This window comes from Hyaena hyaena, unplaced genomic scaffold (assembly GCF_003009895.1).
Source record: "Hyaena hyaena isolate Hyena2069 unplaced genomic scaffold, ASM300989v1 scaffold_283, whole genome shotgun sequence".
NCBI lineage: Eukaryota > Metazoa > Chordata > Mammalia > Carnivora > Hyaenidae > Hyaena > Hyaena hyaena.
In genome coordinates, this window is record NW_024080916.1 from 1,115,721 (window position 1) to 1,187,809 (window position 72,089).

General features: G+C 34.7%; 2 protein-coding genes and 1 long non-coding RNA gene across 3 annotated transcripts in view; all 3 read left to right on the plus strand.

The window, feature by feature from the left end:
• The first annotated feature begins 22,107 nt into the window (after positions 1–22,107).
• On the plus strand, positions 22,108–22,778 carry LOC120241470 (28S ribosomal protein S10, mitochondrial-like). Its single transcript, XM_039246577.1, has one exon. The coding sequence runs from the start codon at positions 22,179–22,181 to the stop codon at positions 22,644–22,646; it is 468 nt and encodes a 155-aa protein (XP_039102508.1). The 5' UTR covers positions 22,108–22,178; the 3' UTR covers positions 22,647–22,778.
• A 4,204-nt stretch (positions 22,779–26,982) lies between these two features.
• Positions 26,983–42,648, plus strand: LOC120241457. Its single transcript, XR_005530886.1, has 2 exons — positions 26,983–27,053; positions 42,374–42,648. It is a non-coding gene; the product is annotated as an uncharacterized LOC120241457 (long non-coding RNA).
• A 10,851-nt stretch (positions 42,649–53,499) lies between these two features.
• The window catches only part of TFPI (tissue factor pathway inhibitor), a 139,010-nt gene continuing 120,420 nt past the window's right edge, over positions 53,500–72,089 (plus strand). Inside the window, exons 1-2 of the mRNA XM_039246567.1 lie at positions 53,500–53,589; positions 56,797–56,927. The gene's annotated coding sequence lies outside the window, so the exon portion shown is untranslated. The remainder of the gene's footprint in view (positions 53,590–56,796; positions 56,928–72,089) is intronic.

A 72,089-nucleotide genomic window follows, 5' to 3' on the forward strand; every position in this document is an offset into this window, starting at 1 on the left:
AATTTAGATCTCAATTTTAGGTGGATCCACAGGTTTAGAAAAGTGGCTAGGAATTTGGCATGAAGAAATACTGTAATAGATGATAGATGTATGCTTCCTGTAGATAGAGCATAACAGCAAAAGGAAACCATCATCAGACAATAGGAAAAGATACGCATAAAATTCCTCAAACCTAGGAAGCCTGATAAATACTCAGCAAGTGCTGGTTCTGTAGGCTATTTCACCCTCAAGAGCAGAGCCCTCTAGGGATCTCACTATGCCCAAATTGAAATCATCAATCTCATTATAATCAATAAACAATGCTAATAAGCTAACAAACCCCCACAAATCTCCTCAGACCCATGGTCACAAAGCAACACTATTAATCAATATGTTTCATATCTTGACCAGAGGGCAGTGTCATAAATGTGTATTTCTTATTTTATCAGGAAAGCTAAGGCAAATTCCAGACCTTAAATTTTCACAACACAGTCAATCAGCCAACTGATAGTCAAGGCCTTCTTAAGACAAAAGGCTCATTTTTAGTCTGTCAATAGTACTTGCCATATAACATTATATATAGTAAGATAGATAATCAAAGCTACATACAGATTTCAAACATTTGTAATACCCAGTGTTTGGGTCTGGTATGGAATTAGACAGACAGCAATGCCATCTAATAATATTGGCATACACTTTTTCATATTTTTGTACTAACTATAATTTTTTACCTCCCTAATCATACAGCTTTCTGTACTTTATGGCATACATCTACTGAATGATTAAGAAAACAATCTACCATTAATCAAGTGTTAGTCTTCTTCAGGCCAGTTGTTCCTGATAAAGATAATATCATGAGAGGGATTTAATTCAATTTCCAAGTATGTATTGCAAAGATTTTCCAAATTCTGATATTTGAAAAGACTCACTATATTATATACAGCATACTCATGTTGGCTTTTATTTAAAGACAAATGAAAGAGATGAGGCACCTGGCTGGCTCCGATAGAGTGTGAGACTCTTGATCTCAGGGTTGTGAGTTCAAGCCCCACATTGGGTGTAAAGCTTACTTAAAAAAAAAAAAAGACAAATGACAGAGAATACAGGCAACCATGAAGGTACCAAAAAACATCCCATGAGCAAGCTTCTCAGGGCTGTTTATTCACACGTGCTCACCTTGTTCTGTTTCTAGCTTAAACCATCAAGATCTGTGCAAACAATCTTAGCTTTGGGATACCTCAAATAAGAAGTCCCAAACATGGCTTTTATGCTTCTCTGGTTACATAATACCCCAGGATGATTTAACTCGTTACATTGGTTAAAAACCATCAGTAAAGAAATCAAGTTTGGAGGATTTCTAGGAGAAGTTTAGAAATTTAAATAAATCATCATAAATCCTATTGCCCTTATTTTAGCAAAGAATCAAAGACCAAACTTTTGAGAGTCCCCAAAATTAGTGTTTCCAACTCACCTGTAATTGAAATTCTGTCTCACATATTTATGATAATCAACACCAGTATTATGCTTACAATACATATATACATATAATACCAGTATCATAATAGGGCAAATCGGTAGACAACAGGACATCAGAAATAGGGAACTTTTTTTTTTTTTACATTTTTTAATGTTTATTTTCAGAGAGAGACAGAGCACAAGCAGGGGAGAGATGGAGAGAGAGAGAGAGAGACGCAGAATCTAAAGCAGGCTCCAGGCTCGGAGCTGTCCGCACAGAGCCCGATGCAAGGCTTGAACTCATGAACTGCGAGATCATGACCTTAGCTGAAGTCACATGGTCAACAGACTGAGCCACACAGGTGCCCCAGAGAACTTTTTTTTTTTTTTTAATGATTGTGTGTGTGTGTGTGTGTGTGTGTGTGTGTGTTTAAATAAGCTGTACTTCCAATGTAGGGCTCAAGCTCATGACCTTGAGATCTAGAGTCTCACACTCAGGAAAAAAAAAAAAAAAAAAGGCACACATTCTACCAATTGAGCCAGACTGGCACCCTAGAGAACTCTTATGATAGGTGACAAAAACCCAGTTTACAGAGACAAAGATGCTAAACAGTCAGGGGGAATATATTGCAAGGACTATGTGTAGAAAGAAAAAAATACTACCCCCCTCCTCTGGTATCAGGTATGTGCTTTGAAGCAGGGAATAACCTTCTCAATTAGGGGCTAACGAAGAGAAAAACCAAGTGAAAAACTGACTCACAGTCTTGACATTAGATTACTTACCAAATTTCCTTAAATTATCTCCATTCAGAGTCTGTGTTTTATAAGAGCCAGGAGTATGAACAATTTTGTAGGTGGGTGTTAACAGAAGAGATACCATTAAACCACAATAAGGTATAAAACATCAAGCATATTTGTTGTAGTCAGTGATAATCAAACACTTTGAAACCATCTAAAATATGGAAGTAGGAAGTCAGATAATCAGAGATTAAAATGCAGAGAACTGATTGGTGACAGAATTGCTATTCCCAGGCCAAATGGGCTTGCTAATACTCTTCTTCCAAGATTAAACCCTGAAATTGTGCCCCTACTCCCGCAGGGATAAAGTTTGTCCAGGATTATTTTTCACATATATGAGCACAGAACAAGTGCTTCTCAAAATAGGGATTTCTTAAAGAAAAATCCCAGAAGTTTAATTTCTCAATGCCCAATCTCAAATCAGGATCATACTCAAGTAAGATATGACTTTATGAGAAGTAAGTGTAAGGGTGTGAAGAAATAGGATGGAAATTGTCATTATACTCTCTAACATTTTCTACTTTGTAGCAGCAAATTCCCTTTTCCACCTGAAACATGAGGCTTGGAGGGTAAGCAGTTCCTTCAACAGAGTCAGTCAGGCAGACATAATGACAGTATTGCTAAATATGCCTTTGCAGAGAAAAAACTTTTTGGAGAAATCTGCTTCAACATTAGATTTTTAAATCAGATTAGATTTCTCGTAATACATTCATTACTGAAATATTTCCAAGATTATTAAATATATATTCAATATATATTCTCATCTAGAATGTACAATTTATATAATTTTTGCATCAAAACAAATATTCTGTATTCAAATTAAATTAATGTAATATATATTATATATGAAATAAATGAAAATGAAAATGAAAATGAAATACAATAGGGGCCCCTCGGTAGCTCAGTTGGTTAAACATCTGACTTCGGCTCAGGTCATGATCTCGTGGCTCATGAGTTCCAGCCCCATATCAGGCTCTGTGCTGACAGCTCAAAGCCTGGAGCCTGCTTTGGATTCTGTGTCTCTCTCTCTGCCCCTCCCCCACTTATACTCTGTCTCTGTCTCTCTCTCTCAACAATAAAAAGAAAAAAAAGAAAAAAAATGAATTAAATATAAGATAAATTAGCATTATATATAATATAAAATAAGTTAAAATCAATAAGCAAGAAGAATATTTTCAATAACTGGGTAGATTTGTTTTCAATAATCTACCAGACTAGCAGTAACCAATAATCAGAATTATTCTTTACTTTCTTGTTCTTCATATTCTGCTTCTTTAGTTAAGGTCCATTTTACAATTCCTCCCAGTTGCATTGGTTTCATCTGATCAAGTGACAGCATGTACACTACATATAATGAGCTAGTTTTCTTTTTCCCTACTTTCAACGTGGATTATGAAAAATAGAGTGTATCAGAGCACCTGGGCGGCTCAGTCAGTTGAGCGACCAACTTGGGCTCAGATCATATCTCACAGTTTGTGGGTTCGAGCCCCATGTAGGGCTCTGTGCTAACAGCTCAGAGTCTGGAGCCTGCTTCAGATTCTGTGTCTTCCTCTCTCTGCCTCTCTCCTGCTTGTTCTCTCTCACTCTCTCGCTCTCTTTCAAATATAAACATTGAAAAAAATTTTAAATAGCCTATTTAAAAATAATATGCACTGGCAAGAAGGAAAAATTAAAAAACAAATCTTAAGATGTTATCTTTATTCAATGGTTTGATAATAAGACAAGGAAACAACTAAATCACTATTTGAAACTCTCATTGTTCATTCTGGATAGATTGCTAAAATAGTGAACCGATTTAGTTTTTGTTATTAATAGTAGAATAAGAAAGAGGCCAAACATGTACCTTGAGGAGAGGCATAGCCAAGTTACAGACCTTTAACCCATAATACTAAAGTTCAGAGACAAAAAATAGATCAAGATTTACTTCTAGAAATACTCCAGTTTCAACTTTTTCTTGAAGCTACTCTTGCTGGATCACTGGAAAAAGATCAGAACCTAAAACTTAAAACCTAAAATGATTCCTAAGTGTTCATGTAAATGGTTTACAGGACCAAGCACAGCTCCACCTACATCCAATAGAATTCTCCTTATCCTAGAATGACTAAGGAAAAAAATATTGAACTAATGGGAAGTCAGAGAATATGCCACGAAGATAAGAACAGAAGATAGAACAAAAAATATGAGCATCAGATACAGAAAATAAATAAATATATAGGAGTTTTGGAAAAGTATTACTGCATAAATCGAAGTAAATCTTTTCTTCAAGACTATTTGTGTCAATGTTACTTTTAAAATTGGAAGCTATTAAGATGCCCCAATACAGAAATATTAAATAAACTGAGATGTCCATATAATGAAATACAATAGAATCCTTAAAACTGATGGGGGGAATGACCACAAGTGGTGTTTAAGTCACTTTAAAAATAAACTGTGTATAAAACATTCATTTAGTATATATAAAAGCATATCTATTGAAAGATTAAAAAAGATGATAATAGTTGTTCTCCCAGGGTAATGCATTTGTGAGTTATTTTTACATAGTTTTCATAGACTTTCCATATTTGTAAACTTCTTTACAATAAGTAATAAATTCTGTAATCAAAAATAAATACTTAAAACAATAATTTAATGGAAATAGTGGAGCAAACAGCATCAAAAAGTAGCAATGGTAGGAATGATAATTTACTATTAATGGATTACAATGAAGAAACCTCTTTAATTCATTTCTGCAAATAGGAAAGAAGAAACTGAATATTACATTACCCAGCACACTGAGAGAGCAAGAGTGCTAGGGAACAATATAAAACAACATAAAACAATCTTTTTTTTTTTTTTTTTTTCTTAAGACTGCTCCTGAAAACTCACTACATGAGACCCTTGTGTGTCTGTCCAGGATAAATTCTGGGCAGCCCCACTGCTTTTCACTCTTTGTTAACAAAACCCCTCTGATTATTTTAGTGCTGAAACAGGTCTCACTCTGTAATTAGTATACACAAACAGGTATAAAAAAACTCAATTCAAAGTTAAAATTCTTCCATATTCTAGCCAGACAAGCTTCTCCTACCCCACCTAGCAACTCCAGGATTGGAAAGACAGAGGGGAGAAGATGTAATTGGAGAGACATGGGGGAGAAGATGTAAATGATAATGGGGTCTTTCTTAAATGAAGTTCCCTAATCTATAGGTTCCAATGTAAAGGAAATGCTAGACCTATTCGGACATTTATGACTTCCCCCTTCAGCTTCTGGGCCAAATGGACTTCCTTAATTGGAAGGACATTCTCTCTCCTTCTCTAGTGGTCCATGATAGACCCAGTCCTTTGACCAGTCATTAGAGGTATTTCTTTTCCAAACCACCCCAGACTACTACTTTGTGGCAATAAACATTGTTAAAAATTTTTCCTAGGAAGGGAATATGGGTTCATGTGTCCCCTAAACTTCCAAACTTCAGTAACCTATCAAATTCTCCAAATAGTCTTATTTGTCTTTATTATTATGTCTGAGGTAAGGGTCTTTATTATTATGTCTGAGGTAAGGGGGAAGCATAATCTCCTGATAACAAATTTACAACTTTACTTGAAATTCCTTTCAATTTTGTTTTTATATCCTCAAGTGGTTGCGAAGCCAAGGGCTGCAAATATAATTTTTGAAAACTGTTGCAAATCCTAATACGTGGATAAGCACTTCATTTTACTATTTCTGGCTGAACAAGAGGATGGGATGATATGTCCTTTGACTTCACTAAAAGCATCCCCTCCCAAATACACATCTTGTTTTATTGACCTAGTTTTTAACACCCTCTATAGAATAGTGCATCACCACTTGCCTTTAGGGCTTCTCCTCATTGACCTATTTCCTAGCCTGTAGCCTCACATGACAGTTCTCATAGTTGAGTCATAAAGCCACATTCTTATAACTCATAACATTGTCTCAGCTTGTGCTGGGGTGAGGAAGTCTCCCCTGGCCTCTATTAAAAGCATCACTGAGGGAGTCTAGAAACTTCAGCATCAAGGAAACCAAACCAATGGAGACTTGTCTTCTTCCAGATGCTGTCAAGAGGAGACAGAAAACACAACTCAGAAGTGTGGAGCACATAACACGATAGTATGGACTTTATCTCTTGAGAGACAGGACATAGTGCTATTCAACGAGCAGTGTTTTAAACTGCCTCCCTGGAGGTATTCTTCATGACTGAGCCAGAATCGGAATTTTCTGGGAGTGGAAATGTTTGCACTTGCTTTTCTTCCTTCTCTGCCTCATTTCCTCTTCTCCTAAGCTTTCTTCATTTGGATGACATTCACCAATAAAACATTTGCTTGAAAGTTTGCCTCAGGCCATGTTTTCTAGGAGTTGAGGCTAATGCACTCTGCGAGAAAAGCAATTTACTGAAAATAATTTAGGAGATTATTGTGAAAGGAACACGATTTGCAGATGGTCAAGAAATTACAAATGCCTATGACATCATGTAGCAGCTATTTACATCCTATGGAAAATACAGTTTGAGAAACACACTGCACTTCACTTTGGACCAGTTTATTTCAAATCTGGAGTTTTGATTCCTAATTTTTTAAATAGATCTATTACATTCAGAGACACTGTAAACCTACTCATTCGACCTGTGAAAGTTCCAAGAGGGCATGATTCTGACTTTGAAAAGGAAGATATTAACTAGCAATAAAATTAACAACTTTTTGGGTGAAGACATATGTGTGTAGCAAGAATCATCCACAATGACCTCTATTTATTATGACCTCATATCATGAGAGCACTGAGCCAGTAACAGCTCAATGTCACAAAGATGAACTGACCCAGAGGAAGCAAAGCACTAACACTGGCATCCAAACGGTTTTATACTGAAACATCATCTCAGCTTGCACCTGGCACATTGACTCTACTTGCTGACACTGAAACTGGAAATTGCCACTTGGCATTATCTATCAGAGTTTAGAAGGACAAAGGTTCAATATAGAATGTAATACAGTCAAGGTCAGCCTGTAGTTATGAAGACAGTTTTCTGAATTTCATTGCTGCTGAAATGGCAGTCCCTATATTCATTCAATAACCATACTCTGAAAACCTTATGGTAAACACTAAAATAATTTCTCTGCATTAACATCAACTTAATGAACCTAAATTCCCAGAGCAATATCTAACTACCAATTATACTTCAATTGGTGTAAGAAGAAAAATCATAATTATGAATATTTCATAAACAATAGTAGTAATACCCTGAATGTAATGTTAGATTATTGTCACTGAATAATCAAAATAATTGGTATAGTCACAATAGGAAAAGATAACATCTGTTTAGTGCTTCTGCTGTGTCAGCCCTTATTCTAAGTGCTTTATGTGTTAAATTTCCCTTATTCCCATGGGATAGTCAGCCTTCAGTATGGTTGTCAGTTGATGCCCACATCCCTAGTAGTCACACCTTTGTTCAGTGGCCTCTCACTTTGTATTGGGTTTGTTTTATTTGACCAATAGCATGCAGAGGAAATGATGGTATGCCATTTGCATGATTGGATTACTAAAGGCAAAGCTTCCATTCTGGGTGCTCTCTCTTTCTCTGTCTTACCACTGACTATGAGGTAAGCAAGCTTCAGTGTTGTGAGCATCCCTATGGAAAGGCTGTAAGGAAAAAGAACTAAGACCTCCCGTCAACAGCCAGAGAAGCAGGGACCTACCAACAATCATGTGAGTTATAATGGAAGTGGTCCTCCATCACTGCTTAAGCCATGAGATGACTATGACCCTGACTGTAACTTTTGGAGTGACCCTAAGCTAAAGGATCCAGCTGAGCCACCCCTGAATCCCTAACCCTTAGAATAGTTGTGTGAGATAAGACAGTTTTTAATTTTTTAAATGTATTTATTTTTGAGAGAGAGAGAGACAGAGTGCAAGCAGGGGAGGGGCAGAGATAGAAACACAGAATCTGAAGCAGGCTTCATTCAGGTTCCAAGCTGTCAGCACAGAGCCTGATACAGGGCTTGAACCCACGTACTGTGAGATCACCACCTAAGCCACAGTCAGACGCTCAACCGACTGAGCTACACAGGCGCCCCAATGTGTTTTTGTATTTAAGCAGCTAAACTTTGTTATGCAACAATAGATAATACACCCACAATAACTCTGAAAGGTAGGTGATATCTTCACATCACTTGCTGAAAGGAGCTTTCTTTTTCTATTAAAATTTCTTAGCACCTTTATTGTATATCCACTGATAATATATGTATGTGTCGGTCTCTAGAGTCTCTATTCTGTTCCATTCATTTACCCTTTGCAGTAGCTAGTAGTCTTAATTACTGTAACTTTTAGTAGGTCTTAAATGTAGTAGAGCAAGCTCTTCAGCTTTGTTATTTTTCAAAGCTGTTTGGCTTTTCTAGGTCCTTAGCTTTTCCATAAAATCTTATAATTAGCTTACAAATTTGTACACACAAGCCTGATGGAATTTTTGGTGGAACTGCCTTGAATCTATATATCAATTTGGGAAGAATTAAGATCTTAACAATATTGAGACTTCTAATCCATGAACTTGATGTATCTCTCCATTTATTAACTCTTTAAATTTCTTTCAGCATTGCTTTGTTTTCAGTTGCACATCTTTTGCAAGTGTTTATTCTTTGTAACTTTTGTTTTTAGATACATTCTTCACTAAGGTACTCAATCTTTATTACTGCCATTACATGCTATATCCTCCACTACTTCCCTATATTTCACCATTATTTAAAAGTAACATTGTCAAGAGAAATTTATAATGTCCATATCACTATTACTAATGAAATAAAAAACTCCTCATATTTTAGTAAGTAAAATTGAAGATCCATAAAACTAAACCATGCCCAATAATCTCTTAAAAAATGACTTCTTGGGGCACCTGGGTGGCTCAGTTGGTTAAGCATCTGACTTCAGCTCAGGTCATGATCTCACAGTTCGTGGGTTCAAGCCCCGCGTCAGGCTCTGTGCTGACTGCTCAAGCCTGGAGCCAGTCTTCAGATTCTGTGTCTCCCTCTCTCTCTCTAACCCTCCCCCGCTCATGCTGTCTCTCTCTCTCTCTCTCTCTCTCAAAAATAAATAAAACATTAAAAAATTATTTTTTAAGAATTGACTTCTTAATTTTCCTTAACACTTCTTTAGACTATTTCCAAGGATACTTTTATTGATTATAATACATTTAAAAATGCATTCTATAAGTCTATTTCTTTCAAAATATTGTGATTTATTATTTAAGAGTTATTTACTTATGACCCATAAATTTAAAAATTGGAATATTTTGCAGATCCAGATATTACCACTGGTTATTAATTAGGAGTTGTATAATTCATTAATTAGTGGAAAGATAGTGTCAAATACATTCTCCTACTAGGTGAATGCTAAAGTACACAAAAAGAATTAGAGTCAAGACTAAAATTAGGGAGTGGCAAAATGGCTAATAGTTATAAACCAATAAGGATCACATTGACAGATGGTGGCTAATTTAGTGTATTGCACAGCAATCCACAAAGTCAGGATTGCTGTTCTAGCAATTTCAGCTCAGGTCATGATCTCACAATTCGTGAGATCACGTCCCGCGTCAGGCTCTGTGGTGACAACGTGGAGACTGCTTGGAATTCTTGCGCACACATGCACACATACATTCTCTCTCCTTCTCAAAATAAATAAATAAATATTTTTAAAAAGATAAAAGACGTGTGAAAAGAGTTTACCTTTGTGACCCTCTCTCCTAAATGCTTTTCTTTATTATGCTTATACTCAAAATCTCCTAGGAACTTCTTTCAAAGTGCCTATGAATAGGGTCAACCCACAGTACAAACAGGTCTTGCGGATTTCAGGCATTTGTATATTTTAACAAAGGCTCCCAGGGGTGCCTGGGTGGCTCAGTCGGTTAAGTGTCCGACTTCAGCTCAGGTCAGGATCTAACTGTTTGTGGGTTCAAGCCCCGCATCAGGCTCTGTGTTGACAGCTAGCTCACAGCCTAGAGGCTGCTTCAGATTCTGTTTCCTTCTCTCTGATCCTCGCCTGCTCACGCTCGCTTTCTCTCTCTCTCTCTCAGAAATAAATAAAACATTAAAAATTTATAAATAAATAATTTAAAAAAAACCATAGGCCCCCAAATTCCAGACACTAGCTAAAGAGTATCATATTTGTTATTTCATTCTGTTTAACCCACACAGAGCTCTAAGAGATTGTTATTAGAAGCCTCATTTTCCAAAAAAGGAATCTGAGACTCAGAAAAGTACTTAATACGGAAACCCATCTAGTTGTGCTTATCGCCCCCATGCTCTGCTATGCTGTTTATTCATGTGTGGTTTCTGTAAAATCAACTAATGATTTCCATCACTGTCAGTTCACAATCAGAACAATGGACTGCCATTGGAAGTATAACATGAATGACAGCATTACCTCAGGAAGCAGACTATCACACTGAGTGGCAGAAGTCTCACAGGAAGTGGGCCACTATCCCTATTCCAGCAAGGTCATGTTATGGTCTTATCACTTCCTCTTTCAATCCTGCCCTCCTGGCACCATGGGTGTGTAACTTGAATATTCCAAAGCACAGAGGGACAGATGTCCACTCTTACCCCTGCCAGCCTTCAAGATTCTATGGCAATTTTGTGAGAGTCTACTTTCCTTCAAAATGGAGGGACTTATAATTTACTTTATATTGTAAAACCCTCTGCTTTGGATATTTCCTCCAGGAACAGATGCAAAAATATCACAGTTGTACCATCAGTTTTTAGGGAGAGAGTCTCAAATACTCCACCAGCAGTACACAAAAGTATTTATTGTTAGCAACGAGATGGCCTTAATTGGTTTTACCATGATTTAAAAAGAAGTCCATTTCTGTCCATCTTAGCTACTCAGTTTAACTTTTAATTTCACACTTTATTGCCTTTATTTTTGCTGTTCTTATCACTTGGACTGTTCAGTTATCTTTGTTTTGCTTGGTTAACAGCTATTTACTTTGGCAAGGCAGTCTGCTTCAAGCAGCCATTCTTCCTGATTTAGTCAACGTAATCTACTTCATTTAATATTACAAAAATAGTAATATGAGGAACTCTAAAGAAAAACGTCCATACATCAAAAATTAGCCCTTATAATTAACAACTATAACCTTTAACACATGAGAACAATTCAGGCCTCCTCAGACACTTTAAATGGTAAAGTGCATTCTTCATTAGATAACAGAATATATCAATCTATGACAGAATATTAGTCATTGAATAAGCAAGAATCAGTAGAGGTGCCTGGATAGCTCAGTCAGTTGAATATCCTACTCTTAATCCCAGAGTCACAGGATTGAGCCCTGAGTCAGGCTCCACACTGACTGTGGAACCTGCTTAGGAGTCTCTCTCTCTCTCTCTCTCTCTCTCTCTCTCTCTCTCTTCTTTGTTCCTCTTCCTCGCTCACACACTCCCTCTCTAAAAATAAAGATAAAAATTTTAAAAAGTACAATAATCAAATACTTAAACTAAAAAAAGAAAAACTATGTAGCTGATTACTTCTTCAACTTGTTAAAATTTCATTTATTAAATTTCCACATATTGTATTACTGTAACTACATCATAAATTTTTAGAAGAGATTCCCAAATCACAAATATCACAACATAGAAGTTTTAATTGTGTCTGTAATTATTGTAAAATGTGAAATTTCCATAGTTTGTCACCACAGAAATACATTCATCAATATTGTGTTTTACTGAACTTAAAAGACAATAATTTCACTATTCACACAAAGAGAGACTTGCTTTCTCAAACAATACATTTTTCTTTTTATTTTCTGGTGCATACACTTAGAGTTATGAGGCCATATTTCCAAGTGTACTGAGAATCTGTCCCTACGTTACAAATTAAGGCTGGGTTTCATCATTTTAGAGATTCTCTGCAGAGAAACACAATTTCCATTCTCTCAAGCTTGCCCAGCAGTTCAAGGAAATGCCAATTAAATGGGAAACATAAAAATAACTTCTCTTCTGGGATGTCTAGGTGGCTCAATCAGATAAGCCACTGACTCCTGATTTCAGTTCCAGTCATGATCTCATGGTTTGTGATTTCGAGCCCTGCATTGGGCTCTGTGCTGACAGTGAGGCGCCTGCTTCGGAGTCTCTCTCTCACCCTCTCTCTTTGCTACTGTCCTGCTCGCACTCTCTCTCTCTCTCTCTCCTCTCAAAATAAATAAACTTTAAGGAAAAAAGTAACTTATTCTCTGGTGTTTTTAAGAACATTCAAAAGTTCTAGAGGTTGAAGAAGGCTAATGAAAATAGTACTATGTAAAAATAACTTGAAAGTGATGGAGGTTGTCTATAATTTTTATATTTGGGGAGCATAATGATTAAAAAACAATTAAATGCTCACTGTGTGCCCAAGTATGTGCTAGGTATTATGTAAGATGAAGAATCAATTACAAGAGAAAACAATCTCTACACTCAATGAGATTGCAACCTTATAAATCCCAAAGGTAGCCTCACCAGATGATCTTAGATATAAAAGTTTACAAACCAACCAAATAGTTTCTCAACCTACCTACCTAGTTTTAAAGTTGACTTTTTCCCGAAGTAAAATGTGTTGTTGGGTGTTCCCAAAATACCTACTAAAATTTTGAAGTCAAGATTTTTTGCCATTTTAAGGATAATTTCCAAATACACATACAAGTATTTTTCTAAATTATACTTTTATGTATTTGGAAAGGAAGAAAAATATCCTAAATTAGGAATACCTGACAAAGGAGAAGGAAAATGGAAGTAAATTCATTTGGTATTAACATAAGAGGTACTCTTGGCTCTTTCATTCTTACATAGACTCTATTGGCTTATTATTCTTTTGACAGTCATTATTCTTACCAACGTGACACTGCACTTCTGTTTACCACAATTCAAAACCAAGAGATAATTCACCTAACCTGATAGTTTGCATCAAGAAGCTACAGGGTTCTACTGATAAAAGAATTTCTTACTTTTCGATTAAACATTACATATATCGTTTGTAAACAAATATTGCAATATTATACATAAGTAAGTACTGCTGAAAGGTTTCAGCTTCTGACTACTGCCTCTAAAAATATTCAGAAATTTCAGCTGTCACTTTAGTGTAACAATTACTAATAAAATACACATAGTCTTTTTTATTAAATCCTATTTTTGATATATCAAAAATATAGCTAGCAAGCTATAAATATACTAGGTTTCTTTTAGACAATTAAGCATTAAGAGAATTAAATTGGTTGTCTATCTGTGTAAATAAGCTTTACTTTATTTAACCTCATTGGTAACCTTGGAGTTGTCTATACTATTAAAGAATCAAACTCTGAATCATATAACTTTCAGGGACCATTTTGCCAGAATTTACTGACCAAATAAAAAATAAATCTCTAACACAATTTTATAACTTTGTGCTCTCAGCTCATACCTGTGATTTCCAGAAAACAACGTAATCTGCTTTTCTATAATGTTCCATTCTGGCTATATTTATCCTCTCAGAGGAGTTACAAGTGTTTATTTTTCTTTATAGACCATTTATGTACTGAGAATGCTTTACTCTGACACAATATCCGTAGACGGGAAAATTCTTCAAGGACCTGTGACCAACAGAGATACAGAGTTCATTTACAAATCTAAGTGCAGTCTTGTATGTAGTATACCAGCTGGAGACACTGGGAACATAATATATACAAAAAGATGGATCTTGATGTCATACATATTATGGCTCACAAAATAAATCCTTATTCGAGAAATTACTAAAAACAAAATAGTATTTTCAAACTGTAAATACTTATTCTTTTCTTTTTGTAATATAGTTAGGGAAATGTTAATACAATGTTGATGAAACTGATATTAATACATCTATTGAGAAATAGAAATAAATAGTGTTTCCTTATGGAATTCATATTTTCATATCATGTATTTTCATGTTCAAAAATATACTAATATGGATAATCTGCAAATTTGATCCATTAATTACACAAACCAAAGTTAACTATATGCTTATGATGTACATGACTCGTATACTCACATCATATAGAGAAAAGGCACAAATAAGGTGAACAATTTTAAGATAGAGCTTATTTTACACAAACATTAAAATATTTTTGATGCTTTGTGATTTTGGACTTGATGTCCATCCTATTATGTCTCATGCCCCAATACTATTCCTAAAATGCCATTTGCCAAGGGCAGAGAGTAATCTCTAGAGTCCGCAAATGTTGAAGGCTACACAAGAGAGAGATTTTATTCTTCCCCTTAAGAGCCATTGTTAAGAGCTTATGACCTGCCTATTAGATCTGTTCCATCATGCATATTACCCAATGGTGTGACTACCAAAAGCAGTTTGCTTATCAGTCAGTTCTGAGCATTCTTCAGGTCATTAAAAGCAAGTAGAACATGGTGTAGTGGAGCAATCTGATTGTTGAACATGAAAAAAAAAAAAAGATTTTCTCTGCTTCACAGGCTTTACAGATATTATTGCATAAATTCACATTGCGGAGGGTTAAAACAAAAGGGTGAAAAGTCCAGAAGTCACCATTATATGCTACCAAATAAAATACCCTTTATTAGAAGAAATTCTATCTATATTTTTTAAACATTGTGCTGTAAGCTAACTCATGAGTGGCAATAGAATGCCACACAGCTGAATGCTCCTTGCAGATTGTGCTGAAGCATGCCTCCTTTAATCAAGAGCATTTGGATCTTCCTTTAGAAGGCTTGCAGTGATTTAAAGAATTTGACCACAGCAATTACCAAGCTCACACATCACACAGTTTCATTAAAGATCTTTTCACTGCTCATTAACATCAGTGAGACATGACACAGGAATTCTGTATGATTACTCAGTGGAATTTTAATTTTTATCCTAAATGTTTCCAACGGATTATGCTATTTGTCAAAGAGTATTATATACTTTGGGCTCTAACAATGTGGGGACTTAAAGAAACTTGGGTGTTCCTGAACATGGCAATGTTTAGGAATGATATAATGAACGATGTGACATCATAGAAGACAGCCTTCACTTCCGTATGAGATGGCTTTTCCTTTATGGTTAGAAATTATTCTAGAAACTTAGTTTTAAAATTTTTTAAAAAATTAATGTTTATTTATTTTTGAGAAAGAGAGAGCATGAGCAGGGAAGGGGCAGAGAGAGAGAGGGAGAGACAGAATCCGAAGCAGGCTGCAGGTTCTGAGCTGTGTGCACCGAACCCGACGTGGAGCTCAAACTCATGAACTGTTAGATCATGACCCGAGCCAAATTCAGACACTTGACCAAGTGAGCCACCCAGGCGCCCCAGTTTTACGTTTTTACTGTAAGAGAAAGCCATGATATTTTTTGTTATCTAAGACAAATTATTAACTTTTTTTGATTATTAGCTTTTTAAGGTAATAATATTTTAACAGAAACAGCTATCATAGGAGTCCCACTTTGCACTACCTTTATCCCCATGGATAATTTACATTTACAGAGTGTTTATTTTATAGTGATTATTATTCACCCACATTGAAGCTGTTATGAAGACTTGCTTTGTGATTGCCAAACATCTAATCAAGTACTGGGTTTGAAAGCATGGCAAAACTGTTTACTAAAAGCCTAAGGCCAGGGCTTAGACTCAACTGGATAGAAAATCCTTCCCATGAAAAGTTCCCACTGCCTTACTCTGTTGTTGTTGTTGTTTACTAAGTTCATTTCTTTTGAGAGAGAGAGTACATGAGCAACCGTGAGCCAGGGAGGGGCAGAGAGAGGGAGAAAGAGAATCCCAAGCAGACTCCATGCTGTCAGCACAGAATCTTTCGTGGGGGGCTCTCAATCCTATGAACCATGAGATCATGACCTGAGCCAAAACAAAGAGCCAGACTCTTAACCGACTAAGCTACCCAGGCACCCAACTTAGTTCTAACATGGACCCTAGAGAATGGCAAAACACTTGGATCAACATTCTACTAAGACCACTCGAAGTGATAATGAAATAACACCTGAAAAAGAAATTAGGATTACTAAAGAAGGGGGAAATAATGAACAGCCAAAATAGGAAAACAATAATGGACATTTCATAATTAAAGTAAATCAATGCTTCTTTCTAAAATGGTTATACTTTTATATTCTTTATAAATAAGAAGAACTATTATACATTAATATTTTAATAATATTAAGGCCCTAGAGTCAGACAGCTGTGCTTCACATTCTAGCTCTACCATTTAAAGTTGTAAAATTCAGAGCATATTTCGTAATTATGCCTAATTTCACATACACTAGTCATCTATTATGGCATGGAGTATTTGAATTTTCTAAACAAAAATCCACCATAGTATAATATAATTATTGCATTCTGTCACTAATTTCAAAGAAGTCATCATGAAGATTCAAAAACTATGCAATTCCAAATGTAGTTAGCTAATTAGTCAGGACTAATTACTATTACTAGTATTATCTACCATTGTTAGAGGTTGCACTTATAGAGATTCCTTGGCACTAAACAAGCACTCAATAAGTGCTAGCCTTAATGATAGTAAAAACCATTATTAACCAACAAAATATATACAAATGGATATTTTTGCGAATGAGAATTAACTGGACTAGGAATTTCCTTAAGTTAGATAATTTAAGTATTATAAATTACACATGCATGGGCGCCTGGGTGGCTCAGTCAGTTAAGTGTCTGACTTCGGCCCAGGTCATGATCTCATGGTTCGTGGGTTCGAGCCCGACGTTGGGCTTTGTGCTGAGAGCCAGCTCAGAGCCTGGAACCTATTTCAGATTCCGTGTCTCCCTCTCTCTCCGGCCCTCCCCTACTCACGCTGTCTCTCTCTCTCAGAAATAAAAAAATATAAAAAAAAATAAATTACACATGCAAAAATTATACAATCAGGGTAAATGAGATCACTTTGCCTTATAGAATAACAATAATAATGCTGCTAATATAATTATTAAATTTACATTTACATGAGCACCTATTTTGATCCAGACACAATCCATAATGCCTTCTAACCATGAAAGATAACAGTAATTATGAAAAATAATAATATCAGAATTTCCCAAGGAAGTGAGCAGAAGAAGATCCAGATTTTCTGGGACCTGAAGATTTTAATATAAGAGGCTAAAAGATAATATAAAATTATGAATATATAATTAGGTACATGATCTTGGAAGGATTCTTTATTAGCCACTTGGTGGGTCTGCCTCTGGAAAGAGGCACTGTCATTATCATAATTTTATAGATAAAAAACACGAGCCACATAGTGTTGAGTTAACATGACCAAAATCACACAGCTGGTGAACGTTAGAGACAGACATCAGGGCTGATATTGTGCTTTCATTTTACAGATGAGAAATTGCAGTTTCAGTGAGTTTCTGTAACTTGCCAGAGGCCCCGGAATTACTGAGTGGCAGAGGCAAGATTAAAACCCACATCTGTCAAACTCTAAAGTTCATACTCTCTACACTAAGCTTTTGATGCCAACTCATGAAGAATTCTAGCACAGGATATTGAATTTTTTTTTTCAGATTCTCATTGCTTTTGATCAAAGAATCAAAAGAATGAGAGTTAGCCTAGACCCTAAAGGAAGTAAGGCTAATTTCAAAGATGAGATGGCTATTTTCTGAAGGCACATAAGCAGAGGTTATTTTGACATACTTTAATCGGATACTGCTATATCTCTTACCTGCAACACAGTTTCACATGCACCAGTCCTCTATTATGTCATAGAGTATTTGAATTTTCTAAACAAAAATCCATCATAATATAAATATTCTAATCTTTGCAGATATATACAAGCTTTGTTATAACTTTAGAATTCAAGAAATTACTCCTTTAACTTGATTTCATTACTATAACTCTCCATAGACTCGCCTGTCCCCTTGCATAGTATTGCATATGTAAATTAAGTAAATTGATGGTTCTCCCCTTAAGAATATAAATGAAAAAGTGTATCTTGATATAATGTATTGAGAGCAGAATAAAGTTAGTGGGAAATAAGAATATTTCCATTAAACTTATTTCTCATAGTGTGTCCAAACATTTTAAATTTTGTGCAACTTGACAGGCTAGAGGAAGGTGTGATGGTGGTCTGGTATTCGTTTATATTCTTGTACCATTAGTATATACATCAGATAAATGGAGATTTTAGAATTTATCAATTATCTGACAGTTAGATTGATATGAAACAGTAGTCATAACATTTGAGATTCTTTAACAGTTCTTAGTGACCCTTGAATAATTCTTCTCCTCTTTTTCTCTTGTATCACTCAAAACAAACATATACTGCATTTATAAGTATAATGTTAATCAGTAACATCCTTGAAGTATTAGTTCTTAGGAAGGCAATTTTGTGACAAGGAAGTGTAGCAATGAGCTCACACCCATGAAATTCACTAGTTTTAACTTATGCCATGTTGGAGTTGTGATGGGAAATTTGGACAATATAATGATCTTAAATAATGCTACAGATCAGTGGTTCTAATACTTCAGTCAGGTGTTGGTCCATGATTTTCAAATATATTCACAGAAAAATGGGGCACCTGGCGACTCAGTCAGCTAAGTGTCCTACTCTTGATTTCAGCTCCGGTCATATCTTGCAGTTCATGGGATCAAGCCCTGCTTTGGGCTCTCCACTGATAGTGCAGAGCCTGCTTCGGATTCGCTCTCTCCCTCTCTCTCTCTTCCCCTCCTCTGCTCATGCTTGCTCATGCTCTTTCTCTCACTCTCTTAAAATAAAGAAATAAACTTTAAAAAAATATTCACAGACAAATAAGAAAACTAATGACACTATAGAAAGTTTTTCATTAAGCTAAAATTATTTCTTTAAATACTCACCTTTTATCTTAGATTATGATTTTCCTTCTTTTTAGATGTTAAAATATTTTTTTCTTTCATGTGGCTAAAGTAAGTGGAAGGGTTTTTTTTTAGTTATCTTAGAAAAATTAAAAATTAGTATTCTCTGTAAAGCACTTAATTTTTAAATAAAATGTTACTACTATAAAAATCTAAAAATAAAAGAACCAGTATATACATAGAAATTAGTATGACATATATTTTTAATTAAAGGAGTATGTACATATCTTGAAACCCTTGTTGAAATAACCCTTCTCAAGAAAAGTATCTCGTACCAGATACCTTGTTTTCTCTTTTCTGTATCTTCCTGTGGATTGACACTAATGTGGATGTGGATTTGCCTTCTTGAACTACAGCGCTTCTGCAAGCACCACCCATTGGTAGATTTACAGAATTCCTTGTTTACTATAATGTTATGCTGCACAAAATCTTCACAGGTCAAGGTCATATTTTATGACAAAGGAAGTATAGCTAAGACCTCATGCCCATAGAATTGAGTGGGCTTACCATATGTCACATATCCTAGGAGCAACATGCTTGATAGGGAATGGTTAAGACTCAACTGAAATGACTCCTGAGAGATTAAACCCTGTGCTGCCATTATCTATCCTATAGATTGCTAAATATACCATAAAAAGCGGCCAAGATATTGTGCCAAAGTCTCCATTGGCAGGGTGCACCGATCTGTGATTCCAAAGCAATGACCTTTTCTGTGATATACTACTAAAATTTATCTATCTTCTATCAACAGGACCTTTGGTTCCCTGGATTTAGAGGCATCATTTCTCAACAGTAGACTATTTCCCTGGACTTAGTCCCAAGTCCCAGGCCATTTTAGTCTCCTATGCCACTGAACCAACAGGGAGAGAAAAGGTCACTGTACTGTACCGGGTGCTTGATGCTGATGACTAGGGGGAAATTGGATTGCTCTGACTCAACTGGGCCAATGAAAACTATGTTTATGAGACTGCGTTGGGTGCCTTTTAGTGCTCCTATGCCCAATAGCATTCCTTCTTAGAAAACTCTAAGAATGCAGTAGACCAGTAAGACCAGTTAGGACTGTTTCAGCAGAAATGATGGTTTGGCTTATCCACAGGTAAAGAGTCTCATTACCCTCATGAGGCAGAGGGTAAGAGAAATGTTGAATAGTGGTGGAAAACAGTTATAATTGTCAACTTTGGCCTCAATGCTAATAACAGAAAAGGACTATAGTAGCTATATTTTTATATTACTTAGTATAAAGTTACTTTCTACAACATTCTTTCTTTTTCCCTCTACCACTATATGGAGAACACAAGAGTACTTAAAACCTTAGGTTTTAGGTAGGAGAAAGAACTAATTAATGGCACCCCTTTACGATAAAGTAGCTGACTGGGCCTCATGCTTTCAAATGTGGAGACAAGCTTTAGAAAGAAGACAAGAGTGGGCACTGAAAGGAAAAGAAGTGGACTGTCCTAGGTATCTTTGATCCTTCAGATTCACTTCACCTCCTTCTCTGTCTTGCCCTATTTCTTCAGGAGGCTGATCCCTATGGACTCCATCAATAAGATCACCATTTACCCTGGTTTGGAGTTAAATTCAGTCTTTGGGGAGTCCCGGAAGGAAGTGAGGAAGAGAAACAAAGAGACAGAGACAGAAATACAGAGAGAGAGTAAGAAGAGAGAGAGAGTGGGTGAGAGAGGACAGGAGAGGAATATCAGGTTTGTATCACCATGGCTCTCCCTTTGTAAAATTGCCTTGAGCTGTCAATGTCCTTCACATAAAGGTCACATCATCAGTGTGACTCCTCTCAAGGTGGTGTTCTCTATCATGAGGATTTTTTTCCTTTCTGGATTCTAGTTTCCTCTCTCCCATTGACAATTTATGCATAGGGGTACTGATAATAAAATGCTGTTACATTATTCTTGTATTCCCCCCAAAACTTATAATTAGTATTTTGGGAATAAATTCTTTTTGAATTATCTAAATGTACATGAGCCATCCATTTCCTATAGGAAATCTGACCATCTATTTTCATTTCACCCTAAGAGTAGAACACACTGGAGATGGAGGAGATTCAGGTCACAAAAAAATCAGGAGGGGGAATGTATATGCAGGAACAGGAAAACCAAGGCAGAGAAACAAACCCACAAAGTGCAGTACTTCACCAGTAGAAAAGCAATTATTTTTTATTTTTTTTTTTTTTACAAATAGTTTATTGTCAAATTAGTTTCTACATAACACTCAGTGCTCATCCCCAAAGTGCCCTCCTCCATGCCCATCCCCCCCTCCCCCCCACATCCATCAGTCCTCAGTTTTTGTCAGCATTCAAGAGTCTCTCATGGTTTGCCTCTCTCCCTTTCCCCCACCATTTCTGCCCTTCTCCCGCTTGTTCCTCCGTCAAGTTCCTCCTAATCCTCCTATACGTGCAAACATATGATATTTGTCCTTCTCTGCCTGACTTATTTCGCTCAGCATAACACCCTCAAGGTCCATCCATGTTGCTACACATGGCCAGATTTCATTGTTTCTCATTGCCATGTAGTATTCCATGGTATAGATAAACCACATCTTCTTGATCCATTCATCTGTTGATGGACACTTAGGCTCTTTCCATGTTTTAGCTATTGTAGAGAGTGCTGCTATGAACATTGGGGTACATGTGCTCCTATGCATCAGCATTTCTGTATCCCTTGGGTAAATGCCTAGCAGTGCTATTGCTGGGTCATAAGGGAGTTCTATTGTTAGTTTCCTGAGGAACCTCCACACTGTTTTCCAGAGGGGCTGTACCAGTTTACATTCCCACCAACAGTGTAGGAGGGTGCCCGTAGAAAAGCAATTATTAATTGTATGACATATAATTTGTAGCAGACACTTTATATATCAGAACAATGGATTAATAAACATTCTTTTAAAAATAAATAGAGAGATATCACATAAACTTATGGTAGGGACTTTCTGATGAAAATAATGATTCATGTAAAAGAGACATTGCAACTCAAATCAAAATGTGTAAAGAACAACACAGGACAGGGACGGCAAGATGGCGGCGCGAGCAGAGCTTGGCTCCATGTGCCGGTGTCTCTGGGTTCAAGGAGTTTTTCTATAAGCAGTTCTAAGAGCAGTACAGCCAGAAATGGTGGCTTTCTCCTTACCAGTATGAAGTGGGTGCAGTTTTCAAACCTACACGTTGATATTCCCAAGGATTTGACCAAGCCTACGATAACCATTTCTGATGAACCAGATACATTATATAAGCGCCTGTCAGTTTTAGTAAAAGGCCATGATAAGGCTGTATTGGACAGTTACGAATATTTTGCCGCGCTTGCTGCTAAAGAACTTGGTATCTCTATTAAAGTACATGAGCCTCCAAGGAAAATAGAACGATTTACTGTTCTCAAATCCGTGCATATTTTCAAGACGCACAGAGTTCAGTATGAAATGAGAACACTTTACAGATGTTTAGAGTTAGAACATCTAACTGGAAGTACAGCGGATGTCTACCTGGAATATATTCAGCGAAACTTAGCCGAAGGAATTGTCATGGAGGTTATAAAGACAAAATTGGAACATTACCAGAGCACATCAAGGAGCCAATCTGGGAAACGGTACCAGAGGAAAAAGTAGAGAGCAAGTCCTAAAGTTTCAGCCAGTCCAGTTGTGCCGGCCTGTGACCCACGGGGGTCAGACATGTACGTTGAAATAGAGGCTTCCAGTGGGAGTGACCGTGAGTCCACCTGACTGCTTTGTTGAGCCCCCGTGCCCCGATCAGCTCAAAGCAGGCCTGAAACTTCAATGACAGACACACTGGACCATAGTGAAAACCACTTCACCTACTCTTCTGTACACAGTTTCAGATCCGATTTCAACAAATGTGAGCAAGCCCCTTTGACTACTGTGCACCAAAAGAATCAGGTTTCTATTTTGTCATTCTGTTCTAGTTCAGTTTTTAGTTTGCACTGATATCATTTCATTTGTCTGAATGTTTGAAATACTCCTTACGCACATTTTTTTCTTTTCAGCTTCTTAGAAGGAACCTTCAGTTAATTAGGTTAGTGTAACAGTGAACTGCCGAACAGTTAAAGTTTTTGATACTTACCTAGTGGAAGCTGGCAGTTCCTAGTGTGGAGGTGGTGATCTCCGAATTTTACCTCATTTCAGCGGGACATTCTTGAAAATGAACGTACTGTGCAGAAGACCACGCGCATTCGTGGCATACGCTAAACTTCTTGTCGCCCAAACCCTTGCCAGGCTGCCAGGAAGGAGCACTGTCATGGGATTTGAGCTCTCAAGAAATGACTGTCTGCCTCACTTTTTTCCTCCTGTGATTTGTTCATTCGACAGGCTTATATTTTGTTAGCTCTGTAACCGGCGCTGTAGTCAGTACCAAACACTGAGTGGAAATAATGGCTTGTGAAAGCTGTGCAGGTCACAGATAGATATTTTTCCTTATTAGGTCCCACACTGATAAGGCCTCCTTCTTTTAATAAGTGGCATTCCTTTTGTTTGGAGATGTCTACTTTTCCATGAAATTAAACTGTAGTGAAAGCCCTGAAAGAGGCAGGACTACAATGCGCTAAAAGTGCTGGCGTGTCACCCCCAGGGAGTGATTCGTTTCTTTTCTGCAGCAGAATCAGGTCCGTGTCTTTTGCGGTTTTCTTCACATCTGTGGGGTTAGTTATGACTTCTCAGTTTTTTCCCCCCCTTAAACTTAAACTGGAGTCCCTGTTCTCTTTTCCCTGACCTGCTATCGGGTGTCGGTGTTTTGAATGCATACTGCTTATGTATCAGACTTCCATTACTATCATTAACATGAAGAGAATTATAGCCATGTGCCCTGTGGCCTCACTCAGCTCACTCCGTTGTTGCCCATGTCATTCACAAATGCCTAAAGCGTGCTTATCCTGGCTATAAGCCTCGGGATTAAGGACTAGTCGATAAAACAAGAGCGATACAATGGAAGTATATCTTCAAAGCAGCAATCTGTGACCCATTTTTACTGTAAAAGAAAAAACTCCTTAAAAATAAATACATATACACATCTAAGCTTTTTCACAAACAGTATTAATCACTGTATCACAAGATGATTTATGCAGACTTGCTTCCAGGGACTCTACATGTGAGTTCCTTTAAACACGCGCAACTGTTTTCAGACTGAATCATAAACCAGATTACTTGGCACTTCAAATTATACATTAAAATCTTGTTTTAAGGTGAATATACAAATAAACTACACACACAGCAAAAAAAAAAAAAAAAAAAAGAACAACACAGGACAAAAAGGAATCAGCAACACTTGATCAATATCATAACTAAAGGACATCCCATCAGGAAACTACAAGACTACTCATAGTCATACCTGCTTAAGAGGTTTTTCACTCTTTGAATGAGGACAAAACTGTAAGTGAATATATATTATATTCTTTTGTAGAACATTATTTTAAATGAAACATTATTGACTGTATTGTGACTATTAACACCTAAGTTAGAAAAACAACTTATATATTATGATAAGTAGAGTAAATAGTGTACAGGTTAATAGATGTATTCTGGTCCTGACCATATTGTGTTTTAAGATATGCTGTTGTAGGGGCGCCTGAGTGGCTCAGTCTACCGAAATGTCCGTCACAGGTCATGATCTCACGGTCTGTAGGCTCGAGCCCTACGTCAGGCTCTATGCTAACAGCTCAGAGCCTGGAGCCTGCTTTAGATTCTGGGTCTCTCTCTCTCTTCCCTACCCTGCTCTCATTCTGCCTTTCTCTCTCTCAAAAATAAATAGACATTAAAAAAAAAAAAGATACGCTGTTCTAGAATGAAGTTGAAGGGGGAACTGATAGCACCATTATGATGAGTATATTTCTTAAGGCTTTTTACAAATATCTAGATATGCTGTAAGTTATTCATCAATGGAAAAACAAACAAGCTACATTTACTCTATTAAATGATAAGTGTTTGCCGCTAATATTGAAATCTTACATTGCTCTAAGAGTTCCTGATCTTATCCATTTCCTATTGTGTTTCCTTTTTTCATCTTTTTGGATGTATGAAACAAGATTAAACAAGTTGTATGATACAATATTACTTATTAGTGTGATGTTTTGTAGTTTTTCTTAAACAAAGTATATTTCCCTTCCCTTTAATTTGCCCCTTTGAAACTAGTGCTTGTGAGCTTTTTATCTTAAACCAAAATATTTTGTCTCTATTAGATCTCTGAAATAGTTACAAACTTACTTCTCTTATAACAAGAAGTTTCAAAATCAGTTATATTATGCACTAGATCAATTTTTAAACTCCCTACAAACTGGTTAAGCTCTGCAATAGCTTCATCTATTATTCTATCTTATGGGTAGACCTCATAATTTGTAAGAAGAGGAAAATAACAATTATATCATTAAAACAGCAAAGTGTGGTGTGAATTGAAGATATTAGTAAAAATTGTGATGGTGAAAATATATATGAATATGGACATAGATATGGATATGATAGAGATTGAGATATAGAAAGAGAATTTTGGTTTCAATCACTACTTGATATAAAATAAAAGTACAACTTTATGCTATGTTTAAATTCTAAACTAAAATAAATGACACTGACTTCCAAAGTCAAACTAAAATATCAATTTTATCAACAAGTTAAAAAAAGAAATATCTCACTTCTTAGTTCAATAATTTTTATAGCTGCATTGATAAATTATTAAGTAAAAGACACAATTCAAGTTTCCAAATCATAAATTATAGTTTGATGTTCACATTGAAATTACTTGGAGAGAATACTAGAGGGAGTAGAGAAAACAATGGAGTTAGAGGCACCAAACTACAGAGGGCTCTCTTAGGAAGAGTCCCAGAGGGTGGTGAGACATTTATCTTGGAGGTTTTGGACTAGGAATGGTGAGGTAGTCCACAACTAAAATTATTTTCTAACATCTCATCTTATAAATATTTTTAAATGTAAGTAATTTATACATAACTGCTGTATTTATTGAAGCATTTTAAGAACCTGGGATGTTACAGATGCTGTCTAGTTTAGAGAGTGGGAGAGTGTATTAGCTTTGTAGTAACATATGAGGAGCAAATTGCTTGTCAATTTTTTATAATTTGTTATAACTTTTCCCCTCTCTTAAAAAACTGGCAGTTTGCATTGAGGTTTTCTCCAATTGAAAATAATTCTTGGGGTGCCTGGGTGGCTCAGTCGGTTAAGTATTCAACTCTTGATTTTGGCTCAGGTCATGATCTCATGGTTTGTGGGATCCAGCCCTGAGTGAGGTTCTGTGCTTAGTATGGAGCATGGTTGGAGTTCTCTCTCACTCTCCCTCTGCCCTTCTCCCCTGCTTGAGCTCTGGAAGGAAGGAAGAAGGGAGGGAGGGAGGAAGGGAGGGAGGGAGGGAGGGGGGGAGGAAGAGAAGAAGAAAGAAAGGAAGGAAGAAAGAGAGGAAGGAAGGAAAAGTAAATAATTCTTTGTGAAAATATCTATAATTAGAACCGGTATTTAAATTGCAAAGCATTAATTAAATATGTAGCCTTGACAACTGACTTAACTCCTCCCTGTCTGATTCTTGCTTTGACTTACTCAACATGCATTCCAACCCATCAATGTCCTGTCTCTCTAGGCAGGAAACTAAAAAAGTTACATTTCCCAGATTCCTTGCAACTATGGCTCTGGATGTGATTTAAATTTTTAAAGAGATCCATCTGCATGAGACTTAGATTCCAGAAGTAAATCACTAGAGAAGAGAGGCTAAGCCTCAAGTTTCTCTTTTCCTTAGGTAGATCAAATAGAAGACAATCATTGGACAGCAGTTTTCTGATTCCTAGTCTCCAGCCAAAGCAGTAAGATTCTAGAATCATCAATTCTTCTGGTTGCTACCTCACTCCAGGACTGACAAAAGTAGGGTGATTCTAGAATCAGTGACCAGATTTCTCAGATTGTGTTTGTAACAGATGGAATCTTCAGTGGGCTGGTCTTATGGTATTTTGCTGGAAGTGATTCTTAGGAGTCCAGGTTAATGACTGATCTTTCAGCCTTTTCCAGAGTTTTGTAAGTACCAATACCTGTATTAAATCCCTCTTTGCTTAAATTAGAAAGTAGGATCACCATTAACTTCAGTTGAACCCATACTAAACATTAACTCATGGAGCTGTTAGGAGGATAAAATGTGGGTAATGAAATATAAAAGCAATTGAGAGGCCAGTGCTTGACCATCAGTAAATGTTAGAAAAATTAGGAGAGACATCTTTTAATGAATATATTTTATTTATATAAGTATATATCTTTTATTATATTACATAAGAAAAATCTAAGATATTCTATATATTTTGTCAGATTTTTGAGTTAAATAAATTTTTGAGTGTCAGTAAGTTATCTTTATTTTTGACTTGTATAGTTTTGCTTCTCTTTATTTAAGTTCTTTGTTTCCACAAATACAAACATCACCAAGCCAATTGAAATTTGGACAATCAGTCTATATGGGTGATTGCTGGGGGTATCAGTCATTGTTTTAGGTTGTCTAAAGATAAATTGAAAAGTGGTTTATTCTTGTAACTAATCATCATTGCCCCACTGTAATTCATTGATTTCACTGTATATATCCATACTAATATTTGTCCTTTAAATCTGGAATTGTTTCAAACAAATATTTAAAGTAATTTTATTTGCCTCTTCCTTGCATCCAACAAAGCAAGGAAAAATAGACTACGGAAAAACTTCCAATAATTGAAGGAAAATAAATAAATAGATGGCTGTTTATATAGTCTTATTTTTCAAAGATATAGAATCGAGAAAATGAAAACTAAAAGCCAATTGCTACATTATGCAAGAGATAAATAAATATACCATTATACATAGTATAATATTATACAGTATAAACATGCACACACTCACATATATGAATGGCATATATATATATGCATTTTGTGTGCATAAATTATGATCATATAAGGGACAGAAGTGAGTTAACTGTATCCTCATCTCATGCCACAATATTATCATCTATACAAGGTCTCTTTCTCAATTTACATTGCATGTTTTTCTTCACCATGGGTTTTTGTTCCCATTGCCTATTCCCATTGCTTCTACTGTGCTTGGTATATGTCTTTAATATGTATGTACCCTTATTTTTAAATGATATTTACCTATGAATATAATTTTTCCAACCTTTTCATTCAACATTATAGTCGAATATTTTTGCTTGATGTTTATCTAGTTCCAAGTGCTAAATTCTACACATTATTCCATTTCAAATCATTTTTAGTTTTTCTGTTCATGGATACATAAGTGCCCTCAATTTCCTACTAACAGAGTCCTGCAGTAATGAATAGTGAGTGTCATTTGGGCATCAGTAGTGGGATTGCAGTGTCAGAGGAAACACACAGTTATAATTCCAGTAAGGATTGGTAGTTAGCTTTCCATAGTAGCTCTTCCAGCCAACACTCCCCTCGGCAAGATAAATCTGCTCTTAATTTTCTAGTCTTTTCAACAACTTGGTGCAGTCTGATGCATATAACATGATAGCTAGTAAGAAAATACATAATCTTATCTATGCAAACCAGAGCATTTTAATAGTTAAGAAGAGATAATGATAACTGCAAAGAGAAATAAATCATAAAGAGATTATGCTAGGCAAACCAGGACATTTACCCTGTGACACTGATGTTTTAAATATTTGTATTTACTTATTGGTAAAGTTGAACACCTCCTCATAAACACTTTAGCCAGCACATTAATTCCTCTAATAAGTACTTATCTCCTTTGAATCTTTTTCACCTAATTTCTGGTCTTTTTCTTGTTAATGGGCAGAGTTTACTGTTTATCTTAGGTTCTAATCTCTCAGTATTAGTCATCTTCTCCCAGCCTGTAATTCACCTTCTTGCATTCTGTATTGTTTCCTTCACTGAACAGAAATGCGAATAAATACATTTCATTCACTGGGGACTTTGGCAATACTTCATCACATCATAGTAACAAAAATAGTCTCTCTTATTTTTAGAATAAGTACTATACTTTACATTTCACACTGAGATCTTTGATCCACCTAGTACTCATTTATATATAGATCTGAGTTCCAGGTAACTTTATTTTTCTACATATTTAAGCCAGTTTCTCATTCTCACCACCTAAATAATCTGTCCTTTTCCCCAAAATTTGTTAAACCATGACATCCATACACCAAGTTCCCCTGTGTTCATGGAACACTTTTTTTTTTCTCAACTGTTTTGTAACATTGTTAGTTGGTTTTTTTTTTTTTTTTGTCATATGCACATATCATGAGGTTTTGATTGTTGTATCTTTACAGCGTGTCTTGACTGATAAAGGAGACAAGTTTTTTGTGTTTAGAACTCACTTAGCTATCAGTGGGCAATAACACAGGCTAGGGAAGCTGGCATCTATATTGAGAATCCCAGGTCAGAGCATCTGTCCCAATGATAATAAGCATTAAAAAATTTACTTCTAACAATATCTCATGTTTCCCATGCCAAACACACTCCAGTTTCCTCCTTATGAAGCAAACTTTAGGAAAAAATTGGCATTCCATGTTGTTTATAGAGAAAAAATATATTTTTGATTGGTACAAGCATTCTGGGCTTCTTGGCAGTCAAATCTCTTTGCAAATTAATATATTGATATACTAGGTTAGTTTGCCATATGACTTCTTTACAGCAAATCTTATCATTAGACATAAAAACATCAAGTTTCTAAATCTTAAAATAATGTGATATATTTCTTGTAAAGATAGCTGCCATAATTACCTTTCTCAGTGTATACATGCACCTTTAATGTGGTTTTATACTCTCCCATTGTTGGTGATGTTTATTTACCATTCCTTTGAATCAGGGCTGGCTTTCTAACTTGCCATTTCCAGTATCATCTTAGAATCCTCAGTTAATTATTTGAAGAAGCTGGGGCCAGCCCGATGCTGAAGGATGAGAGAGACCACAACACAGCATGCAATCAGCAGCAAACTAAGACGTGAATCCGGCTGTCTTAGACCATACAGCTCCAGCTAAGCTCTTTGTTGACCAAAGCCATGATCCCAGTGAGACCAGAAGACCACTTAGCAAAACACAGCCCAAATTTCTGATCCACAGAATTAGGGTAAATAAAATGATTGTGTTAAGCAAAGTTTGGAAAACCACCACCACAGGCCAAATCCAGCTTTTGACTTCTTTATGTATGGGACTTCAACCTAAGAATCAGTCATTTTTATATTTTTAAGAGATAAACAACGATAATAACAATATGCAAAAGCAACCTTATGTGGTCCATACAGTGTAAGATATTTGCTCTCTGGCCTTTTATACCATTTTAAACCACTGTGTTTAGGTCATTTCTATGCAGAAATATATAAAGTGCATGTCAAAGCTTGAAACTTGCTTGTCAAACCAATCAAAGTGGTTCTTTGGCTCTTTGGTAGAACTAAATTTAAAAGAAATTCTGCATGCATTGAAGGTAATTTTATTCCTCTCACTCAAACTGCATGCATAAATATTCATATATATCACTTATAATGAAACTATCAGGATCATGTATGGATATAAAACATTTTATAAATTATAAGGTACCATAAAATATAAGGTGTGATGGCTGATTTTGAGAATAAAGAGGCAAATGATGACTAGCTTCTGGAACATAGTGGCCTCTGTAGCAAAAGTAGTTTAATTAGCAAGTAAGTTAGCATTAGCCTTATCAAAACATGAGAAAATAAATCTACCAAGAAAAACATAAATTTCATTTCAAGACATATTTTAATGCTTTACAGTTTTTCACTGATTTTCTACTTTTTAATGCATAGTCAAGAATTAATTAAAGCAGACTTGCGTATATGAGCTACATAGATATACACATTGAATCATTAATTTTGCATAATTTAGTCAATGTTGGGTGATTATGCAATTTTTCTATAAACAACATTTTAGCCTTACATGAATATAGATAGGTGATGATAAATAGATTGATAGATGAATAGATGGTAGAGAAATTTAGTTATTCTTTGGTCATCATAATTTTCATAAAACTAGTATACTCCTTAAGATATTAGTAATTGCCTGGATTCCCAGGCATATACTTTGTAATTATGTAGCCCTGAGTTGTTACCTAAAGAATTCAATCGTTTATCTGAAGAAATGTATATTAAATAAGTATTTCCAGCATTATGAAATATACATTTTTTACTATAAATTCCTTGCAATACAAATTCTGCTATGCACATTAATATGTTCTAATATCTCTGTTCCATAAAAATTAAAAATACTAGGCATGATATTATGTCATAATATGAGGCTCCTTCCAATCTCTGCCATTCTTAGCTGTTGCCCTTGTTTAAATGATAGAAGATGGTTCACCACCAGTGGTGTTCCCACATGTGGCTTCAAGGAAGGTTAGAAAAAAATAACCTTTATGGGAGGCTATAAGTTTAGTTTTAAAATGTTATTATCTTAAGAGAAGTAGAGAATGGATCTTAAGTAGACTGAACACGTATCCAAGTTTGCTGTAAATTCAGGTAAAAATATAGCCATTCTTCTGGAATGCCTTCAGATTTAAGTCCCTTCACTGTTAGAGAACTTCCAATTTGGAAAATAAATTATATGGTTACCATAATGGTGGGAGGGTGGGGAGTAGCAACCTCCCCTACAAACTATATTATTTTTATAAATGCTTTCCTTAGGGGATGTCTGGGTGGTTCAGTTGGTTAAGTGGCAGACTCTTGATTTTGGTTCAGGTCATGATCTCATGGTTCGTAGGATCAAGCCCTGCACTGGGCTCTGTGCTGTCAGCCCAGAGCTTGCTTGGGATTCTCTCTCTTCCTCTCTCTGCCCCTCCCCCTGCTTGCACATTTGCATGTTCTTTCTCTCAAATAAACAACTTATAAAAATGCTCTCCTTGTACCAGTAACAGTAAATCTTCGATTTATGCCTACTTACTATGGTAAGTAGTTTCAGTTGCCAATTGTCCTTCTTCATTACCTATATTTATATATTACTTTGTTTCTCAGATATAAAGTCAACTTCTTTATCTACTATGATAATTCAGATTTGATCCTATTGTTGTATTCTGCATAACTATCAGATAATTTATACTGATGCAAATATTCTTTCCATTGATAATAAACTAATTACGGATAGTTGCAGAACAAAAACTCTCATTACCATTTCTCTTAGTAACATCATTGAAATATTCACATTCACATTTTACCATGGCAAATAAGGTTCCTATATGCATTGCTTTAGAAATCAATAGAATATCATGGCAGATGGTTGCATGAGTCACCCTATATCCCTATCAAACACAACCTGTCTTTTAAAAAACCCACACATTTGGGGCGCCTGGGTGGCTTAGTCGGTTAAGCGTCCGACTTTCACTTAGGTCATGATCTCGCGGTTCGTGGGTTTGAGCCCCATGTCCGGCTCTGTGCTGACTGCCAGCTCGGAGCCTGGAGCCTGTTTCAGTCTGTGACTCCCTCTCTCTCTGACCCTCCCCTGCTCACGCCGTCTCTCTCTCTCTCTCTCCTAGAAATAAATAAAAAAACCATTAAAAAAATTAAAAAAAAAACCCACACATTTTATTGGTGTGTAGAAAAGAGGGATTTCTATGTGTAGGTTTTACTACAAAATCAAGAGAAACTTTATAACTGTTTTTGAATGCATATTACTTAATTAACAACTCTGTAATTCACAGCATTTTTATTTTCCTTTTTGTTCCTTCCAAAGTATTTATTGTTTAAGTGAACCCACATTTTTCATACAACTCTTTCACATAAAGTTGATCATGTGCTGTGAGCTTCAAGTAATTTTTAGCAAACAACTCTCTCACCAAAACATCATGGGTCATAAGATTTCTGATTCATTCTGCATAAGTATATTATTTCATATATGTTTTCCTGAGACTTAAGAGTATTATTTTTGTCAGTCTGTATTTTTGAAGACTTTTGTTAAAAATCATCTTCCAAGGACCACTAATGAATGCTACTGATGGATATTGCTTTGTACAGATAAGATAATGTGTCTTGTATCTATGTGTCCTTTCTAATGCACTCAACAAATCAGGCTCATAGCAGTTGTATAAAGTATTTTTTTTTTTAATTAGAAAGGATTGTACATAGGAAAATGTGATTATACACAGGAATGATCATACATAGGAATGGCACATTAAGAGAATGTATTGAATCTTGGTTGTTTTATTTTGGAGAATGAGTTTGTCTATTTGCTTTATTTTGATTCTGTGTTATTTTCATTATGCCCAGTTTAGGTGTTCAGAAACCCCATGTCCTAATTCTGTGCTGTAAATCCCAGAGTATTTTTGTCTCCTCCATTTTGTCTTGCTCCATTTCCATTCAATATAGACCTCTAAAGCTGTGTTCCAATTCTGATATGAAATGCAAATACCTAAAACAATTTTGTATTCCTTGCAAAGTTCTGTGCAACCTCAGCATTGTGTTCTGAGAGTCGTGTAGTCTCCACTGCAAACTGTTTCTGCTTCTGTGCCTACAGAATCTATGAAGCTGAGAAAAACTAGCACAGAGAACATGAGGGATTCATGGTTACTATGTGACTCCAGTTAGATACCTAGGAAAATAACTTGCATAAACAATTAACAAGACTAGAAATATTGTGTTCTGTGACTAATGTAACACACTGGAAGTGCCATCCATTTCAGACTTAGGGATAGGTATGTAACAGAATAATTAGTTATATCCTTTGGTCCAGGGAATAATTAAGTAAATCATTTATCAATTATATTTATTTTAGATTTAGAACTATATCCCTATCTCTGAAAATAAGTTTTTAGTAACATTCCTTATGATTATAAATGACTTTGAGTATTAAATATTTTACAGAATTACTCGTTGCCTCAGCAGAGTTTCACAATTAAACACATTGTTATGAATAATTTTATATGTGCTACTGGACATTAGCAATCAATAAAGCGGATACTCTACCATCTTCAGAATGTTTATAGCCCTGTAGGGAGGATCTAAGATAATGTAATAAGAGATTCTAACCAGGTATAGGAGTCCTTGAGGAAAGAATGCTTACAGTGGAATAGTTTAGCCTGACAATGGGGTGGGACATGCTCAAAGGATGGAAGGTCATATGTAAAAACTATTTCAGCATAAGGCACTTTTGCAAGAGAAACTGATCTGTATAGGCAGGTTTAGCTGGCTGTTATGATATCTGGTGGTTATACGGGGGTTGTTATACATTGCTTTATTTCAAACATTTTTCCCTTAAGGGAAAAAAATTAAATGTAAAATTTTCAGTATATATATCAAATTGTAGTGGAAAAGTGTCTATAGGATGAATTTATTCCATATTAAGCATTTAGGTTTTAGTGCTTGAGCATATATGTATGTGTGTATATGCATATATGATTTCAAATGTTTTTAAGTAATAAAATACTTAGAAATTTCTTAATGTGCTACATATTAGCCATGTACCATATGTAGACTAAATTTTAATCCTCTACTTTCCAAAAAAATTACTGTTCATAAAATTTTCTTAGTTCCTAATGAATTCTTTGTGCTATTTGAAATATGTCTGTAAGTTTAGGGAGAAACATATCTTGCAAATTAAAAAATAAATGCTTTCCTAATTATTGATATCCTATGCAGCTTGGACCTAAATCAAATTGACAGTTACTTAATGATGTGAATTTTCTTCTTTAATAAAGTGCTTATTTAGAAACTGTTCTAGATAGTCTTTATGAAAAAAAACAGTCATATTTTGTAAAGCAACAGTGACATCCAGTGACAACTGAGATTTATTCAGACTATTTTTTTAGATTTGCTATACAAGTAGAAGAAAAGTGTTATTGAATATTAAACTACATACTCTTTTCTATTTGTTTTAAATGTTCTAAGAATATATCTGAATAACAAATCATTGAGTGAAAATGTAAACCAGTCGATCAATTAGAGAATGAAAAAATAAGCCATGGATTGGGAGAAAATATTTGCAAAGCATGGCTTAAAAAGGATAGTACCCAAAATATACAAAGAACTCTTCAAATGCAATGTCATATATAATTGCAAGTTAAAGCAACAATATATCACTACACACCTGTTAGAATGGCTAAAATTAAATAAAAACACAGTTTATAACAAATGCTGGTAAGTATGTAGAGCAACAGGAATGCTCATTCATTGCTGGTGGGAATACAAAATGTTACAGCCATCTGCTGGCAAAGTCTGGCAGTTTCTTACAAAGCTAAAAATGGTCTTATCATTTGGTCCAGCAATTGTGCTCCTTAGTATTTACTGATATAAACTAAAAATGTAATGCCATACAAAAACCTACACACAAATATTTATAGCAGCCTTATTTATAATCACCACAAACTGGAAGCAACCAAAATTTCTTTCAGTAGGTGAGTGGAGAAACAATTGTGGTACACCCACACAACAGAGTATTATTTAGCCATAAAAAGAAATGAGCTATCATGCCACAAGAAGGCATGAAGCAAAGTTAAATGCAGATTTTCAAGAAAGTGAAGCTAGTCTAAAAAGACTATGTAGTGTATAATTCTAGTTATATGGCATTCTGGAAAAGACAAAGCTATAGAGAAATTAAAATATTTAGTGGTTATCAGAAGAGAAGGATGAATACACGAAGCACAGAGGATTCTTAGGGCAGTGAAACTATTCTAAAGATTCTGTATGATACTACAAAGGTGAACACATGACACCATGCATGTATTAAAACTCACAGAACTGTACAATACAATTGTGAGCCTCAATGTAACCTACAGACTTTAGTTAATAATAATATATCAATATTAATTCATCAATTGTAACAAATGTGCCACACTAATGAATGAAGTTAATAATAATGGGGTAATATGAAACTGCTTGTGCAGGGTGTATGGAACTCTGTACTATCTTCTCATTTATTAATGTAAATCTAAACTGTCCTAAAAAGCAGAGTCTGTTAATTAAAAAAGAGTCAAGCAAACCACAATCATTTACAATATTAATCTCTTGCACTGAATGAATGTCTTCCACTGAGTGGTGAATCATTACCAAGATGTTAAATAGCATTATTCATCATTCTTATTGAATATGTGGAAAAGTGAATATCAAGTGAAATGGTGAATGTGTAGATATATTACAAACTTGCAAAAATTAAATTGGGATATTGTGTGTGTTTGGGATGTGGAGGACTTCATAGTCATGCTACTTTGTTCTGTCCTTGGCATTGAGTAATTCAATATTTTCATTGTAATTTATCATTTATATTTGTATTTTATTATTTTTTAATGTCTATTTTTTGAGAGAGCGAGCAAGAGAGCAAGAGTGAGAGTGTGGGGGCGGCACAAAGAGAGGGGGAGACACATAACCAACCTGAGCCATCCAGGTGCTGCTGGGTTTTCTTTTTTAACGTGTATGTGTAGTTGCTTATTTGGTGTCCTAATTGTGAACAAAACTTATTTTCTAATCCCTTTCTGCTTCTGGTGTTATTTTCATGCTATGGGAAATTATATTTCTAATTAATGTATTTAGAAAATTAATAGTGCTAAGTGAATTATTCTAGAGTTTCCTAATGTGTTATAATATCACGGTTATGATAAATATGTAAAATGACATAAGAAACATTCCATTTTTCTATGACCTAGAATATTTTACAATTACATAAAGCTTTAATGGTTTGTTCACAAAGCTTTATGTTTAGATAGAGCTCAGTTTTAAATAATAAGAGCTTTGTGTGTGTGAAACACTGAAATCATGTATGAACTGGCAAGAATAATATGTTTTAGTTGGTGAAAACTTTATCCCATATGTGGAAGTTTTTGCTAAATCTAAATATCTTTAAAACTAAAATGTATTCCTCTTTTTGACTTTTAATTGATTATTGGGAAATATACAAGAAATCAAGAAAATAAAACATTATATCCGAAAGTGTAGCAGTTACTGAAATTGTTTTGCAGAACTTCCATTTGTATTAAAATTCACATATTATTGGGGGCACCTGGGTTGCTCAGTTGGTTAAGCGTCTGAGTAGGGGTCAGGTGATGATCTCACGGTTTTGTAGGCTGGAGTCCTGCATGATGCTCTGTTTGGATGCTCTCCCTCTCTCTCTGCCCTCTCCCACTTGCTCACTGATGCATGTTTTCCAATAACAGCAGTCAATTATATTGTTCTAATAAAATCAATGCATTATGACAATTTTATGAAATAAAATGGCTGTAGAAAGGGTGACGAAAAGTTTCCAGATGGGATAATAGCTGTCATCTGGAGTACCTGGCAAATGAAAATGTGCAAACTCTCTGAAAAGACATATAACCCAAGACAGGATTCTCACAGATAATCTCACTGTGAAGCTGAAAACATTTTGAAAGTTATTTGTATCGGAAATAACCACCAGCAACCACATAGCCAACAGGATGACTGGAGTCCCCAAGATGTCAAAAAAATAAAAATATGAAAGGAAAAAAAGGCCAGAAAGTATGTATAAAATCATTAAATAAAAAACAAAAAACAAAAAGCATAAAACAAAAAACACCAAATCATGAAAAAGGCAGAGTTGAAATAAAAATAGAATTAAAATTAAAATACAAGCACTAAAATTAAAAATTTATTGTATCACGATGCCTGGTTGGCTCAGTCAGTTAAGCATCTAACTTTGGCTCAGGTCATGATCTTGCAGTTCGCTGGTTTGAGCCTCTCATGGGGCCCTGTGCTGACAGCTCAGAGCCTGGAGCTTGGTTCAAATTCTGCCCCTCCTCTCACGCCCTGTCTCTCTCTCTCTCTCAAAAATAAATAAACATTAAAAAATTAAATTAAAAATAATAATTATTGAATCAGCCAAACAACAGATTAGACGCAGAAAGAATTAATGAATTGAATGTGAGACCTTGAGATATAGCCCAGAATGCAGCACAGGGAGAAAAATAACCTTTTCTTCCAATTTCATTGCAAAACTAAAAACCAATGGAGGAGAACTTCCAAATATACCTACCATCCTCTCTGCCCATTTATGCCACTGGACCCACGTACTCTCCAGCATCAGCTACATAATTTGGGGAGCCTAGTAGCAAAAGGAAACTGTGGATAAGTTGATTGGAAGCTCAGATGGTGATAGAAAAAAAAAAAAGAAAAGAAAAGAAAAGAAAAAGAAAAAGACAGTGACACCAGAGGATTAAACTCAGCACGGAAGCCTTCTTAGTGCAGTGCCCTGCATGACTGTAACAGTAGCCCTGCCATGAACCCAGCCTTTAACTCAGCCTTTACTTCTGCCTTTCTTGATGAGCTGCTTGTCTCTGAGTGAAGCCCAGTACATCTCCCAGGTCACTAAATTCCAACTCCTCTTAGTTATTCAAGCTTACTCTTCCCAAATGAATTTATTAATTCAACCAGTCAACAGTAACTGTTTTCAAAGAAATCGGCACACCAATATTAAACTTCATATGGGAGATGTAAAGGGTAAAAAAAATAGCTGAAAGAACTTTGAAATGTTTGGAACAGAAGATGAAAATAAAGATTTCAGGCTAAAGATTTAAAAGTAAAATTTTAGAAGAAAATGTAGAATAATATATTCATCATGCAATGATATGCAGAATTTTTAAAAATATTATTTTAAAAGCACAAACCATTAAGGAAAAGGTTTATATATTTACCTGCCTCAATATTAATCCTTATGTGACAAAAACACAAACACAAACAAAAACCACCCGCTCTAAGCAAACCAGAAACACAACATACATGTCTGGAGAAGGCATCTCTAACTCATATAACCAGTAAAAATATTTCCCAAACTATATTTATGAAATATTTCTTATTTAAATAAAAATAAAACAGAACAGAAAGCCTAGTATTTAAAGAGTCAAAGGATATGAATAGGCATTTCTCAGATGAATAAACCAATAAATATAAACATTTCCTTACAAGAAATCTAAGAAGTAAAAACAAAATCAACAGTAAGATGGCATTTCTTAAATATCAGTATATCAGAAATTTAAAATTCTGACAACACTTTTTGGCAAGCAGGTGGAGAAATAAGTAGTCTTATATAGTGCTGTGAGATCAATATAGCAAAACTCTGCATAACTGAAAACCTGCTTATTTTACAATGCAGCAATTCCACTTTCACATATCTATCCAGAACATACACTTAGATCCCTACAAGGTGCCATGTGTAAGAATGTTCACTGAAGCAAAAACAAGTGAAAGCAAGCTAATCAGACTAACTGCACCTAAGTATAGAAATGAAAAAAAGACTGCCTTTTCAAAAAATAAGTAGAATACTAAACCATTGTAAAAGCGAAAGAAGTAGATCTATAAATGTAAATACATATATATTTCAAAAAAGTAATTATATGCGAAAAAAACGGTAGTTGCAAAAGAAGTAGAGTAATATACTATTTATGTTTTTTTTTTTTTTTAAACACTTGGGGGCAGCGGGGCTGTGGTGCCTGCCTGGCCCAGTCAGAAAAGCATGAGACTCTTGATCTTGGGGTTGTGAGTTCAAGCTTCATGCTGGGTAGGGAGATTACTTTAAAAAAATTGGATGAATTATTTGTGTAAAAATCATACATAGTAATATACAACATCATAAATGAAAAATATTTACCCCAGCTTCATGATATTGAGTACTTCTTAAGAGGAAGAGAGACTGTGGAGTGGACTGGAAAATGAACTTGGGTCCTTATTGATTATGAGTGGTAAATGCTGTCCACAAAACATGAATAGAACAAGCATCAGGAGAAATGTTTCAATATGGAAAACAGCCCCCTAACCCATGTGCCATAAAAGAATGTTAATACTCACTGAAGATTATTTCCATGCTTAGTGACATGTAAATAATGAAGCCTGAAATGTTACACTAAATCAAATGCATATCAGTTGTGATCCACTTTTATGAAAGGAGAGGTACACTCCCTGACTTTAAGGTAAAGATGAAAAATCTAGATTGATCTTGTCACTTATGCATTTCATTACTTAACTTTTTGTGAGAGGATGAAAACCAAATTTTGTCATACTTTCATTGTTTACTCTATGGTTTTAATGAATGTCACCTGGATTCTGAATGACTTCAATGTCAAAAGAGGAAAAATGACTATTGTCAGAAGAGTGGAAATAAATACTCTTCTCAGTCCAGATGAGTTTTTCAAAGGTGCCCCACTTTCTAAACTTTCAAATGAATAACTAATATATGGATCTGACACAATCCTAATAGAACTCTGGAAAAAAAATCATGCCATGAAAATACCATCTCCAGAATTGGTTTTGCTTTTTTTCTGTTTAATTTTTTAATGTTTTATTTATTTCCGAGAGAGAGACAGAGAGACAGAGAGAGAGAGAATGAGCGAGCGAGCAGGGGAAGGTCAGTGAGAGAGGGAGATACAGAATCTGAAACGGGCTCCAGGCTCTGAGCTGGCTGTCAGCACAGAGCCCGACGTAGGGCTCAAACCCACAAACCATGAGATCATGACCTGAGCTGAAGTCAGATGCTTAACCGACTGAGCCACCCAGGCGCCCCTGGTTTTGCTTTAATGGAACTGAATTTACAAGTACAGTACTTCTAATTGGCTTTGCTTTTCTGTGCATGCAAAATGGACAACACCTGTTTATCACTATGTTTCCATGGGGATATAGAGGTTGTGGTTTTATGATTGCTCATTACATGTTAAGGTACCAATTAGTCAACCTTATTCTGCTTACTTACTAGAATACCTCTCTAGCTTGAAACAAAACTTAATTTAAATTTATCTTTTCCTTGTTCCTTCTTCTTATTCTATTCATTAAATTTTGAGAACACTATTGCCTGCATTAACATTTTTCTATTACTCTTCTGCTTCCTTTTGCCCCTCAAACATTTTCCCCAAAGTCAGAACTTTTCTTCAAGTCTTCTGATAAATCCCTTTGCAATTATGACTTTGTCCTACCAAAACTACATGGTTAATTCAGTCAACATTTGTCAACAGGAAAATTGAGAGAGTTTGTGCCATTACATGGCCAAAAGCTATGTCATATGCCTGAATATTTCCCCTTTGATCAAAAATGCACTAAAATATAAGTTTGAAGAGAGCATTTGATTTGCTCACTGCTATAGTCCCAATAGTGGCATGTAATAGGTGGTCAATAAATAGCTGATAAATGGATTATTCAGAAACATCTCTGTTTATATTATGGTGAAGTAGAAAGCAACAAGGCATTAATGATCGCCATATGTTAAATATTAAATGTTATTAATCAACTTAGTTATTAATATCTTAGCAACTTAGCATAAGATATTTTCTATCCTACTTAGACAAAGATACTTCTTAAAGATAAAATTGTAAGATATGTTATAAAGCTGTAATTTTTATAGGGCTGAAAGTTGGCAAAATACCATGGCATATCAACTGAATTTGTACTGTGCATATTTGGGTATTCGGTTAGTTGGCCAGTGATGCTTTGGATGAATAACAAACTAATACACATCCATAAGTATTTATATATTTATTCAATACCACTGATCTTTCTTGCCTTCATTTCACCAAAATTACTAATTATGTTCTAATCAACATATTGGCAGTTTTGCTCTACTTTAAGTATATTCAATTTCAAATATTTTGTCAAATGTAACTTAAATCTAAACATTTAAAACTTTATATTTTCAAAAAGATTTTTCTTCTAGAGCATTGAATATTATTTATTAAAATAAATGTACAGGGGCGCCTGGGTGGCTTAGTCGGTTAAGCGACCGACTTTCGCTTAGGTCATGATCTCACGGTTCGTGGGCTCGGGCCCGCATCGGGCTCTGTGCTGACTGCCAGCTCAGAGCCTGGAGCCTGTTTCAGTCTGTGACTCCCTCTCTCTCTGACCTTCCCCTGCTCACGCTGTCTCTCTCTCTCTCTTTCCTAGAAATAAATAAAACATTAAAAAATAAAATAAAATAAAATAAATGTACAAAGTGAAAAATTTTCATAAATATCAAAATGTAAAATAACAATTTGCAGGACTGAAATTTTAATAGGATTTTTTGAAAATATGACAACCTCACTAAATGTTTAAAAGTAAATTAATTGTCAGCAGTTCTGGTTTTTAGAGTTAATCTAGTTGCCAATGAAAATATTATTATTATACTTCACATTACATACAGACCTACATAATAACAAATTTCATACTTATATGAATTATTTAACATACCAGACACTTTCTCACACTCCATGTGCAACTGGGCATACCCCACAAATCTGTGTGTTCCTCCAGAAACGGGTGCTGGAATCAAATGAGAGGCCGGAGAAGCCAGTACTACTGTGAAAATAATACATTCTGAGATCTATTCCATTCTTGCTACCTGAAAGAATGGATTTGACAAAGTAATTATTTTTGATTTTGTATCTTAGCTGAGAACACCTACCGCTAAAATCATCTCTGTGTGCAGGAGCAGAAAAATGGGATAGCTTACAATTGGAGAAGTCAGCAGATAATACCTTGACTAAATGATCAACGTGAACATCCATCATCAGTAATGAGACAAACCAAATCACTTGCCCCTGATGGAATGAAATGAGAAAAAAACAGCCTCACTTATGTAATAGTCCAAGAAGAAATGCATAACCTAAATTAATTATGGGGAAATATGAGACAAAACTAATTAAGGACATTCTAAACTTGCCTGTAAATCTCGAAGTGTCAATAAAAAGCCATGGTATGAAAGATGCCTTATATCTTCATTTATGTGCTCATATGAAATTAACTCTAAGACATATGTTTAAAATTTTTTTAAAAAGTTGGAGAACTGTACCTCAATTTTGATAAAAAAGTTATATACATATATAATTTTTAGAATGACAAAGAAACATTTAATAGTGGCCACCTCTGGAAGTGGAATCAGGTGGAGAGAGAAAGATATTTATTTTCTACTTCTACTCCCACTTTTCTATACTGTATGATTTATTTTGAAACTTAACCGACATTTATTTTTTTAAATTTTTAATAATTTTTAAAATTTCTATGACTATTGTAAGTTTGTTTTTGAGTCAGAAAATGGAAACTATTATCAGGGAAAAAATATATTGTTTTCAATTTAGTCAGCACAAGACTGATCATGGGTCATGGTACCTGAGGTGTCATTCTGTCCTTAATCATTAACTAGCTATGGCTGTTAGGCAAAGCACTTCAATTCTTGTAGATTTACTCATCTTTATAGATGAGATTTATAGGTGAAATTTCTTGTAATTATAACCTTAAATACTCTTAAGAATATATTAAGACACTTAACATATTGTCAACAGAGGGCAGTAATTAACCACAAATAGTCCCATGTTTTCCATAAGGAAGAAATAAATCCTGTTCCTAGAATTTGAAGGAAGATACTATTCAGAGTACCACTGTTTTCCTTGCTATTTCTGAAATTTTGATTATATTCTGATTTTCTCCCATTCAAATAAATACTCCAAAGCAACTTCAGTCTTTGCATTAGGAAGATAAGACACTTTGGCTCAGGTAATGATTTCATGGTTCATGGCTGTGAACCCTGTGTTGGGCTCTGTACGTGCTTCAGATTTTGTGTGTGTGTGTCTCTCTCTCTGCCTCTCCCCTGCTTGTGCTCTTTCTCTCTCTCTCAAAAATAAAAAAAAAAATTAAAAAATAAAAAAATTTAAAATAAATAAATATTTTTATTTAAAACTAAAAAATAAAAAAAAATTTTAAAAAGGAAAATGCAACACTAAAGATAAAAGAGGGAAGAATATAAGGTGAGTTTCATGATGATAAGGTAAGGCCTTGTTGACAGGAATCAGAATGTCATTTACTCTGCCTTCTAATCATTTGTGTGGTGTGTGTCAATACAGTAGTGCCCACTGGAAAGATCACCGACAAAGGATTACTACAGATTTGGATTTTAAACTATCCAAGGCTACTTACTGTCTGTAAGTGTTAAATTCTGGCCAATTGAATGAAACTTTACAAGGCTCATATTTCTTCACCAAAATAAAAACACCACTTTAGAGGATTGTTTAAGGATTAAAATAATTATTTATAAAAGGTATAAGAAAATACACATATATTTGCTCAACATTTATTAATATCATCATTATTATTATTGTTGCTATTATATTATCATACAAATCTCCTTGTTTTAGTATAACTTAGTCTGATAGAGGAAATACTGTAGTCTATCCTTAAACATATATATGTATGTACAAATAAATATATATAAATAGGTATTGTAAAACCTTGGATTGCAAGTTACTTGTCCTGTGAGTGTTCCACAAGACAAGCAAATATTTCTAATAAATTTTAACTTAATAAATGAGCAATGTCTTGCAATGGGAGCATTACATAACACCGAATGTCACATGATCTCATCTGAGCCAAAAGTGATTGAAATTCTCTTTGACATACAAGTCCTTTGGATTACAGCATGTTTCTGGAATGAATTATGCTTATTAACCAAAGTTTTACTGTGTGTGTGTGTGTGTGTGTGTGTGTGTGTGTGTGTGTGTATTCCTTTAACATGTATATATCCCTTTAACAGATAACTTATATTTTGTTTTTAATGGACCAAATTTTAGGAATTTGGTACATGTTTTAGTAATTAAAAATAAACATCAGTTTACCCTTTACCTCAATTTTAAACCTTTTAAGAGAGAAAAATGTGGGAAGAACTTTTGTTGTTTATAAATCAACAAAAATATGCACACTAAAAATGTAAAAAATGATTAAAGAATATAAATAGCACTTCACAAAAGAAAAAATAAAAATGATGGGGTACCTGGGTGGTTCAGCTGGTTAAGCATCTCTTAGTTTCCACTCAGGTCATTAGTTTCTGTCACAGTGTGAGGGTTCTATGCCGTGTCGGGCTCTGCACTGACAATGCAGAGCCTGCTTTGGATTCTCCCACTGTCTCTGACTTTTCTTTCTCTCTCTCAAAAATAAATAAATAAACATTTAAGAAAAAAGAATATTTAATAAGAATATGAACATTCAACTTCACTGTTACTCAACAGACTGAAAATTAAAATTTTTGCATGTTTTGTCTATAAATCAGAAAAAAAAACTTTTTAGAGGTACCCTTGAGGGAACTGGTATATGAGGACTTTCATAAGCATGAATTTCAATTGGTTAAATATTTATTTAAAAATATAACTTTAATCCTGACATTCTATTCTAAAAGTTTTAGAAATTAATCAAGATGTGAAATGAATAAAAATCTGTCTTTACTTTCCAGATATTGAAGTCATTTAAAACCTCTATAAGATACATTTATAAAAGTTTGTATAAATTAAAGAAATAGAATTTTACATGAAACTCTTGGAATAACTTCTTTCTAATCCCAATTTTCAAAGAAGACATTTTATAAGGTGAGCCTTTCTTTTGTTCTCTGTAATCCTGTCATCATTAGTCACATCAGTTTATTGTTCTAAAATGAAGGTTTCAGGAAGACAAGGGCTTTACCTGTCTAGTTCTTTACTGTTTCCTTAGACCCTAGAACATAGACTGTCATATAGTTAGTGCTCAATAAATGTGTCCATGTTGTGCATGTACGTGCTGTTTTATTTGACACTTTGAAATTTTCCCTAAAAAGTTTGTAAGTCAAAATATTTTAATAAAAATATATAAACTTATGATAAATAACTTTAAATTTCTGCAAAATGTTTATCTGTTAGCAATACTTTTATGAGCTTCTTACAAGCTCTGTCTTGTATCATTAGACAAAGGGAGACCATCATAAAAAATTAGTGAATCATTTTTCTTCAGAATCCCAAATGACACTGAGCAGTATGCTTTTTTGGGGTTCCTTTTAGAAAATATTAGTGAAAACACAAATATATACTTAATAAAGTGATAAAATAAAAATAGTTTTTGTTTAAATAAAATAAATATTTTGAATGAAACATTATTATCCAAATAATTTCACGTAAGACACATAGAAATTTAAGTGATCAGGATAAAATTAGCAATAAAATAGCAATTAGACTAATTTTACTCTGACGAACTTGAACTCAGGCCTAAGCCTTATTTTTAAATAGACTTACCAAAGTTTTGTACATTTTCTCCTCTACCTAAAGCATAACAACCCTATCCGGCCATTATAACTTTTTCTAATACTGTGACAACCTAAAAGAAATATTATCAGATAAGCATCTCTGCAGTTTTTTATTCCATCCTGTTACAATCCAAGAAAAGAATCCTAGTTCCTGGGAGAGAGAGAGAGACACACACACAGAGGGAGCGTGAGTGTGAGTGGGGAGGGGCAGGGAGAGAGAGAGAGAGAGAGAGAGAAAGGGAATCCCAAGCAGGCTCTGCCTGGTCAGCACAGAGCCTGATGAGGGGCTCGAACTCACTAACTGTTGAGATCATGATCTGAGCCAAAATCAGGACTTAGAAGCTCAATCAACTTAGCCACCTAGGCATCCCTATATAAATAAAGTTTTATTTGAGTTTGGTCTTTTCTAAACTTTTCTTATTTTCTATAGTTAATAGATACTTTTATTTCATTAGGTATTTTACCAGTGTTTTATTTTATTTGAAATGAAAACCATTTGAAAGAATGTCCACTTTCTATATTTAGATGAACTTTGTGGAGAAGCCACTTGACTGGCCCAAAGCTTACAGAGTATAATTTCAGAGAAAGAATATGGGACATACTATCCGTCGGTTCAGGATCAGGCAGCTGTGTAGAACCCCAAAAAACAATTAGGTTGGCCAGCATTGGGCTCCTGGTAGAACAATGGTTCTAACACAAAGATTTTGCCCTCCAGGGGATATTACAAATGTCTGGAGACATTTTTAGTTGTCACCATTAAGAGGAAATTGCTACTGGCATCTGATATATAAAGACCAGTGATGTTGCTACAATGCACAGGAAAGCCCACTGCAACAAAGAACTCTCTGTCCCAAAATGTCAACAGCGGAAAGGTTGAGAACTTGGGATAAATATAAAATGTAACTGCTGAGAAGGCCAATAAATTGGGAGAAAATGGTCATGAGTTACGATGGCTATGCTATTACCTTTTTGCAGAAACCGAAACCTTCTCATAATGGCATTCTGTACTTATCTGAAAGAATGACTAAGAGTCTAAGAACCTGGGTTTCCCTCAGTTTAGTTGATCTTTGTGTGGAGAGCTGAGATTACAATCAAAGAAAGCATGAAGATGGTTGGCTCTTGTCTTGTGTTCTGAAATTCAGGGCAAGATCACATTATCTAATCAGCCAGGCTCTCTGAAGGCAGGATCTATGATGAGACTGTGTGCTTTTCCTAGTGCTGCATTGTACTTGTTCCAAGATTTATACTTTGATGTTGTAAGACTTAAAATGGTGTCGAGATTGCATGTCAAGAATCGTATCACAGCTTTTAATTTATTAGTCACACAGTTCATAGTAAAGTTGATTCTTCCATCTATAAAGAGTAAAGTAGTACCAAAAGAACTTTATTTATTTTCATCACAAAAAAAAGAAAATGGAGGCAAAAAGAAGGCCCTTGTTAGAGTAAAATTCTAAAGTTATTTGTTGCCCTGTGAGCATGAGAGAACCAGCCAGAGTGCTATGTTAAAATTCACACATCTTGTCAAGGTTAGTCACCTCTTTTGTGAGAAAGAGATTGTTATATTAGCACCTATCAGATATCAATTCTATGAAGCTGGTAGTGAAGTTAGCTAGGAGACTTTTGTTTTTGCCTTTCATGTACACTGACTTTGAAAATTACATTATAAAAGGGAACAGCCTCATTTTATAAAGACTCTCAGTCATACTGTGATAAAAATGGTCAAATAGAATAATGTTTCAAGAACTTTTTTCTCTTTTTGATGTTGCCTTGATGCCAAACTTTTTGCTTTCATTTAGGCAGATTTTAGAATTTTAAAATTCAAACATTTTGAGAGAATGAACAGTGAAAATGTTCTCTCTCTTGTCTTTTGTTGTTATATGTCCCAATTGATTTTTAACTTAAATATACATAACCAAGGAAAAGTACAAGAAATAAAATGCCAAGAATCCAAGTAATGATCAACAATAAATGCTAACATTTTCATATTTTCTATGTATCTTATATAAAAGTATTTACATTATGGTGCATAGCATTTTATGTAAAATATGGTATTCTGTAGTATTTTTGTATAAAAGATATAAAATATTACAAATACCATTGAAGGCTGAACAAATTTTTATAGCCTTTTCCCGTTGTATTCCTCTCTTTTTCTTTCCAGAACAACCAAAATAAATGTGTGTCCTTTTAATACATATATATCTTTACTAAATATACAGTATTATTTTTGTGTATTTCCAAAGTTAAGTAAATGATGTTCTTGCTTTTGTATTTTTTAAGGTTTTATTTTTGAATAATCTCTACGCCCAGCATAGGGCTAAAACTTACAACCTCAAGACCAAGAGTCGCATGCTCTACTGACTGAGCCAGACACCCTGTATATTTTGCTTACTGATATATTTTTGAGTTCTGAGATGTTTACACATATTCATGAATAGTACTGCAAATAATTTTCCATCAAAATATCACTACAATGTATTTATATATGCCACATTTATTGACTTTTAAATTGTTTTTAATTTTACATTTTTACAGTAATATTGCATCTGATATTGTAAATATCTACTGGTGCACAAAAACAGTATGTAATTTTTTTTTTATAAAAGAGGTAGAATTTTTAGGTTACAGATTATACATAATTTTAAAAAGTACTAATGTGGCTTTGTGAATTTTTTTTTCTAATTTACTAAGAAGGACAATAAGTATTATGTTTTTTATTTTTTTTTAATGCTTATTTATATTTGGGAGAAAGACAGAGACAGGGCATGAAAGGTGGAGGGGCAGAGAGAGAGAGGGAGACACAGGATCCAAAGCAGGCTCCAGGCTCCAAGCTGTCAGTTCAGAGCCTGAACCCATGAATCATGAGATCATAACTGGAGCCTACGTTGGACACTTAACCAACTGAGCCACACAGGTGCCCCAATAAGTATTTATTTTATGGCTATGGAAACATATAAGAAAGGTAACATAATCTAAAACAGAGAGGTAGTGTGACCTAATAGTTAAGACTTATGCTCAGAATTCAAACTATCTGGATTCAAATCCCACTTTCATATATCAGCTGTTTGAGTTTCCACAAATGAATGAATCCTTTATCTTTATCTCCAATAGGAAAATAGTATGACACATCTCATGATGGTGTCTTAAATGTGGCACATATAGAATAATATCTAGCACTAAGTAAGCCTTAAATAAATATTAACAATTATTATGTTTGTTGTTTATACTATTGTTTTTCTATGTGTAGCTACATTATCCTTACTATTTATCAAGGAATAAGAAGGACTCAAACGTTTTGAATACTGGAGGTGATTCTCCAAGTCTTTTAGTCCAGTTCTTTCATCCAGTATCAGGATGGCTTTTGAACAGCTTTACATATCACTTTTCTCCCTTATTTCTTCTAGGAATGAATAAACTCCTTATCATAGAATAGCTCATCCTATCTTTCTAAACTTAATTGGTAGGAAAGTTATCCCCATTTTAAGCTAAAAATACACGTCTCCAATATCTTCGTCCACCTAATTCTTCCAGAGCAAAACATTAAATTTACTGTCATTTCTATACAACCATCTCCTGAATTCTTTAATATGTACAATGACTCTCCCCACTCTTTCAGTTTCTCTTTTGAAAATTAAAATCCTAGGTTTTATCAAAATGTTTTAGACATAAGTATTTTTAAAATATCTTAAGTTATACCTTTAAAAAATTAGGCTTTATCTCACTACTCTGAAGACATTCTGCTTTGACAATTGTCCCCTAAGATATGGTCTAAATATAAGAGCAAAATACTGCAATGCTGCACAGTGAAGTGGGCGTATTATTTTCCTTACACTAGATGATATAGGTCAATTATTGTGACCTAACATTGTATGATACTTTTTTAACACACATGTCACTTCCATAGGACTTACTTCAGAGAGGTAGATGTTAGACAAATTGTATACTCAACAATGAAAAGCAACAGAATTTACTCTTTATTTACATTTTAGAGATACAGTTATACTTTCCAGATTCTCCCAGAAGGAGTTAGACAAACTAAATACGATTAGGAAAAATATCACATTAATGAAATTGAAGTTTCTAAGTAATCTTACCACACGAATAGAATATCTGATTCTAGAAATCTAGAAAGAAGAAGCTAAGAATTCAACTTGTTTTATTTTTCCTCTGAGACATTACATTTTAAAAATATCTATAAGTAGCAGTAATTGTGAAACGCAATGCTTAAGCACAGATGACACAAAGATTTAGCTTTCCCTATGTTTTTATTTAATATGTTTTGTCTGATGAGAAAAATCATTTATTCAAGATGTCTTCCTGTTAATAATGGAAGTTATGACTGAGAGTCCTGTGGAGACTCTCTTGAGAATGCTAACTAACCCTCAACCATGAGTAGACCTTCAAGGTCCCACTGTTACCACTTCTTCTCAATAATCATTCTCATAAAAAATAAAAAAGAAATACCCTATAAATTAAAACTTGAACTAGGCAAAACAAAAGTAACAAAATGATTCCAGTTCTCAAGTTTGCATGTATGCACTCATTTTGATTTCCATGTGAAAATACAGCCTAGTTTGAGAAGAACTTCTTTTTTTATAGATGGAGTCAGCTTGTGACCATAAAATTCCTAAAAATCTTTTTGTTATGATTATATTGCTTAACAAAAATTTATTTTAATCCACAACATATTTCAAATTGATTGGTGCTTAATTTTGTTATACTGCTGTTTATCATCAGTAAATTTCCAGAAACTATTCTCCCCCAAATACTTCATATCCTACAATCAAGTGCATAGGAAGAAAAGAAGAAAAAAAAAAAAAAAAAAGGAATAGGGCTCCAAAGACAGAAGTACTGAGGTCCAGGGTCCAATTTCAGTATCTGGGTATCCATAGTTCTGTATTCAGGGTTATGTAATATAATAATATGGATGCAGTCAAGATAATATATCTATAAGGGAAGAAGGTATATAAATGGAGTGTATATTATTCATTTCCACCTAACACTTGATAGCAAAGCACGTCCAAATTCACAGGCTTTTTACCCAGAAAGGGTTTATTTTCACTTACCTTTGTGCATTTTCTGTGTTGGTGCTCCATTTCTTTATTGTGATCCAGTTTGAATGAACTGGATCATGTGGGTCAGGAGAGCCATTTGTCAGAGAAGATGAAAAAAAACCACTATAGAATCATAAAATTCATAAACTCCCCATAAAGCTCATAAAAATCTACTTACTTCTTTGTTTTTTATCTGCTCATTATATAAACCAAACCTAGCAATATAGCAAAGCTTGATGTCAGTGTGAAGGGAAAATATCCTCTGGTCTCTTGGTTATCAATGAGGGACCTTGAAGGAGGGGCAGCATATACGTTTGAACAAATAATGTAATCTACCACAGAGAAAAGTAGACAAAAAAACTAAGTTATTCTCTCACTTCCTAACATATATCTAAGTCTCTACTCCCCTATGAAAAGAATTGCTTTTGGAAATCTCCTTTTAGAAATTAAGAAAATTGAGTTACTTCATGGTTAAAACAAACCAAACCAAAACACATATTTCACATTTGTTAAAAATAGGGGATTGAGACTTAATTAGTTTTGTTAATAGTGAAATAAATAGAAGCAATTTTGTACCCATGTTTCTATGTGTCATACCTATTACACAGAGTTTCTATGAATACAATTTGATAAAATTTATGTGCCATTTTTTTACATTTGAAATCTGAAAGCATGTATGGTTTCCATTTGCTGATCAGGTTTCAGAAATTCATTCTCAGTAAAGTGAACTACAAGCTGTCCATGGTTTATATTCTAAAGGATGAAGGCTGAGACAAAAAATTGAAGCTCAAACATTCATTCCTCACCTAACCCAATTCAAGACCTTTGTAGTCACACTTTGTGACTTTGCAATAAGTAACTGGTTGAAATAGAATGTCTAATCTTTCACATACTTTGTTTCTTTTTTTTTTTTAATGTTTTATTTATTTCTAGGAGAGAGAGAGAGACAGCGTGAGCAGGGGAGGGTCAGAGAGAGAGGGAGTCACAGACTGAAACAGGCTCCAGGCTCTGAGCCGGCAGTCAGCACAGAGCCCGACGCGGGGCTCGAACCCACGAACCGCGAGATCATGACCTAAGTGAAAGTCGGACGCTTAACCGACTAAGCCACCCAGGCGCCCCTCTTTCACATACTTTAGAGTGTGCAGAAATGCATAAAATAATTGTTGAATATGATACAATTTAATTTTGTTTTGGATGTTTACCAAATTTGGTTTTTAACGTCCTGTCTAATTTTGTTCTCTGTCCTGCAACAATATGTACTCTTCTCACAGGTACTTTAAGCAATTAATTTCTTTCCAGATTTGTCTCACTCATCCAGAGTTACCTTAACTTATCTAAACATTTAATATATGTAATGGACAAGATTCTTAATGGGCAAATTAGGAAATGTTTTCTGATATATAGAACAAGCAAAGAAAAAAAGAAACAAAAAGACTGTTTCCTAGCTTGGATATGAAATAAACAAACTCCTAGTAAGAGTCTGGGATATTATTTGAATTGTGTGATAGTTGGAAGGAAAAAGTTAACAGAATGGTAAGGAATGAAAAAGGAAATTACCCAATATTAGGTAGGCACTTCAAAGTCCAGATGCTGATTAGATACAAAGAACTTTAAGATAAAATGGCAAATAGTCATACAGTCGGTAAGAAAAATTTTGTATCCAACTAATTTAGACTTAGACTTGTACACTGTGGAATGGTGGTGTACTGGTGGTAGAACTGCAAGAGGGATCGCATGTAATCCTAAGGGAAAAGAAAAGGGAGTCCACAAAGCAGCTTAGTGACAAACTACTTTATCTTAATAATAATTGATGTCATGTCCCCGGGCTCTCTTCCTTACTAGAATACTCCAGTTTGTGTAAGTTATATGGAACAAAATGGTAAAAAGCTTTCACTGGTGCCAGGTGCAACATAAATATGAAATTGATGATTTCTGGGAAATTAGTTTTGGCTTAGCTGTCACTCTTTCAAATAAAGTTCTTTACATAATAAAAAAGATTTCTTAAATGATTTTAGTGTATTAAAGAACAAAAATTCAACCAAGTAGATATGAATCTATCCAGTTGCTAATTGGTTTTATTAAATGATTCATAAATTGGGCAGCATCTCATCTAGAAAATAGAGGAGAGCTCCAAGGTGCTGTACAAAAATTGAAGGTTTTTATAGGAAGTAGATGGAACAAGAAAGTAAAACAAAAGAAAGGATTGTTCCAAGCAAGGTCACTTTTCCTTAGAGTGAAGGGGCAGGAGATCATATTGGGTGAATTATCTCATCTGCCTTTGGGGATGTGTGAGGGCCCATGTGACAGATTACTTCATTGGTGCTAATCAGGAAATTCATGACTAACAGGTTAAGATTTACCTTTTTTGCTGGGGAAGGTTGAAACTGCAGTGAGGAATTAAGCCCCAGTTTAGTGACTTGGCCTAAGTGAGGCCATTTTGGGCCTCTGGTTATCTTTTTAACAGGGGAAGAAGGGATTGAGTACAAGGATATATGTGTTCAAGTGCTTAGGAGAACTGGAAGTAGACCTGGAGAAGGACTCAGCTGCAGAATTCAGGCACTCTCTCCCACCTCTCCTGCTCCCACCTCTCCTGCTCCGACTCTTGTCTTGCTTTCATTCTTTCCCATCCCCTCTCAGAGGCTCCACATTCTCTGTCATTCTTTTCATCATTCTCTCTCACCTGGCTTTTCCCACATAATCATCTTGCATATACCACGTTAGCTGCCTGTCCTTCTCTATCTCAGCTTTTTAGTTAAGAGCTTGGCACCTACTCTATGCTTTTTCTACAGCTCTTAGTTCAAGTTCTAAAAAATAAATCTGATTGGCTGAGCTTAACTCTACCCCAACAGAGCCTGTAGATGAGCCCAAAATTTATTAGTGTTCATTCCAATCCAAAGCCAGGCAAATTTCCTCAACAACGTGAGTAGGAGGGGAACGCTGAATGTGTCTGAGTGCCAGAGTCTGAGGTAATAAAGGGTACTAAATATGCAGCAAAGTTTCATTGTTAAAACCAAAGTTTTAATACACAGACCAAAAGTTTTGTTTGTTCGTTTGTTTTGTGGTTTTGGTATGAAGTACAGAATAGGTGTGAGAAAACACGAAAGAATATTTAAGCATCTGCACTTTGAAGTCAGATGACACGATGTGAATGAGAGCTCCACAGACTACACTCGACCTTCCAAAACCTGTGGAACTGCCATTAGAAGGGAGTGGGATTTGTCACCCCCAAAACATGCCTCTCTGGCATGAGGACTATTTTAGGCTGTTTTTTGTTTTGTTTGATTTGGGGTTGTTTGGTGTTTTTGCCAAGTTAGAAAGAACATATTTTTATTTAATATTTCATTGGCTTGCCTTATAGTTTTTATTTACTTAAATTTCCTTAAATGAAGTATAGCTGATAATATTATATTAGTTTCAACACAGTGATTGAACTGGCATTATGCTGTGCTCATCACAATCGTAGCCACCTACTATCTGTCATCATACACCACTATTACAATAGCATTGACCATATCCCCTGTGTTGTACCTTTTATCCTCCTAACATTCATTCCACAACGGAAAGTCTCTATCTCCCACTTAGGATGATTACTTTAAAAAAAAAAAAAAAAAAAGACAGACACAGGAGGAAAAGCTTTGACAATGGAGAACTTATCTTTTTTATAAGGGACACTTGTTTATAAGAGAAATCTCCCTCAGTACAGTTGTCTCCCTCTCTGTATCAGGAAAAAGAGAATAACTCAATCTCTAGAAATTCATCAGTGGAGAAAGTAAAGACTTAACTTTGCATAGAAACTTAATCCTAGTTCACCGTGCTGTTCCCAATCATCTCTCATAACTGGCTCACTCACCCCCGACATCCTCTTTTGTCTTTAGAGATGTTTAAGGTGGTGGCTTGGGCCACTTCAAGGAGTCATTCTTTTTCCCTGGGTATCTCCCATGTATACAGAAAGTATACATGTTATTAAACTTCTGTTTGTTTCTCCCTGTTAATCTTTTATTATAGGGTGGTCTCACTCAAGAACCTAGAAGGGTAGAGGGAAAATTATTTTTTTCTCTCCTACACCATTTTCTGGAGGACAGAATTTTATTTGTCCTTCAAGGTCCTTCTAGCTGGAATAACAATTAAATTGAGATGAGATAGATTAACAGGAGAAAATAAAATTTAATTTTATACATATGGGACATCTACACAGATGTGGAAATCCCAAAGTGTCATTCTGAACTAAGGAGAAAGGGTTAGGGGTCTGGGACTTCAAAGGGAAAGCATGCAATTCAATGGATGATAATGAAGAGTAAATCTTTGGTAAACAAACATTTGCAGGGCTATCCAAACCAACAGGACCTAGGAGACTTTATCAAACAGATCTTTCTAGGTTCTTCTCTACCATTCCTAATTCATACCACAATGTAGTTATCTCTAGTGATAGCTCTATTTCTGAAGCAGAACATCTGTCTAAATTCTTTCAGGTTGCCATGGGAAAGGTAAACAGTCTTTTCTCAATCTGCTGAGTTTTGAGTGCTTTTAAATAAAAAATAATCTTCATGCCAAAGTGAGCCATCTTGGGGTAGCCTGCCCTAAGCACCTTCTTCATAAGCTAGTTGTGAGAATTAAATAAGGTTATTTATGTTCTAGACCCCTAATAATTATTCAACAAATATTAAAAATACAGAAGAAGAAAAGTTACCCCTCACACAGAGATCAAAGGAATCCAACAAACAAACAAACAAACAAACAAAAAAGCTGAAGGCACAAGGAGATTCTGGAAAGGGAAAAACAAGAAACTGATGGACTTTCTGATCAAATGACTGAAACTTTCATAGAACAGTAGATTCTGAAATCTTAGGAAATCTTTAGTCATCTTTGATATGTTCATAACTCCATTATGAAAACACTAAAGGTTAACCTCATGACAGCACCCTACAGCAGAACTAATGGATATACTTAAAAATTTACAAATTATGTAAAATAATAATATCATCATCATCATATAAATAATAATAACAAAAATTGACATTTATTGAAGGTGGGAGCCTGTCTTAAGTACTTTATGTACATTTATATGTATACATATATGTATTAATATGTATTAATGCATTTACTACATATATCAGGCCTAAGAGCCCTTATTATCATCTTTTTAGGGAAAAAGAAATGGATGCTCAGAGACCTTAAATAATTGACCAAAGCTGCAAAACTAGCAAAGAGCTGAGGTTCAGGGTTCACAAGCCAAAATTCTGCAACAGACAATTCTCTAATCATGGGAAACTTCAGTAGCCCTCAGATTTTTTTCATCAGCGTACTGATAATATGGATAAAATAATTTGAAGAAAAAACAAACTGGAAAAAGAGGTCATTTTATTAAGTAACAATGTAATAGTAAATATATATTGTAAAAATATATAACTCTGAGGGGGAAAATGTTTTTTTTTTCTTTTTATCTGATTATAAAAAAGAATCCTGGAAAGTGAAAGATAGAGTTCCTCAAGAACAGTAATTCTGAGTTCTGTTTCCTTCGTTCTGTCCCTAATAGAAAACCTCTTTGAAGTGTTTGGCGAAATTAGCCTAAATACTGTTGGAGTGACCTAAACAGGAAGCCTGGCTATTCCCAACTGCCCGTGATCTCTGAGACCAGCTCTGGGCTCCCTCTTTGCTCCAATAGACAGGAACGACTTTGGGCTATATAATCGTCAAATTCTTACCTCGCCCTTTCACTGCTAGCAGGATCAGATTACATTTCTTTCACTATTCTCCACTCCCCAGTTTCTTGATCCGTTTAAAAGAAGAAGTAGAAAAGATAAATCTTCTCTTCAGTGCCTGGAAGGGAAAACAAAATAACCTCAACTCCGCTTTGAAAAAAATCTTTCCAAGAACTTTCTTCAGAGATTTGGCTCGTGAGTACTTGGCAATATACTTTCTAGCCCATGAGAAATAATCTTTATTTCTTTTTTCATGGGAGAAAAACGGGGTACTGAGAGGTAAAGGCTGGTAGGGGAGGACCATTGTCTGTAACCCTATAATGAAAATTGACTCTTCTCTGTAAACAAAGTAAACTCATATTTCAGTACAAAATGAAGTTCTCAGCACTTTGCATTTAGTTCTTAAGCAGCTATATATGCAGTAGATATTTATGCTTTAAGACTTTGAACATTTTTGTAAGAAGTTGGTGAGATGTAGACTTTTTTTTTGTAATTTTCAGCTTTTGGTGGCAATTCTTTACTAATCGTGTGTAAACTGGAATTTTTTCTGAAGATTTGGTTTACTTTTAAATATTTTATATATTCACATATAAAGAAATATGAGTGAGAGACTCCCTGGCAGCCTTATGTTTAAAGAATCTTCTATTGCCTTTAATTGTTGATAGTTATGATAAAGCATAAACATTAGAATTCTTGTAAATCAAACTAAATATTATATGTCTGTATTAACTAATCTCTCTAAGGAAATACTTAAAAGTCTTCAAAGAATAAAGCTCACATTCTAAGATACTTAAAAAAGCATATATATAATTTCGTTATTTGCAGTGCAATGATGTTAATTAAAGCAATAGATCACATACTTACGTGATGTACTATCATGTTCATGTTGGTTATGAATCGACATTAAAATTTGCTTCTGGTGGTTAACAAAGGCACATAACCACCGAACTATAATGAGACAAAGTTATTTAACTATGGAAAAAGCTCATTTGTATAAGTAATAACAAAAAATGAAGGCTAAACAATGCCATGTAGGAAAAAAAGAAATGATAAGCAACAGCCACACTGTGACTCAGTGCTCTGGAAATTAGTCACAAAATGACTTTGTAAATTGTGTGATAAACACAAAGGACAGAACTCAAGCAGGAAATCTACGGCCCAGAGAGTCATATTTTATGTGTAAAGGCATACTATTTACGTCAGAAGGGAAACATGTCAATATTGAGATATTGCAAAGTTTTTAAACCTAACAAAATCCTTTCCTAAAATGTTTTTAGATTGTTTTAAATTCATGATTCTAGTGCATGATTATTTTACATTTTATCTATATCAACTCTAATATTTAAAGTAAAAAGTGAATAATGTCTTTGAAAATGTATTGGGTATGCAATTTAATTCAGAGCCTATGGGTTAATAAAATTATATAAAATATTCATAGGGATCAAAGGGGTTAAATATTAATGTAAATATAGATAATTAACATCATAGACGTAAAAGCAAAATACTTTTAACAATTCGAATAGTTATATTGGGGAACTAAATTTATCTTCAGGTGACTGACCATAGAATATTGTTGGAGAGGGACACCTGGGTACTCAACTGGTTAAGTGTCTTACTTTGTCTCAGGTCATGATCTTACAGTTCACAGGTTCAAGTCCCCAGTGGGGTTCTGTGCTGACAGCTCAGAGCCTAAAGCCTGCTTCACATTCTGCCTTTCTCTCTCTCTCTCTCTCTGACCCTCCACCACTCATTCTCTCTTTCTCTCTCTCAAAAAAAAAAATTAAATAAAATCATGAAAACACTTTTTCAATAAGAAAAGAATGTTGTTGGAGAACTTTAATGTCATACATATTACTGTTTGGTTCCTCTTTCTATTAGTATGCAGAATGCACAAGTTTTGTTTTGTTTCTGTTTTTTAAAAGGCATATTCTGATATCTTTAAGTTTTATCTCCAATGATTAGATCAAAATGTGCCTCCTGTCCAAATGGATTATGCCATCAGTTGGTGCTTGCAAGTCTGATAGCCTGTAGCTCCAGGCCTCACTTCCTGTTTGTCATTCAACTATTTTGACTAGAATCTTCTATTATAACATTTTTGCTAAATTTAAAAATAAAATAATCTATGAAGTGGGAAATTGTTTTTGTTATTAAACTATAGTTTTGTAATATAAATTTACTCTTTTCCTGAGAATTAATTTCCTGATATTTGTTTTCTATGTTATTCAAATTCAAAAAATAATTGGACAAGATGACTAACTACTAGAAGAAAAGGTCAAGTTCAAAAGGCTTTGCTTATTCCCAGAATACCTAGCAACTAACCAAACAGTAAATGAATATATTCTTTAGAATGGTTAGAAATGGTTGCTTTAAATCCAGTGTCACAAACTTTTAAGACACAAAACATCTCAGATCACTACCTAATTAGCAGGAAAAAAAAATTGCAAAGTAAAAATCTTTGCAAAATAAAAGAATAAAGGGTAGGAGAAACAATATGAAAAAAGAAGGGAATTACTTAGAATAGGATTTTTAAAAATACCTTATTTATTAGTATATATAAATAAGTTGAATGATAATATTGGTCAAAATAAGTTAATTATATCACCAACTTAATTTTGTTATGTGGACATGATCTAAGAACTTTACCACAATCTAATTCACCTATTTCAGTAAAGGCTGTCTCTAGCCCCCTCCCTTTTTTGTTTTCCATCTAAAACATTTAACTCAGGAAATTGATTTACAGAGCTATCTTTTTAAAAGCAAAAATGTGCTGTTGTTGTTGTTCCTTCTGCTGTTAAAGTTTATTTATTCATTTTGAAAGAAAGTGAGGAAGGAGCAGAAAGAGAGGAGGAGAGAGAGAGAACCCCAAACAGTCTCCCCACTGTCAGTCCAGAGCCTGATGCGGGGCTCCAACTCACAAACTGTGAGATCATGACCTGAGTGGAAATCAAGAGTTGGACAATTAACCCACTGAGCCACCCAAGAGCCCCTAAAATCAAAACTATTCTTAAATGCATTATATCTTTTATAGAAATTCTTTGTTTGGAGATATCTGAATTCAAGAAATTGAGTGACTATTGAAGTCCTCGTTTCTGAATATTAAATCATACCAAAATGAAGAAAGGTTGCAAGTTATTCCAGAAAGTTCTTTCAAGATAGACCATTTCTAGGTCTCTGAGATCCTCAATGACTGGTTTCTTCATGTGAGGTATCATCTCCAGGAGCCCTGTCTTCCCCTTGTCTTCACTTCTTCTCCAAGTGGCAGGTGTCATGTAGAACCATAGCTTAGGATTCAACTACCAAAAGGCTGAGGATGACCTAGTTATTTCCACATTTCTTCTTTCCATAACCAATAACAAAAAAATCACTGGATCCATGTCAAATCTTCTATGTTCATCTCTTTACGCCTTCCTTTGGGACTCTATGTTCTCTCTCAGTTGGAACAAACATATTTTAAATTTATTTTAAAAACAAAAGAGGAAAAGGACACCATCGTCCATAGTAGAAGTGCCAGTGATGCAATATTTCTGTGCCAATTGTTCTGTCTGGTGGGCCACAGTTCCTTGAGGTGACATGGACTTATTGCAAGGAATACCCCAATAAAAATGTAATAGTAGCATAGTAGCATTCTTTCTGGACAGAATAAATATTATATGTTATTGATTAAACTATTTCAACATCAGAAATGTGAAAGTATCAATCAATATGGCACTAATAAAACTTAGTGTTTTTCTTGCCAAGCATAATTTGCCACTGGCATCCTTCAACTCTACCACACCCTCAGTGCCACCACCACTCTGCTGCCAACCTCAGTTTATCCTTCCCGCTCATGATTCATATCAATGTCTGTCTTAGCCTCACATCCCATAATAACAATCTCTAAACATCACCTCACTCTTTACTTTACAAGGCTTAAAAATGGAGTAAACATGAGTAATAAGTGTTTATTATAATTGTTTTAAATGGAGTAATACCTGAGTGTGATAAGCCTTCAGAATAATAGTGTTTATGCAAAATTTTGATATTTTTGAAGTTCATTTAGGAAACTTCAAATTATCTTAGAAAATGAATCAAAATGATTATATTCAAATATCGTATACCTATTCTTGCTCTTTTTTGTGCCATTTTCAAATATACATGAATATAAAATGAATGAATTTCTGATTCATGATACAAGAATGAAACTTGAAACCATGCTAAAGTGAAATAAACCAGACACAGAAGAACATATAGTATATAGTTCCATATGTATATCCAGAATAGACAAATTCATAGAGCCAGGGAGTAGATTAGAGTTTACTAACATCTAGAGGAAGGCACGAATGGTGAGTTACTGAATAATGCATACAGAGTTTCTGTCTGGAGTGGTAAGAAATTTCAGAAATATATAATGGTAATGATTGTGTAACATTGTGAATGTAATTGATGCCACTGAGTTGTACGCTTAAAATGGTAAAAATAGCAGGGGCACCTGTGTGGCTCAGTTGGTTGCACCTCCAACTCTTAATTTCACCTCAGGTCATGATCTCATACTTCATGAGACTGAGCCCCATGTCTGGCTCTGTGCTGACAGCATACAGCCTGCTTGGAATTCTCTCCTTCCCTCTCTCTCTACCCCTCCCCACTTGTGCTCTCTGTCAAAAATAAATAAATAGATGTTAAAAATGATTAAAATAGCAAATTTCATGGTATATCTGCTTTACCACAATAAAAAATAAAACTATTAAAAAGAATTCAGTTTAAAGAATTCTAGATTCCTTTTTTATTGTCTCAATAGAATAAAAGTACAAATATTACAATGTTGGATACCCACCCTAAAAAAAAAAAATGACAATAGGATCTTCCTGTTTTGTTTCATGATGACAATTGGAACATATTTTTACCTGATATTGCTGTACTGGAGGCTAATTTTTTTTTATTCATATTGTCTTTTTTGGTTTTGGTATCAGGGTAATTCAGGTCTCACAGATTGAATTGGCAAGTACTCCCTACCTTCTGTTAAATTTTCTGGAGTAGTTAAGGTAAAGTTTGTATTATCTCATCTTTAAACGTTTGATAGAATTCACCAGTGAAACCATCTGGGTGGGGCTGAAGTTTTCTTTGTGGAAAGGTTTGTAATTTCAAAATTCAAAAAAATTATAGGCTATTCAGATTATCTACTTCTTCTTGAGTGAGCTTTGGTAGTTTGTGTCTTTCAAGAAATTGGTCCAGTTATCTAAGTTGTCAAACGTATAGGCATGAAAATATTTCCTTATACTAGAATCCGTAATGATGTGAAACCTCTGCTTCTTGATATTAGTTGTTTTGTACATTCTCTATTCTTTTATCAGTCTGTATCAAGGTCTTTTCACTTTTCACTTGGATGTTCATATATAAAATAGACTTTTAGGCAATATATAATTTGGTCTTGATGCTTTATTCAACCTGGAAATATTTGCCTTTAAATTAGGGTGCTTAGAACATTTATATCTGATGTGATAATTGATATGTTTGCATTTATGTCTCTCATTTAGCTATTGTTCTATTGGTCCTATGTATTTTTTTTTTTTTTACTTACTTGAGGTCTTTTGAATTCAGTATTATGATAATATTTTACCACCTTTGTTGGTTTATTTGCTATCATTCTTTGTTATTCAGTGGCTGTTTTGGGGCTTAGAGTAAACATCTTTGGCTAATCCAATTCTGCTTTCAAGCCATTTCTCTAATAGTACAAGAAATTTCAAACAGTATAATTCTACTTTTCCTTTCCTGGCCTTTGTGCAGTTGTTGCCATACATTTTGTTTTCATATGTGTTATAAATGTATGTCATCATTCTGGTTTCGATTAGTAATCTTTAAAAAAAAATTAATTTTTTTTAAATATTTTTATTTATTTCTAGGAGAGAGAGAGAGAGAGAGAGACAGCGTGAGGAGGGGAGGGTCAGAGAGAGAGGGAGTCACAGACTCTGAAACAGGCTCCAGGCTCTGAGCTGTTAGCACAGAGCCCCACGTGGGGCTTGAGCCCACATAGTGTGAAATCATGACCTGAAGTCAGATGCTTAATTGACTGAGCCACCCAGGTGCCCCTCAATTAGTCATCTTTTTTAAAATAAACTTTTTACTTAAATACATTTAGATTTGCAGAAAATTTATGAAGCTAGAAAGACTAGCCATATACTCCAAACTCACTTTATCAACATCTTATATTAGTATGACACACTTGTCAAAATTGATGAGCTAACTATCCTTTAAAGAGATTTAAATGTTAAAATCTTTTCTATTTGCCCACGTAGTCACATGCTCAGGCATCTTCATTTCTTTGTACTAATCCATATTTCCATATGATTCCATTTGCCTTCATAGGCACATTCTTCTCTTTCCAGGACTCCAATTACATGTATATTATTTAAGATGCTTTTAAAGTACCTCACATCTCAATTATTTATGCCAGTTGAGACAAACAAAATCCCAAATGATAAATATTATAGACAATATATATATTTAGCATTAGAATTTGGTCTTATAATCATGTGAGAGTGGCTACATTATTCAGGTTTCTACACATCTTATTTGAGTTCTGTGGTTTTAATCTCATTTAGCAGAGTTGTTCAGTCCATGAGGAAAGGAAACAGGTACACAACAAAGAAACTATTATGCATCCACACCCTGATGTTAATGTGTTTATCAAATATTATGAGATAAGCAATATATATCTTAGAAACACCTAAACCTTTCTTTCACTGCCCATAATTGTATTCCTATTTTAGTCTTCCCAGGATTAACCTTTTTGTGTGTGTTTTGTATGTTTTCTTTTAAGGAACTGCTGATGAATGTATCAACTAAAGAAAGATGTTTAATCCAGGAGAATTTAAATTAGCCACAATTCACATGGCAAGAGATTTCTCTTTTTTTTCCCTCTCTGTTTACGGTCAGCTCCTTTAAAAGCATTTTAAGTTTGCATGAATTGTTAATTAAAGCCCTTAAAAAGGTAACAAGTCCCTGGAATACCACTCTTTACCATTTAATTGTTATATCAACATTATGCTCCTCCTCACTACCACTTACCTGCATTCCATATTATCATCTCCGTATTTAGAAGCCAGAAAGATACAAGTGACCATCTATCCTTGTAATAGATACTGGATGCCTCAATTAAAAAGACATGAGTGAGTGGGCATCCATAGATGCCCAGAAATGTTTATGAAAAATATCTGTGCATATGTGTATTTGTATTTTAGAAAGGAGTCTTGTTTCCCATCAGATCTCTGGAGCTTACATCTCACCATGAAGGACATATTTGAGACGTGATTAAATATCTAAAGAAAACAGTATAACAATATACAGTTAGGATCAAAAAGAGTATCAATTAATCATATGTCCTGGAGAAATCAAGATAAAGAAGTTATCTTTATAAAGTTTTTTTTTGAAGATTTTATTTTTAAAATAATCTCTACACCCAATGTGGAGCTTGAACTCACAACCCCAATATGAAGGGTCTAGTGCTCTACCAAATGAAGCAGCCAAGTGCTCCTCTTTATAAAGTTTTTGGTGTGAGATAAGTCATAAAGTTATCCAATGAAAAAGAAATCTTTGAGAAAAGATCTTTTTGAGAAGCCAAGGAGAGCTTAAATCATTTTAAGCTCTCTTTCAGTTCCATCATTACACTTAAATAAGTAGATTCAATTTTTAATATCTTCAAAGCTGACCATTAACTATATGCTTTTTATATAAGAGATCCTTTGCATGATACAAAAAGTATACAGTGCCATACAGTTTAATAATTATAAATTAATTTAGTTATTAATATTTAAAGTAGCTTGCAAAAGAATCAAAACTGTTCTCTATTCTCAGAACATTACACTCAAAGGAATTTAAATAGGGCATTTAACAAGAAGATGTTATCGGATCCCTGATTATATGAGGATGTATTAGATTGAATTTGGATAGGAGAAAAAGAAATAATAATTTGGACAAACTAACTGGTCTTTATAAAAATGTAGAATGATGAGCATTCATTTTAAGGAAAAACAGAACTATTTATTGGATCCTCTGAATAAAAAAGGAAGTGCCACCAATTGCCTTTTGTCCTCTGGGACTATAGTTCTCATTCTTTTATCGGTCTGACATTTTATAGTCTAAATTGAAGTAGTTGAAGATCAACATGCTAATGGTTCTTGGAAGTCTATGACTCAGCTCCCTGGGGTCTCCCTGTTCCTTTACAGTGATGATTCAGAGAAGTTGAATTCAGGATGTCATCTAAACATATGGGTACAGTCATGAACGGCTGCAATTCCAATCTTGAACTAAGTTCAGATACCTCCAGATACTTTTCACTGGAGCATAAGCATAAATTCCAGGAATAAACTGGGCTAGTATGGGAAGTAGAGTCACTCTGATAAGGAAAGAAATGAATGACACCTTCTTCTAAAGAAAAAAAAAGGTCTTACAAATTTAACTGTTAATACTAGGCAACATAATTACACACATATTTTTCTAAAAGACCTTTGTAATTATGAGTAAATATACAACAAAGAATCTTTGGCATTATTTCCTCTATTATGTGTTTCCACTTCATTTCCCTTTGTTCATTATATTTTTAGTCTGAAAAGATCTATATCACATTTTCTTCAGAATTAGAGATTTTTAGAAATATTTTTACATATTTACATTTTCCCTACTCATAACTTCTAATTATCTCTCTATTCTCCTCTCTCCTCCACCCCCCAAAACTTCTCAATTTTCCTTCTCAATTTCCCAGGTCTCTGTTCTCTCTAACAATAAGAATTAATATTTCTTAGGGGCGCCTGGGTGGCTCAGACAGTTAAGTGCTCGACTTCAGCTCAGGTCATGTACTCACAGTTCATGGGTTCAAGCCCTGCTTCGGGCTCTGTGCTGAAAGCTCAGAGCCTGGAGCCTGTTTCAAATTCTGTGTCTCTCTCTCTGACCCTCCCCTGCTCGTGCTCTGTCTCTCTCTGTCTTAAAAAATAAACTATAAAAAAACAATAAAAAATTAATATTTCTTATTATTTAAAGGGAGATCATTTTTCCTTTTTAAAGATAGAAACACAGAAAAAAATTTTAAATATTTTAAATTGTTTTAATTGAGGAGTTTCTTCTTGACTTATTTTACTTATAGGACATAGGTCCAAAACAGGATAAAAATCTCCTAGTGAGAACTTGATGAAATGTTACTTTCTAGAGACCGTAAATAACCAGAAATCCACGCTAGCGGAAAAAAGAGGAAGATATTTGCAAGAACAGAGGGTCTTTGTTGTGAGAATAGAAAGCACAGTTGCCTTTTCCTTGAATGTTCCCAATTCCTATGTTTGAATTGAAGTTCTGCCAATTTGCAAATGTAAGACTTTGGAGGGGGTGGTTCTGGGATTCAGTTTTCTTTTTAAAACATACTTATCCCTATTTTTTTAAATCTCTACTAATATCTAATTGTATCATCATGTTCTCCACTTCAGTTTTTATTTTTTAAATAGTTTACATGTGTATGCTATTTGATTATAGCATGAAGATATTCATCCTTTCTCCCTAATGTTACCATTTCCTTTCTATGAGACTGTCTTTACTTTTATTTCTTACATTATAAATGACAAGAAGTTAGGCCTACACAGTGAGCAGCTTTTAATGTATTATTCTTAGAAGAAACTCCCCAGCTTTATAAAATCATGTGACAACTGCTTCTGAATGTAAAACAAAGAGAGTAACAAAGTTTTTTTTATCAATGAGATTGTCACAATCTAAAACACAGGTAAGTGTTATGATCTGCCCTATTAACTAACATTAGGGAATTTTACATTGCACAAGTCTCCGGAAATATGACTTCCTGTAACAAGAGCCAGATCTAGTAGATGTTTCCCTAGTGGACTGCCAATCTTTAAGTAAACACGAATAAAGTCAATAGTCTGCAGTTACTTCAGGACGTATTTTGTTGTTGTTTTATTTTTTAATCACCCTGTGTTTCTAATATTAATTTACTTATCAAGTCAGAATGTTTTGCTTCATTGTTTTCCATATTTTATCTTTACTCTGGGTGTATTTCTAGAACATAATCTAAAAATTCAACTCTTGTAGGGGTGCTGATTACTTTAGTCAGTAGAGCATGTGACTCTTGATCTCTGGGTGCTGAGCTGGACTCTCAAGTTGGGCAGCAAGAGTACTTAAAAAATGAAAAATAGAAAAATTAAAAGACACTGAAATTATTTTTAAGAACTTTAAAAACTGGACTCTTAGAGCAAAACATCAGACATTATTTTAGTGTTAAAACAGTTTTAATGATAAGAAAAGGGGATACCTGGGCTTTGTAGTACTGATACTATTTTATTATCCCCCAAGCATCCTTTAATCAAAACATTTGAAACAAATTGGTTAGTAACCAATTTGTGAAAGTAAAAATAGCAAAATTACTGTCAGTTAAGTTACATTTGGCTGGGGGTAGGACAAAACCATAGCCAACTAGCTTATATAATTAGGCTACTTACCTCATTATATCATCTTATTGTACAAAGGATAGAGGTAATATGCTTCAAGACCAGGTTCTCCTGTAATTTTATTTCTATCATTTATAGCAGGTGGTCTTTATCTCAGGTAAGTCTCAATATTACAAGATGATTGCTTCAGTCACAAGCATCACATAAAGACAAATGGACAGAGATACCATGTGGCCTTTTCCATGTGGCTCCATTTAGAGCAAGGTCTTTTCAAAAGTACACACTCCTGAATCCTGGAAAATAGCATACTTTCTTTCTCATATCACTGGCCAGAAACTTATCATATAGAAATAATTAAACTAATCACTGTAGGGGAAATGAAATCACTATAATTAATGTGGATTAATGAAGAGTTTATTACTTATAAATTTATTCCTAGAGTAGACATAGGCTATCTTTCCCTGAAATCTGGAGTTTTGTACATTTTCGGCTCACTAATATTGATAAAAAGTGGTAACAAATGGTTGTTCAATATAGAAAAAAATAAACAAGAAAACTGAAACAACAGTTTAAAAAGTTGTAAAATGACAAAAGGATATCCATATTCTCACTACCCTAATATAAGTTCCTTTTTTAAAACATGTTTTTTCTGTACGAACATCAATTTTTACCTACCTGATCTTAAAATAGACATATAGTTTCGTATTCAGCTCTTAAAATTCATATTACCATGATTATTCCCCACTTTATCTTCTAGTCATTATCAGTTTAACTTTGTATAATATTACATCTGCTAGATGGATGTGCCGCCATATCTACTAATTATCATAATGTTGCATATCTACATTTAAAATGTAATATTTTATGCTAAAATAAACATGAGTGTGCACTTAGCCATTTTCATATATTTAAGTTTCCAAGTATGTGATACTGCTAACATATCATCTACATTTTTTGAGCAAAGAACGTACACATAGGAAAAATTATTTGTTGATGATTAAATAGCAAACCACTTATATATTTCCTCTTGCCAGCACTCCTCAAAGTCTCCCCCTTTTGGTCTTTTATCTCTGTCCAATTGGTAAAATCCAGCTATGGACTCTTCAGAAGTTTAATTTTTATATCTAGAGAGAAGGAGCACTGATTTTTGAAAGCATAAATTATTATGAATTTATAATTTTGGATTCCAGAAGTCCAGAAATCCTTTAATAAGAAATTTTCAATACCTCCTTTTATTTTGACTAGAAAAAATGCCAAACCCTCTTACTTTTAAAAGTCCACTACTACTTGACATTTTGAACAATCTCAACCTCTTATTCACCTAAAAATTGAATCATAGCAGGAAAATCTACTTTCTACTTGCTCTTCAACAACTCCTTCACATACATATATGTACACTCACACACCTGAAATGTATCATATCTCAACCCCCAAAAAAGGAATACCTCTCTTTCAAAAATATGTATTTATTATTTTTGAGAGAAAGAAAGAGCATGAGCAGGGGAGAGGCAGAGAGAGAAGGAAATAGGACCTGAAGCCACCCTGTGCTGACAGTAGAGAGTCTGATGCAGGGCTTGAACTCAAGAACTGCAAAATCATGACCTGAGCAGAAGTCAGACACTTAACCAACTGAGACACCCAGGAGCCCTCACCTCTCATTTTACTGGAATATAATCTTTTCTTCAGGCCAAAATTAGGCTCTATTCACCTATTGCCCAGGATCCTCTATTCATTTTATTTGTTTTAGCTTTGTCCCCCTCTCTCTACTGGCAGAAACATATAAAACTATACCCTCCACAAAAGTTTCCCTTAAAATCCTCTCTCTTATTTTTCAGGATATACTTATTTCAGGATATACTTATGAAATGATATCCTAACTTGCTGTGTTCACAGACTCTGTTCCAGTTCTTTCTACAGCTCATGCTTCGACAGCTGCTGCCCACACGACTGTATCAGATCTTTTGTAATTTTTCAAGGGTATTGACAGTGTTATTGTCACTAACCCCCATGCCTTCCTTTGAACACTCTGTGCTTTAGATATTGTCAACTTGTGACAGTTTCTTGAAGTGCCCACTTCCCATAGCGTCTGTATCACTATAGTTTCCCAGGTTTCCTTCTGCTTCCCTGCCTATTTCTTAGTCGTCATCTCAGATCTGTTTTCCTCATCTTCATCCTTTGGAGTTCAGTTCTCGGGTATTCCTTTCCAATCCTCACACTACCCTCAAAGAGTCACAGATTATGTAAGTTACAGTTTGTAAAAGGAAGATTGCTTCCTAGCAAGTGGTATGCAAGTGCATGTTAAATCAGTTTCATCTACTACACAGAAACAATTATCATTTAGACCTTGTTTTTCACATTTATTTTTTGGGTATTTTCTTTTCTAAAAAAAGTTTATTATTAATTTTGAGAGAGACAGAGACAACATGTGTGGGGCAGCGGCAGAGAGTGAAAGAGAGAGAGAATCCCAAGCAGGCTCCACGCTGTCAGCACAATGCCCACTGTGGGGCTCGAACTCACGAAACTGTGAGATCACGACCTGAGCCAAAACTAGGAGCTGGACACTTAACCGACTGAGCCACCCAGGTACCCCTGATTCTCACGTGTCTATCTCTAGCAGAGATGTCTGTACTGAGTTCTACATGTACATACTGGGCTTATTTCATGGCTCCAATGAATGTCTTACAACAACTTCAAACTCAAACTGCCTCATACTGAATTCATCAGCTTCCTAAGGCAACATGTTCTTTTTCTTCTCAAGCCATTGCCTGGAAACATCCACTGACCCCTTTGTTAGGTCAGGAACTCTAGCTATCCTTGATTCTCTCTCTCCTCATCTTCCATGTAATTATAATCATCAGATTATCTTGAATTTACTTTTGAATTTCCTCACAAATCAGCCACATCTCCCAAACTCCACTATTTTATGTCATAGGCACCTTTCATTTTAAAACATTATCTAGAAACTTCTGGTTTTCTGATATTTCAGAATATACTTAAACTTGATCCATAAAAACTTCCAAGTATACATGTTAGGAGGACTTTTTAGTTTTATGTTTTATATTCTCTGTGTGTGGTAAACATTTGTGATATTATGACATGAAGTATGAAAGGTACTTGTAATAATGCTTGATGATTTTTATATATGATAATATACTGCTTGGTTGGGTCACTCTGTGCTTCAATATCTGAAGCACGCTAAACAATCTTATTATTTGATCCTGTCCCTTACATTTATTTCATTATTTCATTAAACGTCTATTCTTTCCTTCAAATAAAATTTATTATATGAGCAGTTGTCTTTTCGTTAAACTTCTATGTATAACATTTCTCATACATTTTGCTCTTTATCCCAATATTTCAAGTTTTCCTCCCAATATTTCAAAGTTTTTTGACATTTCACTTTACCTAGGATGTGTTTTCCAGAAATTACTCATTCCAGGTTACAACTCTCATATTATTAAGAGCACTAATCATCTAATACTGAGTATATAGCTCATAGCTCAACACTGATGTTCATAATAGTAGGATCTGATTTGGACACGCTGTGTCTTTTTCCCCTTATTTTGCAATGTTTTTTCTTTTTCTTTTCTTTTTTTTAATGTTTTATTTATTTCTAGGAGAGAGAGAGAGAGAGAGAGAGAGAGAGCATGAGCAGGGGAGGGTCAGAGAGAGAGGGAGTCACAGACTCTGAAACAGGCTCCAGGCTCTGAGCTGGCAGTCAGCACAGAGCCCGACGCGGGGCTCGAACCCACGAACCGCGAGATCATGACCTAAGCGAAAGTCGGACGCTTAACCGACTAAGCCACCCAGGCGCCCCTGCAATGTTTTTTCAAGAGAAGAGTCTTAATCTAACTTACTTTGTTTAATATTGAGCTAAACTCAAATAGTTTAAGGGTTATAAATGAGAATGATGATGAGGTGTGGTGTTTGGTGGTATTGAAGATGTCAGGAATTCTCTTGAAAGCAGTGATTCAAACATGATTATTTAATTTGAAGATAAACAAGATCATTTTTTTTTGCCCTTAACCCCCTTCCACTTTTTTCCCTTGTTTCCTGAATTGGGATAAGTCATATTTATCATTCTGTAAACAAATATGCCTATTTTTATGGTTCTCTACTCTCATCAAACTTTAGCCTCTACTCTGGAGATACTTGCTACTTCTGAAGATATTGGAGTTTGCAGGGATGAAATTTTGCTAAGGAAAGTCCACTAAAGTCACACATTATCTGATGTGTGTTTTACACATATTATCTTCATTCAAAATCAACACAAACGGATGATAACCTGTTCTAACCCTTTACTTAACACATGAAAAACTCAAGTTTCAGGGATGTTCAAGTTTTTTCCTAATTAACTAGAAAGAACCAGACTGATGTTCAAAAGACACCTTATTTCTCCCTTATGTCCATTCTTTTCACTTTATTTTATCTTGCAGTCTTGCCCTGCAAATGAAATAACATTAGTATATTTATTTGCTCTCTCATCTCCTTTTGACCCTTAATTTATTGTGAAAGAAAATAGTACTACCAGAGCAGATCCAGATATTTATTATTACCAATCCTTACTATGCATGTTCACACCTTGTAAAATATTTCTCTAATTTGGTTACAGACATTATCCTGTACACAATGACAGTCACTTTTTATTGCGATTCAAATGAACGATTGGTAAAGTTTAAAAGAATACATACATAGCACGCATACACACCATTTTGGCAAAGCAAAGAGATAAACACTTTCACGAGCCCCTGAAAAACGTGTATATTGGAATTATATATGTGAAAGGCAATTTACATACACACAAATTCTTAAAAATGTACAAGATTTTGTGGCAATAATTCCTTGCCTGTGAATGTTCCAAAACGAAATAATGAAGGAAATTTTGAAATGATAAACTTCAAATATGTTTATTACATTGATATTTGTAGTGTTTATGATATTT

Coding starts and splice junctions, on each gene's coding strand:
- LOC120241470 (XM_039246577.1), top strand. CDS start 22,179: ATGAAGTGGGTGCAGTTTTCAAACCTACACGTTGATATTCCCAAGGAT.